At 35.0% G+C, this 64021-nt stretch overlaps 2 protein-coding genes across 2 annotated transcripts; both read right to left on the bottom strand.

Annotated features, from left to right (window-relative positions):
• Positions 1–3444: 3444 nt before the first annotated feature.
• On the bottom strand, positions 3445–5499 carry LOC120202069. Its single transcript, XM_039202555.1, has 2 exons — positions 3753–5499; positions 3445–3572 (listed from the first exon to the last, which is right to left on the bottom strand). The coding sequence occupies exons 1-2, from the start codon at positions 5482–5484 to the stop codon at positions 3445–3447; spliced, it is 1860 nt and encodes a 619-aa protein (XP_039058486.1). The 5' UTR covers positions 5485–5499.
• Positions 5500–37518: 32019 nt separating this feature from the next.
• On the bottom strand, positions 37519–39868 carry LOC120202094. The gene is made up of 3 exons (XM_039202575.1): positions 39348–39868; positions 38423–38770; positions 37519–38334 (listed from the first exon to the last, which is right to left on the bottom strand). The coding sequence occupies exons 1-3, from the start codon at positions 39777–39779 to the stop codon at positions 37801–37803; spliced, it is 1314 nt and encodes a 437-aa protein (XP_039058506.1). The 5' UTR covers positions 39780–39868; the 3' UTR covers positions 37519–37800.
• Between the last annotated feature and the right edge of the window lie 24153 nt (positions 39869–64021).

Genomic DNA, 64021 nt, shown 5'->3' with positions numbered 1-64021 from the left:
AATAAACTTACGAGCTTACGGTTAATAAATGGTAAAATATTGTATATGTTAGTAAAATGATTTTATGTAAATTTGATTTTTGACATTGAAAATCATGCATGAATTGTATTGCACTGTTAAATGTTTTAAATTGCCTCACTAAGTTTATACTTAGCGTGTGATGATTTTCACGAGTAGGTAAACAAGCCAGTAATGGAATAAAGAGTTTAAAGCATCATCAAAGATCGAGAAGTATATTTCAATATCAGTAAGACATCCTAAGTTGAAATGTTAGTTTTATTAGTGGCATGTAATTATAAATGTTTTATTTGTTTTGTTAAACAAATTTGGAAACTAAATGGAATTTTATTGAATTTATATGTATTTTCGAAAGTTACTGTAGCAGTTACTGTTACTGTAGCATGAACAGCAACCACGTTAATAAGATTTTCCAGAATTCATTTGGGGTACCGATTCCCCCATACAGGGAATCGATTCTCTCACTGTTCACGGGTACTGTCCACTGTTATTGTTCACTGTTCACGGGTACTGTTCAATATTCATAAAAAAATCTTTTAAATTAAATTCGTTACAACGAAACATAATTTTTATGATGTGATATTTTTATAATATCAATTATCATTTTTAAAGGAAAAAAATTTTAAATGTATTTTGAATTCAAATGGTTTTAGAAATCCGGGTGACATCTATAATATGTATAAGTATAATTATACGGGTTATGGGTGTTACAATAGTTATTAAAATAATCAAGGGATCAAAACAAAATTAAAATAAATTTATAATTTTATTGCAAAGACAATTAATTAATAAACTAGTGGCTTGACTCTCTAAAAAAAGGTCCCCAGTGGAGTCGCCAAGCTGTCGAGTCGATATTCGCCCGGTGAAAACAAATGTCGTTGCTTTCTAAATCTCGTCTCAAAAAAAATGTTTATCTTCTTGTATACGATAAAACAAAAATTTGAGGAGTCGCCACTAATCATTTACCGAGGTGTGATTGGTCACCAAAAATGCTATGTTATTTTAATAAATTTATAAAAATATTATTAAAACAACACAAAAAGGGTCTGCTTACCAAAAATTGAGTTCAAGAGTCTGTTACGTATGGGGAAGGATTAGCACCCCCACAATGCCCAAAATTTGTACTGTTTTTCATTAATTAATTGTCTTTGCAGTAAAATTTACAAATTTGATTTTAGTGATTAAAACATGAAAATAGCAAAGTTCCATGTCACTATTACAAATATTAATATATTGTACTATAAGTGTAAATAATCTAAGGTAATATTAAATATTAAAATTACATGGATTAAATTATAAAATATCTAAATTAATAGTCCTAATTCGAAATATCGTGAAATATAAGTACTAACAGTGTAATTTAACATTTATTACTAATCAGGATTAAAATGTAACTTAATAAAATCTAAGGGATTAAAATGAATATTTTACCCTAAATATATATACATGCAATTAGTAACTAAAATAAAAACAAATAAAATCTAAAAACCGAATTGGAATGCACAAAAATCAATTTTAATGACTAAATTGAAATGTTACAAAACCAGAAGGACTGCGTAAGGGGTTTTCCCATGTTTGAATTACACAGAAACCCCTCCCAAAACGACGTCGTTTCTCTCTCGTCTCTCTCTAAAATCCTTCACCGGAGGGAATACAGCCACCGGTCAACCACCGTACATCGAAAACACCAAAATACCCCGAATCAAAGCCCTCTCTCCCCTGAACCTAAATCCGACCTTGTTTTCAACCGAAAACTATCATACCAAAGTAGATCTACAAATTTACCTTCGAAAAATCTTTTCTCTGGTGACGTTTGTAGCTTTTGATGACTGGCGAGGCTTCGAGGGTAAGTCTCTTCTTCTTATCGGCTTTTCTCTATTTTTTTTGGGTTGGTTGTTGTTTTTGTTGCTTGCTTCCTGTCCTTTTTCCTTTGCAGGTTCGAAGTCCTTTTATAGGCCCCCTTGATGCATCCTTCGAACCAGTTAATAGAGGGAACCCCAGTGAGTCACCAGAGCTACATTGGTGACTCAACCTAGGGGCAGTGAGGTGTGCGGTTGTAGGCTGGGTGCATTAAATACACCCAGATCTCTTGGATCCAGCGGTGAGGTGGCGGCAGCTGGTTGGAGCACATGGAGGCAGTGCGATGTGTTCATCATCAAGCTATGACGGCAGCTGGAATAGCCTTAGGGTTGTAATGAAACCCTAGGGTTTCTAGAAACTCCATCTGGGCCGTTGGATCTCTCCAGATGCAACGGTTGTGACCTGTGATGACTAGAGCTGAGATGTGTGAAACCCTATCTATATTTGGGCCTTTTGGGCCTGCCGATTGGTTTGGCCTTGGATCGATTCTAGGCCTGGTGAGGGTTGGACTTGTAAAATGGGCCTTCGGGTTTTGTTGTAATTGGGCCTTCGGGTTTTGTAATAATAATAATATAATAATAAAAACGAATATAATAATATAATAATATAAGTCCGGACCAAAATGGCTGACAACACTCATTAATATTAATAGCTGCCACCTGACATTGATATCAATGGCAGCAAAGGAGTATAAAAGGAAGTCAACTCCCTATTGCCTGAGGATCAAGAAGACAAACACCAGAAAACTTCTCCCTAACCTGATTAATCTATCGTCTCCATCTAGTCCATCAACAAGTTTAGTTGTAAACTCTCCAATATAAACTATAGATATTGAATTTTATATGAACAATGGTTTTATATATAAAACAATAAACCTCAGCGAGCAAAATCACTAAGGGTACTCTAGTTTTCTTAAAAACTCGATCAGTGGCTTTCATGAGTTAATATTCATTTGCTATTCAGGCTTTTGCTCTGTATATGTGGCTTTGCAATAGCATCCTGGCCCCAAGAAAACTAAGACAAACACTAGCAAGCTGGAGAGACAACAGCAACCATGTTAGCTTTTCTCTACTTTTGCCTGATTTTGTTTCCTTCTTTCATTTCATAAACATTTTTTCAACAATGTGCTCAAGTGGTCCAACACACACACACACATATATATATATATATATAAAAGTTCCACTGGAACAACCAGTTGCATCCCACTTAAATTTCATGATATCATTCATATGAACTTCTAAAATAAAAATTCAACTCATCAGCATATTATATATATAACTCTAACTCATAACAGCTAAAACGTTTCTTATGACATATGAACCTATTGAGTGGTTTCAATGATTAAAGGGAGTGTTATTCTCCCTTGAAATCTTTGATTCTAACAGTTGCGTATGCAGATGCAGGGTGTGTGTGCATTATTAGTGGTTAAGTAATATTATGAACATATACTACTCTTGTAATCAATCATGACACTTGTCTGAATGAAAGATTTAAACCGTTTTCGGTATGGAAAATTTAATGTCCCTTGAATGACATCATTGCTTTCATGCAACAAAATGTAATATGCTATGTATGTTTTCCGTTTACATTGATAAAGCCATAAGCATTAAAAGCTTTGTTTCTCCGTGACCTTTTCATCTCTCTCCAACTTCTTTCCCTCACAATCAAAGGTTCTTCAATTATGGTGGACAGACCTGGAAAAAGGGTTACCAGCAAAAAGTCATAAAACATTGCATTCACTTTAGAAGCATGCTATGTTGCAGGAAATGTATATATATGTACGTACTATATGTATATAACCATTTGAATTGTCAAAAGATTGAGTTGCAGTGATGACTTTGTACTATTTTATAATATATCAAGTAAATGCTCACCAGATGCTGTACTTTTCTTCTCCATCATCATCCTCATCATTTCATCACATTCTTGCTGATCATGATCCTCATTGCTACTTATCTCATAATCTTCGTCTGATTCTTGAAGTACTTTTGTGTGATAATTGATCGTGGCCTTCGACTGCGCATTGGCAAACAGCCATGTGGCATCCATCTGTTTGTTGATCATTCGAGCTGCATAGTATGGAATCTTGACACGCTTGTTAGTCTCCGAGTTGATGGAGCAATTGATGAACATTATGCAGTCCATTAAGCTCTCTTTAGCCAACCCTTTAATGTCATAAGCCTGTGATCTTCTCCACAGGCTATTACCATGAGAATTAGTGGGATTGGAAAGGCAAAGAGCTCGAGTTGAGTCTCTAATGGCAGCATCAGGGTCTCTAAGCAGCAAATAGCACTGAGCTCTATTACTGTATAGGATCATTCTCTCTTTTCGAAGCTTCAAAGGGCATGCATCCAATGCTTCGGTATACCTCTTTATAGCAGTCTCTACATCTCTTAACCAAAACATATGATTTGCTTGTTGCTTTATGAGGTTTGCTAGCACCCTTCTCTCTTCAACCTTTTCCTCAGACATGGTTTTTTCTCTCTTCTCCCTTTCTATCTTCAACTCCCATGTTTCTTGCAGAGACTTTATAACTTGGCTGTTCTTGATTCTAAATTTTCTTTGTTTAAAACCTAAGAGAAGGGTTTTTGTGATTGTTTCACCTAAGCTCGATCTATCTCCAAGACTTTTGAGTTCAACCAAATCGACGAGGAACATGGTGGCAATTTCAATAACCTTGTACCTCGTATCTGGGTCTTTGAGAAGCAATAGAAGGCAATCAACCCCCATGTACTGACAATCATCTGATGACCTCGAGAGATGACATAGATTCTCTAAGACCTCCTTAGATTCAGAGATGCTTTGTCTTCCATATTTATTGTAACACAAAATTCTAATCAATCCCACACCTGCTGGCGACAAGTGATTCACCAATCCACCCAGCATTCCACACAAATCAACCAAAAACTCTCGCTTGCAAATAAGATTCAGAGATCTCTCTTTGCAGGCAAAGCAGTTGAGAAGATAGAGAGACCAGCACTGTAGCTGGCTAGCCCATTCTTCTGCCTTTCGGTTCTCCATTTCTGAACCACCAACCCCTCTTGTAAGCAAATCACAGTGATATTTGGATCTCTTACTCTTATCCTTTACTCCAACAAACTTAACATACACTTCCTCCAAACAAGTAGAAGCTAAGTGCATTGTGAGTCTCACTACTTCCTCTTCATGAGCTGCTACTGCTTCAAAGGTTCTCTCATAGCTTGCGAGGTGACCAAGAGCTCGAACAGCCACTCTTTGCTCAACCCAGCTCATGTGTCCTCTTAGGAGCTTCGTTAATGGAGGTACCACACCCGCCAGCACAGCTTTCTCTGCAAACTCAACCTTGTTCATAGTATAGGAGCCAATAACATGAGCTGCATAGTAAGGAATGAAGATGTTCTGATCCCTAAGGAGCCAGCCTCTATCATTGATTCCTTTGTCTAGGAAACTGGTCATGCAGTAGAAGATGCCAAGGGATGGGAACTCGGGATCATCAGGCTGCGCCATTGCAATATTCCAGAGACTACTTAGGACCAAAACATGTTGTTGGTCATCTCTGGTGAGTGGCATTTCCTTGAAGCAAGTTGCGATTCCAGCTCTTTTGAGAGATGGGTCTACTTCTTTCATGATACAAAAGAAACAACATGGATCGCGGCATATCTGCTCCATAACCATTTTGTTTGTATCGCTGGTTTTAGGGCTGTTAAAGATAGGGGTCATCTTCCCTTTCTTCTTCAAGGAATCCATTGCTTTAGAACAAAGATTTGGTGTACAAGTCTTCCTGGATTTGAGCAAGGTTAGGGTTTGATACTATAAATATTAAAGAAGATTAGTGGTGTATTGACACCTAGCGGCGCATGAAAAGGATTTTATAATATAACTTTGAGAACCCATTTTTCCATATTTGAACCGAAACAAATGTGCCTCTCTTTTTTTTATCGAAAAGAGGATAAAAGAGCACAGGTTTACCAGGACGTGATTCCAGTGAATGAACTACAAAACCTGACACATATTGTACTTGCCCCTTTTGTTTAACTAGGTGGGTGGGAAATGATTAATTAAGCAACTTCCATTTGCAAGGTCTCAATGAAATAAGAGAATTCAAATATACTATCTATAGGTATAAATGAATAGAGTATTTGATGAACTGTTGGCGAATCATTCGTGTAAAGTTTGTTTATGTTCGTTTATTAATCTAAATAAAAGATTATGAACAAAATTTATATATTCATTTAATAAATGAATGAACACAAACAAAATTATGTTTGATTCGTTTATGTTCACGAACAAGTTTATTTATAATTTTTTTTACTCAACTCTCCTTTTATTTTTTTGTATTTTAAATATTGGTATAAATATAGATTAATTTGAACATAAGGTGAATTTGGAGTTCAAAATATGAAGCCTAAAGAACTTAAGGACTAAAGGTGTAATTTCACCATTTTCTTTGACATGCAAATAAAAGGGTAAAAAGAGGCAGTTGGTAACGTTTAAAGGTAATATATTCACGAACGAACACGAATACCTTTAAAAATAAATAAACAAACACAAACATTATATTAAAAATTTAAATAAACCCCAACCAAATATGAACACCTTAAAAAACAAAAAAAAACATGAACACGACTTTGTTAGTTCAAGATTGATTCATTTACGCCCCTAATTATCCTACGACTTTTTGCCTCCTGCATGCAGTTAAGAGAGTGCTTGCCATTGTTAATGCTTTCTACCCTTCAAAGCTGCTTAGGTTCGTCTCTATGCTCTTTGTGTGTATTTGTATGCTTAATTTTTTTTTTGTTGATTTTGCATTTTACCCATTCGTCGGTGTGGTCCTTTATATGTCGTGTATTCTTTCTACTAACTGTTATGTACTCTTTTCTTTCATTTAGGTTAGGGAGATTTTTAACAAGACATGTCATTAGACTTTATTTAATACAAAAGTCTTGTTGCCGAGCCGGGGGAACTCAAAACTGAAAATGAATTGTTTTGTTGGTTTGCTTCACAATGTAAATTAATTCATCTGACTATTTCATAGTTTACTGCTTATGTTAAACATAAAGTCAGATGTTGTGGACTTGATGATCAAAACTCAAAAAGCGTCCAAATCCGGAGAGCGTGTTTTCTTTTTGTGTGGATGCTCCATATTTACTGGCAATGGTTTACATATGTGATTGATTATCTGATCATCTTTGCCTTTTCCCTCTTCTTTGTAGGGTTAGTGCTCACCATGTCAGCAACCTGTGGTCCTTTACGGTTGAGGTTAGGTCTGGGGTTGAGTTATTGCTGTTTTGCCCACTTTTTCTCTCCATTGTTTATTCACAACACTTAACATTTTTTAAAACCTGTTTTGTCTTATGTGACCAAAGATCAGTTAAACTGGACATCAGGTTATATAGTCATCTTCGAGAATCTCCAAAATTATACCAATAAACTCAGATTATTACAAGTTTCTAGATTCTCTGTGCATACTTGTCATGATACTGTATGGAAACCCAGATTTTTCTTTCGCTTGAGTTCGTTAAATCTGATGTTACTTCGATTTGCTAAAGCTATTTCTGTATTCCTCGACATGTCTATAACAACAACAAAAACCTTTTTTATACCAAAGTTTAACCTTTTTGTTGAATCTGATTCTTAAGTTCTCCACTTGATTCACCAATATATACATATATATATATATATAAAAGAGTTCACCATAGCTAAAATCTCACAATGTAAGCAAAATGAGAAATCAATCTCTTTCTATCCTTCCATTTCTCTGTCATGATAATGAAAAATGCAATGTTTGAGGGACCACAGGCTTCAATATCAGAATCCAGGGTATTATCGACTCAAACCAAAAGCAAAAGGTGGTCCCTTAAACACTTCTCAGCCACATAACAAGCAAAGCTATATAAATAAATAAATATATATATATATATATATAGCAGAATTCCGACATTGATTAAACCAGAATTAGTACAGATGTTTGAAGGTCTCAAGATTATGCGGCTTCTATATAAACAAGCTGTGTATAGAAGAAAAATCATGAAAAGCAAGTCCAAAGGGTTTAGATTATTAATAATTCAGTACTAATGTGTGGAGTTTGGGTACGTTGATACTTTTTTTCTTGTTGTAAAGTTTCTAAATGTACATATAGCTGTATTGGGATGTGCATAAGTTTGTTTTATTCTTTGATATCTTCACTGCATATTTAATCCGCGTGGAAAGGAAGTGCGTTGGTTTCTAAATTCATGATGATTAAGACTGGATTTGAAATCTAACCTCACTGAAGAAAGTGAAACTGGGAACATAAATTTTTCTTAAAACTGTTAAAATAATCACATAATTATCTTGTGGACTTGCAATGAATCCCCACCCTGACATGAAATGAAAGGTTGATAGATTCTTCATAATGCATTGCAGTTCTTAATTGTAATTCTTCTTGCATTAACTGATACTTAGCAGGCTTCGAACAACATAGGCTAGTTGCAAATTGTTTAATATTTATGCACTTGAATTTGAAACCTGGAAAAGGATCGACTTTAGTTATGAAGTGAATATCTGATGCATGGAGGCTGGAGCAAGAGTCGAATTTAGCTATTTTGATTGCAAAATTGAGCTACTTTAGCATCATATGTTAATTCAATTCGAGTAAAATTATCATGGAAATAAAAATCAAAAGATACCCACTTCAAAATATGTTGCTAAAGACGGCTATCGGATAGAGCAAAATCGTAATTGATAATTTGAGAAAATAAAAATAAAGATAAAGAAGACACAAAATTTACGTGGAAAACCCCTAAATAATATAGGGTAAAAACTACGGGCAACGGTAGAAGAATTTCACTATGAGAAAATAGGAATTACAACCTCTCTCGATCTACCAAGGAGAAAACAATGATAATTCTCTCTTGATAAAAAGGAGAAAACAACTCTCAAGAAACTCTCTAAATTCTCTCTAGTATTGGAAGAAAGCTAGAATGCTTTGGGATGATTTTGAAGCTAAATGGGTTAGGGTATTTATAGTTGAAGCTTAAGAACTAATCATGTAAATACCCTAAAAGTTTAGTGACTAAAGTTTATAATTTGTCCATTTAGTTTTCAACCATTTTGCACCTAATTTTGACATTTTATATTTGGTGCCTACCATTGTTGAAAATTTCATTTTTTTTTCAACCTTGCTAAATGCACTTTCAGTGCATGCTTTCAACAATCTCCCACTTGAAGATTTGATTGGAACAATCATATCTTCACACCATTCTTTCTACCTTGTACCATCATGTTGCTTACGTCTCTGACAGTCCACAAGAGGATCGACACCAGGTAAATTTATCAGCATTGATTGCCTTCGTCATGAAATCTGCTATGTTATCTTTGGTATGGATCTTCTGCATATCTATCGTCCCTTCTTCTACCTTTTCACGAATGAAATGGTACTGAACTCGTATGCGCTTTGTCCTTGAATGAAATGTTGGATTCCTTGCTAGATGCAAGGCGCTTTGACTGTCACAAAACATAGAGACATACTCTTGGTTGTGCCCAAGCTCCTCCAATAGCATCTTCAACCAAATTGCTTCTTTACTGGCTTGTGTAGTTGCTACATATTCTGCCTCTGTTGTGGATGTAGCCACAACTGACTGTAATTTTGAAACCCAGCTTACAGCTCCACCAGTAATTTTGAACACATATCCTGTAGTAGATTTGCTTTTATCCAAATCCCATGCATAGTCAGAATCGACATACCCATTTATATTTAAGTTTGATCCTCCGTAATATAATGCAACATTTGAGGTCCCTTTGATGTATCTCAGGATCCTCTTTACTGTATTTCAATACTCTTTGCCTGGATTCGCCATACCGACTAACCACTCACACTGCTTGTGCAATGTCTGGTCTTGTGCATATCATAGCGAACATTAAACTTCCCACTGCTGATGCATACGGCACTCGAGACATCTCCATCCTCTCTTCTTCACTGCTAGGACTCATACTGGAGGATAATTTGAAGTTAATAGGAAGAGGGGTAGAAATTGGCTTACAATCTTGCATGCTGAATCGTGACAAGATATTCTTCAAGTAATTCTTTTGTGAAAGCCAAATCTTCCTATTACTTCTGTCTCGATGAATTTGCATCCCTAGAATCTTGTTTGTTGATCCCAAGTCCTTCATTTCAAATTCCCTAGCCAGTTGTGCCTTCAATTCTTCAATATGATCTTTGTTGGGTCCTGCAACCAACATGTCATCCATATACAACAGCAATATAACAAAATCGTTATCACCAGACCTCTTGAAATAAGCACAAGGGTCTGCATTAAGTCTGTTGTATCCCATGAACATAATGAAGGAATCAAATCTCTTATACCAATACCTCGTCACCTGCTTTAGACCGTACAAAGATTTGTTCAACCTGCAAACCAAGTTCTTCTTTTCTTCTTCTTCAAAACCTTCATGCTGAAGCATGTAAATCTCTTCTTCAAGATTTCCATGAAGAAAAGTTGTTTTAACATCTAGCTGCTCTAGATGTAAATTCAATGTAGCAAACATTGCCAAGACTACTCGAATTGTTGTTAGTCGAACCACAAGAAAAAATTTCATTAAAATCAGTACCTTCTTTTTTAGTATATCCTTTGACCACCAGTCTTGCACGATACCTCTCCACTTGATCGTCACCATTTCGCTTGATTTTAAAGACCCATTTGTTACCAATTGGCTTCCTTCCTTGTGGTAGTGGCACAAGGTCCCATGTATTATTTTTATGAAGGGCTTCAATTTCCTCTTGCATCGCCATCATCCACAGTGAAGCATATGAGTTATTTATTGCCTCCTGGTATGTTGATGGCTCACCGTCCTCTGTTAAAAGGTAGTATGCAATATTACCTTCTATAACATAATCTGAGTGCCAATTGGGACGTCTTCTCACACAAAGTAAGTGATACCTTTGTTAAGCCTGGAAGTAGCTTTTGCTCCACAAGGACTTTCATTCCTTGTTCTGACATGTGTCCAAGTTTCTGATGCCATAGCATTGCAGAATCTGAACTACATGAGGCAACAGAGGCTTCTGCTTCTAGCAAAGTCTCTCCCTTCAGCATGTATAAGTTTGCTGCTATCTTTTCGCCTTTCAGCACCACAAGCGCTCCACGAAACACCTTCATGATTCCTTTACATGTTTCAATCTTGCTTGCATTATTATCCAACAATCCGTAGGATAATAAATTTTTCTTCAGGCCTTTTACGTGCCACACATCTCGAACAACTTTAATTGTTCCATCATACATCTTCAATTTGATGGTTCCCACGCCAATGATCTCTAAGGCATGATCATTGAAACTATACACAGATCCTCCTGAGACAGGTTCATAATGATGGAACCATTCTCTTCTTGAGGTCATGTGATATGTTGCTCCCGAATCAATCAACCATATGTCTACATATCTCTTTCTACCTTCCACGGTGGTTGACACTTCACAACATAGAGCATCTCCATCATCTGAAGTGTTTGCAGTATTGCCTTGTGGATTGGAGTTTTTATTTAGACTCCAACAATCATTCTTCAAGTGACCATTCTTTCCACAATTGTAGCACTTTAAATTCTTCTTTCTTCTTGACTTCGATCTACTATATTTGTGACTGCTGCTTTGGCCATGTTCTGTTGATCTCCCTATCATCGTTGTCAACGCTTCTGCTTGTTGTAGATTTACTTGTCTGTCTTCCTTATTCTTGCGCCGATTTTCTTCTTGTAGAACAGCAGCTGCAACGTCATCGAAGACTAGACTGGTAACATTACTGTTTGTCAAGTTGATGATGAGTTGATCATACGAATCCGGTAGACTTTGAAGTAGAAGTTCAGCACGTTCTTGTTCTCCTATTTTACAGCTTAAGGATGTAAGCTGAGAAAATAAAGTATTCAGTGTATTTAAGTGCTCCATCACTGAAGTAGATTCTGGCATACGGAGAGTGTACAATTTTCTCTTAAGAAAAATTTTATTATGCAGCGATGTGGCCTCGTATAATTTGGTGAGATGATCCCATATCTCCTTAGTTGTCTTCTTCTCCTCGATGCTTGACAATACTTCATCTGCTAATGCTAGATGAAAGTTTGCCATAGAATTCCCGTCCATTTCGATCCATTTGTTGTCATCTGTGAAATACACCGACCTTTCACTGATAGCTGCTAGACAACCGTCTTTTCTCAGGATGGCCTTCACCTTCAATTTCCATAATGAGAAATTTCTCCCATTGAATTTTTCAATATCAAATTTCGTTGTCATAGCTTCTTTTACGGATAGCTCCCACTATTTCACTATCGTGAATAGTTCTCTGGAACCTTCAAAAAATGGGTAATAACTTCTTATTTTCTTATGTTGGAGGATCCACCTTTTGGTGGCAACCACAAAGACAATAAGCAGTTATTACACACTCAAATCTGGCTCGGATACCAATTGTTGCTGAAGACGGCTATCGGATAGAGTAAAATCGTAACTGATAATTTGAGAAAATAAAAATAAAGATAAAGAATACACAAAATTTACGTGGAAAACCCCTAAATAATATAGGGTAAAAACTACGGGCAACGGTAAAAGAATTTCACTATGAGAAAATAGGAATTACAATCTCTCTCGATATACCAAGGAGAAAACAATGATAATTCTCTCTTGATAAAAAGGAGAAAACAACTCTCAAGAAACTCTCTAAATTCTCTCTAGTATTGGAAGAAAGCTAGAATGCTTTGGGATGGTTTTGAAGCTAAATGGGTTAGGGTATTTATAGTTGAAGCTTAAGTATAATCTTGTAAATACCCTAAATGTTTAGTGACTAAAGTTTGTAATTTGCCCATTTAGTTTTCAACCATTGTTGCACCTAATTTTGACATTTAAATTTCATTTTTTTTTTCAACCTTGCTAAATGCACTTTCGGTGTATGCTTTCAACAAAATAGTATACCTGCAGCATTTTGTGAACAGAAATTGATAACTATCAACACAAAATAATATGATTAGCCTCTTGCCCAATTTAGATATTTGTTTACTAAAGGGTTACGTGATTGTGGAATTCTCAACAATTCAAGGAAAGAATTTATCTCCCATACTTAATGATACGCGTATTCTCATTTCTCACTTTATCTTTCATATTTCTCACTGTTTTTTATCTTTATTGAGCAAATATATATGATCCGCTGGTCAAATTACTCACCTCTATTCTTTTATATTTCTTTAGGTCGTGAACTCTAAATTCTAAAAGTATTCCTCTTCTTTCCCTTAAAGTTTTCCTTACATTTTTATCATTTACTCTATATAGAATTAGAATTTGATTAAGAAAAATTTTATTTCTCTGTCCAATTTAATAACAATAATAAAAGCCTCTAATTTTATTAAAAATAGGAAAAAATTAAATTAAAATAAATGTTTACAATTATAACCGTAAACTAAACACATAATAAGGACGTTTTCCTATAATCATTAACACAAGAAAACTAGCCACTTAAGATCACAAAAAGACTATATAAGGAAAAGGTTAAAAATCTAACCAAATAAACTCGAAAAAAGGTAGATACAAATATATCTGACTGCATTGGAAATGAACACAAAAGAGGATCAAGTTATTGAAAGACCATCGACAAACCAAAAATTAGAGTCGAGTGACGCGGAAAAAACTAACACATATCCGAATGTAAAAACTAACACATTGCATCAAGATGTACATATCCTAATTCTGATCCGATCCGAATGTAAAAACATTTACATAACTTTCAAAATCCAAATACATATCACAAATCTGAAACTGATAAATAACATGTGTCACATAACATACTTATCAAAATTGTAATCAATACAAAAATAACACGGAACAAACATGCTTCAATCAATGTTCAACCAATCAAACAACTAACACATAACAAATATAACCATGGTTATCAAAACCGGTCTGGCAATGAACCGGCTAAAAACCGGTAGAACCGGTTGAAAACTGATAAAATTGGGGTGAACCAGCTGAAAACCGGCAAAACCAGTTTGAACCGTCGATTCACTTTTTTTCTTTTAAAAAAAATTAAACCAAACGACGTCGTTTGTTCAACGTGCCAAGTCAAATTCGAGTATTGCTAAGCTCAACTCGAAGTCGAAAACTTTAAAAGTAAACTCAACTCGACTCAAAAACTCACGAGCTAAAAATTATCAAGTTCAAATCGAACTCGAAATATAATATTAAAACTTGAACTCGAAAAGGCTCGAACTCAAAAAAAATTTAGAAGTTCGATTGAAGCCTAAAATTTGAGCTCAAATGAAGCGAAAGAATAGTTCGTTTTGTGCTCACCAAAAGGCTCCATGATTTTAAATATCAAATTATCTCTATTATTTATAGAAGTAAGTTGGATGCTCTTCTATGTTTCTTAGCCATGTGGGATTGTTTTGTTCTCATATTTTTACTCTTTAAACTTTTGGGATGCTCTTCTATGTTTCTTAGCTATGTGGGATTGTTTTTTTTAAAAAAAATTAAACTAAATGACATCATTTGTTATGATTTTTTTAAGCCCTAATTTTATTTTTTTAATTATAGTTATATAATTATATTTATTATTTAATATGTTTTACCTTAAATATTATGTTATAGTTGATTTGAATCATTTTGTTTCACTTGATTTTATGATTTTTAATTTATATATGTTATGGCTTGTGATATTTTTATACTTTTTAATATTGTAAACTTAAAAAAAAGTGTTACATATATATTAATATTGCTTTGAATATTATGTAAAATTAAAAAATATATTATTTTATATAAAATCCGGTTCAACTATGGTTAAACCCGGTTGAATCAGTGAACCAGTACCTTTACCGGTTCAATGTCCAGTCCGATTTTAAAAACATTGAATATAACACTAGATAGGGATACACATAGATTCAAATACATCACCACAACATCGATCAAAATTAAAAATTTCAGATTCAATAGAAAAAAATTATTAAATAGAATTGAAACGGTTGTAGCATGGTAAGAGATGCATCTAATTAAAACCAATAAAATGAATATCAAAATTATACTCTGAATCAAACTTTTACACGACCAACCGTTTCTCGTTAAAAAGCAAGATCAATCTGGTTGCAAAGGGAACACATGGTACAGGTTTTAAAGAGCACGACGAAACTGTGAAAAATTTCTAACAAATAAACTGTTCGAACACAAATGATTGGTGTGCTCCAAAGAAATTTCGTTGGAAAAACAAAACTGATAGGCTTTGGGGTTTTAAATTCCACGGCAGAAAGATTTTCTATTTCTTTTCTTTTTCTTTTTTTTAACATATATAAGTATGGAAGAATCTATGGTGCTTGTCGTGTACCGCAACATACCATTAAAGTGATGTACCGAAATGTATCACAAACAAATTTGTCTTTATTATGTAAATATTAAAAATTATAAGGATTTATTTTATATTAACCATTAATTAAAATTAAATTTTGTTTTTAATAGAATTATAATTTTTTATTAAAGGGTAAACTACAGAGTTGGTCACTCTTGTTTCATTTTTATAAGCGTATGGTCACTTGATTCAAAAAATTTAATTCGTAGTTACTTTTGTTTCGTTTTAATTAAGATGTGATCACTATAACATTAATTAATGTTATTTTGATAATGTGACACGTTAATAAAAGGAAGAAAAAGGGAGAAACTATGACAAATTTAAGAGTAAAAATAAAATCAAAGTTTGCAAAATGGAGAAAATATGACAACTTTCGTGTTGCCATCTTAAATCATATTAATTAATTTAATTCTAATTAAACATTAAAATATCGATAATTACCTATTCAGGCTTCTTTCCTTTTGTGTATTACCATATTAAGTTTTTGTGGGTTGTAGCTTATCTTTCTGCAGATTTCATAGCCAAGAACAACTAATATAAACACTAAGTGTAGACACTAATTTTTCGCCGCCAAAATCTCAACCCACCTCCCCGGATTCTTGGCATAGTCAACAACCATAACCCAACAAACATAGTGTTTCAGTCCAAACAAAACTCTAAACCGCACCTAAAAATAGAGTTTTGAAACACTATAAATAAAGGGGAAGAACACAAGAAAAGGGGGCATCGGTTTCGAAAGCAACACATAATAATCGAAAGAAAATACAGAGAAAGGAAGTACAGTAGCAGGATACGGGGAAACAGATTCGACAAAGGAAGAGAGAGACTTTTACCATTCAGTCGGAGTTCTTCACCGACAACAAGGAATTCCGTTTGAAGATCCGAACGGTGAAACATGAGAAAGAATGGTGGTGAACAACATATTTTAAAACCGGGATGATCCAACGGCTAGAAGTGGCATATCAGAGTGAAAGAAGCCAGATAGTTTTTGACATTTTCGGGACCAATGATGCACTTTCTGGTGAAACGAACCCCGGATCCAAACTCCCCTCACTAAGAAGAAGCGTTCGGTGTAGTTTGGTCACTGTTGGAGACTAACGGCGACGGACGAAGGTCCTTCCGTTCCCGGCGAGAAAACAATGAAGCGCTCACCCTCCTTTTTTTAATCTCTGGTAACAAATGAAATTTGTTCCCTTTTTTTCGTTTTAAATTGGAATGTGGTTTTAATCTGACATATAGAGTTGGGTATACGGGCTACCTGCCCATTTAGCCCGCGGGTTTTGACGGTGCAGGCTTAAACGAAGCGGTTTAAAAAGCCCGCAATCATAAACAATCTTGAATTCTAAGGCCCGCGGCCCGTCTATTTAACCTGCAGGCTAAACGGGCTTACCCGCAACCCGTTAAATAACAACAATTTTAAATGCTTTAAATGCAATAAAAATAATGTTCTAACTTGCTACACCTTTAAAAATGATCCAGCAACTTGAAAAGGAAGGTAGCAGCAAAAGTTTCAATAAGTCTCAAGATAAACAAGTAAATACATAACACCATAACACCATTAAATCTCAAGAAGTCTAAAATAAATAACATCATAACACCATTAAGTCTCAATAAGTCTAAAATAAATAACACCATAACACTATTAAATCTCAATAAGTCTAAAATAAATAACACCATAACACCATTAAGTGTCAATAAGTCTAAAATAAATAACATCATAACACAATTAAGTCTCAATAAGTCTAAAATAAATAACACCATAACACTAATAAGCCTCAATAAGTCTAAATAAAATCAACATCAATAATATTCAATGTTTTTTGAATCATTGGATGTAGTTTAATCTTTCATTTTTCTAATCACCGGAGACTTGTCCACTTCATCTACAATATAATAAAATTCATACTGTATTAGATAGTTTAAATTTTGAAATCAAAAGTAAATTTATAAAGAAATAATTTTACTAAACGTTAAGAGCTGTAATATTTACCTTCAATTAAGCTATAAATGTTGATAAGTATTTGTCACTGAAAATTTCAAGTTTATGCATAACATGTGTTAATACTATATTTTTTATTTAACCTATATAAGTTTACTTTTCGAGTTTAACGTATTTACAACTTTTTAATACTAGTAGATTAGTCGAAATTGTATTTAAGGTATTGCAAGTCACTTTTGGAGCATTCGATGTAAATGTTATTTTGTCTAAACTCCTAGATAGAAATATTTTTTGTTGTTGTGTAAATATTGTGTAGTTAACCAACTTTTTCTCTTTTCCAACTTTACTGCTTGGATGCAAACTAGTGAACCAAAGACAAAGCATTGTTGGTGACCTGAGCAACATTGATCACACGACCTCTAATGGACATAAAATGCGCATAAAACGTGAATTGTCTTCCGTAAAACATAAAAAAATTGGAAAAAAATTAAATTAAGCGGGCTGCCCGCGGTATACCCATTAAACCCACGGGTTTAACTGTCCGAGCTAATAAGCCCGCAATTTAAACGAGCTTTATTTTTTTAGGCATGAAGCCCGCACGGGCCGCGGGTTATACGGGTAGCTCGCGGGCCTTAGTCCATATACCCACCTCTACTGACATAGCAAGTGGAACCCACCAATTGTAATATATTGGGAAAACTACTTATTTGGTCACTTGACATTTGATGAATTATGTTAGCTTTATTTTTCCTTTAAGTTTGGCAATATATTATGCATACAATTCATTATGGTCCTAGAACTTTTATTTTAAATTGAATCCTTAGATTTAGATTTCAATTATTTTAGTCCTAATTTAGATTATTTTATCTAGTATCATTTTCTTTATTATTATTTTTTAAAACTTGTTTTTTCATTTTTTATCTTTTTACCTTTCTTATATATACATATTTTTATATTTATATTTTTTATATTTATATTTTCTTTACTTTATTTTTTATTCTTAATCCATCCTTTTTCCTTTTTTTTCTTTGGTTTACTAAAATATTTATTTATTTATTTCTATTTTACAATATAACATATTTTTAACTTGGTAAGGGCAATTTTAGTCGATCAAAGGTAAGTAATTCAAATTGAGTTTTTAAATTTTAATTTTAATTTCAAATTTTCGTAATTAAGACAACCGACAAATTAATTGGTACCGAAAGAGAAGTACAAGGATGTTAATCCTTCCTTGACTGTAACCGACTCCCGAACTCGACACATTTATGGTAAAATGCAGATAAGGTAAGATGATGTCTGATCCACCTAATTATTTTTAAATGATCGGTGGTGACTCTAACCCAATCATTTCAAGTTGAAGCCTAACTCCAGGGCCCAACCGAAAGACGGTCGCGACAGTTTGGCGACTCCGCTGGGGACAGGTAAGTGAGTCATGCTGAAATTAATTTCCGGTTGTCTTTTTGAGCGAAAATTGCAAGTTTAAATTTTAATTTATTTATTCGATTCCAATTATTTATCTTTGATTATTTTTTTTAAATAAATAGTTGTACTGACGTTTTCTTTCAATGGTTTCAGCGTACTAAGCTTTTTTCATCTAAGGCTCTATACCCGAGCTCTGAACTCTTTTAAGTGGGGGTAAAAACGATGCCTTCGTGAGAATTTATTCTCCGTGTGGGCCTAGATGCTTAGCAAGTAACCTTCGGGATTCATATACCTTATGTCTTTTTGAGTGAAAATTGCAAGTTTAAATTTTAATTTATTTATTCGATTCCAATTATTTATCTTTGATTATTTTTTTCAAATAAATAGTTGTATTGACGTTTTCTTTCAATGGTTTCAGCGTACTAAGCTATTTTCATCTAAGGCTCTATACCCGAGCTCTGAACCCTTTTAAGTGGGGGTAAAAACGACGCCTTCGTGAGAATTTATTCTCCGTGTGGGCCTAGATGCCTAGCAAGTAACCTTCGAGATTCATATACCTTATGTCTTCGTGTGAATTTATTCACCGTGCGGGCATAAGGGAATGTATCCTCTTGAGTTTAACTTAGTCCACATAATCTTGTAATGGGCTTAGGACTAAGGGTCTGGCAAGCTCAAGGGGGCACCAGCAAGGAGAACTCGGATACCTTGTTTAGAACCTAAACCGAGAGACTGTAGGGAATTAGAGCTTACCCTAAAACCTCATTTCAAGCCCTATTCTATTTTGATTATTTTCTGCTTTATTTTCTGTTCAAAGCATGTGAACTAGAAATTTATGCGGTTAGGACTTGTTCAAAATCAACTTACGGGATTGAGATCATGTTCGGGTAGGAATAATAAGCATGTTGGGTAGATAGCATGTGGGGTAAGACTTTTATTATGATTTTGATTATCATATTTATCTCACTAATTTTTTGTCTTCTTCTATTTTATTTTATTTTTTATTTTATCATTTACATCATCCAAAAGAGGTGTTGATCCAACAAAAATGAGTTCGTTAAACGTAAATAATTTGTATTAATGGACAAAGGGGTTATAATAAAATAGATGAAAAGCTCAGAAGTCCAGCTATGGCCAGAGAATACTCAAATGGATCGGGATTTACACTGTGCACACAAAAGTCAACTTTTTGAGCCGGCAAAACGTTGCGGGGGCAAGACGAGAAAAGGTTGATCAAAGACAAAAAGAACAAAGATGGCAAAACGGTAGCTGAAACTAGAGGCCATTGTTGACAAATTCAAGAAGCAAGTAGTTAAACTTCAAATAGTTCCTATCGTTGGAGGGCTCCAATGACACTTTCGTTAGGAACATGCTTAGCAAAGAGTGAAAACCAGAAATGCAACCATTCGAGACTTCTTGGGACAAGTAAAAAAAGTAGCTTGTCACCTACACGGTTCAGCCAAAGAAGCCAGAGCGGTTCGACGGGGTATTCAACTCAACCTGTTAAAAGTTGTTCGGGGTCTATACCTTTAAAATGTCTTTTTTCTTTTAAGATACCACTTTTGTCCCCAATAAGGATTATTTATAATAACATACTCATTTTTTATCAATGCCTCGAACATTGCATGCATCATGCATTCCTGTATATTTTGCATTATTTTTCTCTTTTTTATTACATTCACATGTCTCATAAAAAAATGAGAACATTTCGATCCTATTCCCATGACTTACAAGGAACTTTACCAACAACTTTTTGACACTAACGTAGAGTCGCCATACCCGGTGGAACCAATGAAGCCCCATACCCTAGGTGGTATGATGAGAACACTCATTGCAAATATCATGGTGGTGTCCAAGGGCACACTATCAAGAACTACTTCACATCCAAGAGAATCGTGCAAAAGATGCGTAACAAGAATTGGATCGACTTCAGTAACTCGGGGGAATCCAAATAAAGAAGAAGATCATTTCATCATTTGTAGTATTTTGTTTGAATTTGTTTTTCCTCTTTTCTCAATTTTTTAAGGAGATTTAAATGAATTTATGCTACTTTAAAGATGGTGAGCAATGAATCAAATTTGTAAACTTGAAATTATTTGAATATCAGCTGAATTAAAAACTCTGTAAATGATGGGAGTTACAGATATTTGATAAAGTGGCATGATCTTACCCCAAAAGGCACACCCAAACACCACATCTTTCTCTTGCAGGGACTGACATAGTCTTCTCCTCTCATAAAAGAATGAAAAGAGGCTTGGTATTTAGATGTGCATAGGCGCGGACAACATGGGACATCTTTTTCATATGACATTACTATACTTTTTGTTTAAGACCTTCAATGATGATGATGATCTTTACAGATGAAATAGTCGAGTAGGTGAATCTAGTTTAGGTCAGTTGCTTGGAAATTGAACTCTAAAGATGAAATTTTTGACTTCCAACAACACTAGACTATAACAGGTTCTTCTTGACAATCTTAAGAAATTAAATCAGTAAAGTTGAGCTATTCCACTAAGGCAATTGGTTATAGAGGAAACTTGAAAGCCCTGGCTTTATAAATAGATTGTGTTCAAACCATGACATTGTTCGAACGTTTGGCAACTCGGTGTTTGCTCCACTGCTATTGTCCGGCCGAAGACTTTGTGATGAGATGAACCCTTCAGTTAACTTGATAAAAGTGATTATAATATTAAGATGTACCTCTAAATCAATTGGTTGAACACTCTGGCTTTATGGATTCGGCTAGCCAGATAATGGCAAATTAAATCAGATTTATCTAAACAAGAAATTTTCGGTAATGATGGACTAAGGGAGTTAAGGAACACCTGTTATAGTCAATTTCACACAAGCACTCAAGAATTTCATTTTTAGATCGATATTTTTGCACTACCTTTGTTAGAGGAGCCTACAAAGCTGTAACAAATGGAAGATTTCAGAGGACCGAAATAGAAGGTCTAGTAATTGATCATGCTAGTTGCATCATTTTGTCCGCATCCAATTAAAATGCCAAGCCAAAAAAGGGCATGTTACAATGACCGAGAAATGACATTTTTTATGGCTGAAACCTTAGAAAATAGGAGGCCAACCTAAAGCCAACTCATTTATTTGAACATTTTTCAAATAGATATAACTCTGAAAACATGAAAGAGCTATTGATTCTTTTGATATCCTTTGAATTCATGTTTATGATTTAAATCTATTGCGAGCTTGAATTAAGAAAGAATGTTTTACAGGATTATTCCCTTTTAAAATAAGAGAAAAGGAAAAACATTTTCAAACAGGACAGTCTCAAATATGAAAAGCTGCAACTCGAGAAGAAAGTGGGGCATGGTCGGTTCCGAGTACAAGACCATCGGACAAAAATGAGACTTCATCCATGACTAATTCATATTGAATGCATCTTAGACATACTTAAGAGCATCATATTTATTTTTCTCACATACATAATGTTTTGCAGATTTTAGAGTCAAGTTTCGACTTCAAAATGGAAGATACTCGATTCAAGAGCACCTTCAACAAAAGACATTCGAGTTCAATTACACTCAGCTCAAAGGCACATCATTTACAGCATAGCTCAATAAGAGAAGAGCTACCTGGAAACAAAAGACCTTCGAGTTCAATTACACTCAGCTCAAAGTCACATCATTTGCAGCCTAGCTCAAGGCAAGAAGGGCTATCTGCCAACAAAAAACCTTTGAGTTCGATTACACTCAGCTCAAAGGCACATCATTTGTAGCATAGCTCAAGGCAATAAGGGATATCTGCCAACAAAATACCTTCGAGTTCGATTACACTTAGCTTAAAGGCATATCATTTGTAGCATAGCTCAAGGCGAAAATGTAACCCCCTAGACCCGGTCTGTGAGTTAGACTCAAACCTAAGTGGTCACATATCCCATTCAGAGGTTTTTTTTTTATATATCTTACAATACATTATATTAATAATACAGATATGTCCAAAATTATAGCAAATACATGTCACCAAACATAACTGAAAAACATATAGAAATATATGTTCGTACAAAATAAGTAGTTGATTTCCACTGATGCCAAATCTGCTAGCTTATTGTCTGCTACTATCTGAAAAAGGGTAAAAACTACAGAATGAGCTAAAAAGCTCAGTGTGCTCCATACAGTATATAAGAAAAATATACAGATAAAATCTTTCAATGAAATCGGTTTATGCAATATGTTTTTATTTTTATTTTTAAAACATGAACACTACCCCCATCCGTTCACATCATAGTTGTGTAGGTTCCCCAGAACCATACACCCAACTGCACATGCCATTTAGAACCTGAGCACAAAGCCGAGAAGTCTGCAGATAATCTTCCTTCAACAATACCCCCCCAAATGACAATGAATGTATTCAATTGAAAACAATGATTAATCACTTAAAACATAACAAATATTTCATACTTAGAAACCATATGCAGAAATACGGAAATCAGAATTCAAATCAATAATTCAGATATCAGATAAGCAGATCTCAGAAATCGGTATGAAATACCTTAATTCAGAAATTATATCAGAATATACAGCAAATCAAATATCAAATACTCGGTATTCAGATAAATTATTTAAATCAGTAATATAATACTGTTAGGAAACACACCTGTAACAGTCTGGGAAATCAGATAGGGAAGCCTATTACTGGGTATGTCGATCACGTTCTACTGCAGCGCTAGACCCTACGAATTGAAAAATCCATATTGGAATCCTAATATAAATAATCTAAATATTATTTAAATAATATACGGAAACCTACGGGTAATTCTTGTAGTACGCGGTTCAGGCTGATCTAACGAACGGATAATACCGGACCTAATTGATCCTTGCTCAGGTGAAACACGAGTACCTTCATAAAATATTTTATTGAAAAAAAAATCATTGACCAAATCTCATTTAAATAATCAAAATATTAAGCCTTTTGGGTTTACAAGCTCGATTCGGGAATTTTGGGTCAGAATTTGGAAAACGGAATTCGGAATCAAATTCAGGACGTCGAAAAATATAAAGTATGACCTTCCGAAATTTCGAATTCTTGGTCAAAATTAAAGTCAACAGGGTTGACTGATGATTTGGAGACTTTCGGGTTTGAATTTAGCAAAACGGACCCCAAAAACGGATTCGGAACGTCGAAAACTATCAGGATAGATATTCTTGGTCGAAAACAAAGGTCGTTTAATAGCTGGTCAAAGCCGGTCAAAGTTCTGGTCAAAGGAGGTCAACAAACTGTCAAACATTTTACACAAATAGCACCCTTTTAAAAAATTACCAAAATAGCACCCATTTCGAATTAATTCCAGAATAGCACAAAAACCGAATTAATTCCCAGAATAGCACCGGTCAACGGTCAACGGGTCGGGTCAACGGGTCAGGTAAACGGGTAAATGGGTCGTGACCGGTCAAACCGGTCAAAACCGGTTTTCAGCGTTCACTCGCCTGCGGTGGCGCGTGTGGGCGCGAGCGACGTCCTCCGGGGCTCTAAAAATCACGGAAAAATTTCTAAAAATTATTTTGAGCGATTTCGAGATACTTAAAAAGATCGGTTCAAATTTTTGAACGGCGGAGAGCTCGATTTCGACTCGGCCGAATCTTTGACTGATCCACCTCCCCACGCGCCGCCGTCAACAGAGATCGAGGATGACACCGGCGGACTCGGAACGGCACAAGGAACACGATGGTGCGGGAGGTGTCGTAAAAGGAGCAACGATCGGCGATGAATTTAGGATTTTCTAGGCGATTGAGCTTAAAAAAAAGTCGATGCTTTGACTTGAAATTCACGACGTTTGGCAGCGTTTCGCTTTTAATTAAATTGAAGGGTTTGTTCCTCGCTTGATGATGAACACGATGGTGGTTTCAAAACGACGATCGGAATTCGGTCAGTGTCGGAATCGTCGTCGGAAGTTGAGGTAAGGAAATGGAAATTTGGGAGGAATTGGGTTCTGATTTTCAGAACCCAATTCACGCATATATCATATATATAAACCAAATACCTAACTTTTTTGGGTAAATTCAGGGCTTGGTCCCTGAATTTTCTTTAACTCTAAAACAAGCTACAAGTTTTAAAATCTTTCAGTTTAGTCCCTAAAAATTACCAATTTTCACAATTAAATCTTCAATTCCATTTAACTATTATTTTGATATTATCGGGTTGTTACACAATTCTCCCCCTCTACAAGAAATTTCGTCCTCGAAATTTACCTTATGAAAACAGATGAGGAAATTGAACCTCCATTGACTCCAATGTCTCCCAAGTAGCTTCTGAGGGGCTACGATTACTCCACTGCACTTTGACCATTGGAATACGCCTATTCCGAAGGACTCGCTCTTCCCTCTCTAAAACCTGAACAGGCTCCTCCTCATATGACAAATCAGGTCTCAGCTCTACCTCATCAACCTGAATGATGTGATCTGGATCTGGACGGTATCGCCTCAACATAGAAACATGAAAAACATCATGAATACGACTGAGCTGGGAAGGCAACTCAAGCTGATAAGCAACAGGTCCAACTTTCTTCAGAATACGATACGGCCCAATAAATCGCGGACTCAGTTTACCTTTACGTCCAAATCTCAATACCTTCTTCCATGGAGATACCTTGAGAAAAACCTGATCTTCAACCTCAAACTCGATATCCTTACGTCGCTTATCTACGTATGACTTCTGCCTATCAAATGCCTCTCTTAAACGATCACAGATCAGTCTGACAGTATCTTCAGTCTCTCGAACCAAATCTGGACCCAAAGTTTTTCTATCATGTAACTCTGTCCAACATATAGGAGTACGACATCTACGGCCATACAGAGCCTCGTACGGTGCCATGCGAATACTCGCCTGATAACTATTATTGTAAGCAAACTCAGCTAACGGCAAGAAATCTTCCCAACTACCACGAAAATCAATCACACAACCCCGTAATATATCCTCCAACACCTGAATCACTCGCTCAGACTGTCCATCAGTTTGAGGATGAAAAGCTGTACTGAAATTCAAACGAGTACCCAGAGCCTCGTGCAAAGCTTTCCAGAACCTAGAAGTGAATCTCGGATCTCGATCAGATATGATAGACAACGGAACACCATGAAGTCTAACGATCTCATAAATGTATAACTTAGCCAGTTTATCCAGAGAATAATTAACCCGAATAGGGATAAAGTGCGCTGACTTGGTGAGTCGATCAACAATCACCCAGATAGAATCCTTTTTGGAAGGAGTTAGAGGAAGACCAGTAACGAAGTCCATCGTAATACGCTCCCATTTCCACTCAGGAATCTTAATTGACTGTAATAATCCAGACGGATGCTGGTGCTCTGCCTTAACCTGCTGACAAGTCAAACACCTTGCCACAAAATCTGAAATATTCTTCTTCATACCAGTCCAAAAGTAGCGCTCTTTGAGATTATTGTACATTTTGTCCCCACCAGGATGCATAGCATAAAGACTACTATGAGCCTCCTGAAGAATAACCCGTTTCAACTCATCATCTTTAGGAACGCAGTAACGACCGTGAAAACACAAAATACCATCCTGATCCACAGTATACTCCGAACTCGATCCTTGCTTAACTTGTTCAATAATGGGAAGCAACGAGTTATCAAGAAGTTGTTTAGCCTTAATCTCCTCGGCCAAAGTAGGTTTAACCTGTAACTCTGCTAACAAACTATTATCATCAAATAAGCTCAAGTTGGCAAATAAGGCTCTGAGGTCTGATATCGCCGTACGGCTCAAGGCGTCTGCCACTACATTAGCCTTCCCTGGATGATATTCTATCTCAAAATCATAGTCCTTTAAAATCTCCAACCAGCGACGCTGTCTCAAATTTAATTCTTTCTGAGTAAGCAGATACTTCAGACTCTTATGATCAGTATAGATATAACACTTTTCTCCGTAGAGGTAGTGTCTCCAGATCTTTAAAGCAAAAACCACCGCAGCTAATTCCAGATCGTGAGTAGGATAATTACGCTCATGCGACCTTAACTGACGTGACGCATAAGTGACAACCTTCTTCTCTTGCATCAAAACACATCCTAATCCAGAATGAGAAGCATCACTGTAGACAGAAAAATCCTTCCCAGATTCAGGCTGAATCAACACTGGGGCTTGAGTTAAAACAGTCTTCAATTTCTCAAAGCTAGCTTGTTGGTCCTCAGACCAGACAAATGGAACGTCTTTCCTCAATAGTTTCGTCAAAGGAGCTGCAATAAGGGAGAACCCCTCAACGAAACGACGGTAGTAACCAGCTAAGCCCAAGAAACTACGGATCTCAGAGACGTTTATGGGTTGCTTCCAGTTCATAATAGCCTCCACTTTGCTCGGATCCACCTGAATACCATCAACAGAGACGATATGTCCAAGAAAAGTCACTTCGCTGAGCCAGAACTCATACTTGCTCAACTTAGCGTATAGCTTATTCTCCCTTAGAGTCTGAAGAACAATTCTTAAATGCTCCTCATGTTCTACTTCACTTCTAGAATACACCAGTATATCATCAATGAATACAACTACAAACTGGTCCAAATAAGGTCGAAACACTCTATGCATCAGATCCATAAAAGCAGCAGGGGCATTAGTTAACCCGAATGACATCACTAAAAACTCATAATGCCCATATCGAGTACGGAAAGCAGTCTTCGGAATATCTGAATCTTTCACTTTAAGTTGATAATAACCAGATCTTAAGTCTATCTTTGAAAAGATAGAAGCCCCTCGAAATTGGTCAAATAGATCGTCGATTCTGGGCAGAGGATATTTATTTTTAACAGTGAGCTTATTTAGTTTTCTATAATCAATACAGAGTCTCAATGTCCCATCTTTCTTCTTGACAAAGAGAACTGGAGCTCCCCACGGTGATACACTGGGTCGGATAAATCCCCTGTCCAACAACTCCTGGAGTTGGATTTTCAGTTCTTTAAGCTCCTTTGGGGCCATACGATAAGGAGCCATTGAAACCGGGGTGGAACCAGAATAGACTTCAATCACAAACTCGACTTCTCTATCTGCAGGTAATCCAGGCAACTCCTCGGGAAAAACATCGGGAAATTCCTTGACAATTCGGATGCCTTCAATATCGGATTGCGATCTCCTAGTGTCCAAAATATAAGCAAGAAACGCCTCGGAACCCTTCCTGATCATCTTCTCCGCTACTAAAGCAGACACAACATTCGTCAGAAATCCACGTCGTTCCCCGATCATTACAATCTTTTAATTATCTGAGGTCTTCAGAACAGCTCTCTTAGTCTCAAAATCAATATTTACTCGATGTTTGTCCAACCAATCTACACCGAGAATCAAATCGAACTCTTTAAAGGGTAACTCCATCAGGTCAGCCAGAAAAATCTCCCCATTGATCTCTATAGGGCACTCTCTAAAAATACGATCCAACACGATGGATTGGCCTAAGGGACTTTGAACTATCACTGAACGCTCAGTATTCTCAACAGGAATATTTAGACCCTCAGAAACGGAATGTGATACATAGGAATTTGTAGAGCCACTATCAAACAATGCAAAGTATGGAACTGAATGAATAGTAACAGTACCTGCAGTCACATTTGGCCCATTACGATCTTGTCAAAGTCTAGCAGTGTAAACCAATGCAGGTTGTCTGGCCTCAGATCTGACTTGACCCTACTCTGAGATGCTCGGACCCTATTAACTGATCCAGGTGCTCTCTCCTTAGTACGACCACCCGCAGGAGTCTGAACAGTACTCTGAGTACGAGCGGGAGTACGAGCTGGTGTCTGAACTGTAGAAACTGACACTGTGCAATCCCTTATAATATGGTCACTAGAACCACATCTAAAACATGTGCCCAATTTTCTTCTGCATTCCCCAAGATGATGTTTCCCACAGTAATCACATGTCTGCAAAGGTTGCAACCCAGAAGATCCACCATGTCTAGTAGACTGAAAAGTTGAAGCACCAGATGCAACAGGTCTGACACTCGCACCGCCTCTCTGAAAGGAATCACCCCTGCCTCTCTTACTAGGATGTGCAGAAGAATTAACAGAACCAGAAGGCCTCCTGAATCGGGGTTGAGCTCGATCACTATCTCTCCTGTGCTCCATACCCAGTCGCTCTATTTCCTCAGCAGTCTTGGCTATCTCAACCAAAGCATCAAAATTCCTCTCTCGGTGAGTAGCGACTCGACTCCTGATTTCATACCTGAGTCCATTCTCGAACCTCAAGCATCGATCTGTCTCAGTATCCACAAGTCCAGGAGCATATCGGCTTAATCGGATAAATTCAACCTCATAATCCATAACAGACATATTACCCTGCTCCAGATTCTGAAACTCCTGGCGTCGCTCCTGCAGATATCTCTCTCCGATGTAGCGACTTCGGAAGCGCGTCTTGAAAAGATCCCATGTTAATTGGTTCCTCGGAATACTACCAGAAATGGATTGCCACCATCTGAAGCTTTCTTTCTTCAACATAGTTAGGGCCCCCTTTATCTTTTGCTCAGGTCTGAGGTCCATCTCATCCATAATCCTCTCTGTGTCCTCCAGCCAATACTCAGCGTCTGTCGGAGGTCCACCAGTAATACCCTCAAATGGTACTACACCAGCAGCAACCAGAGAATTTGAAATCTCCACTGCAGTCATGTTACTAGGGGCTCTAGCAGCTCTCTGAAACATGCGGAAGATAGCTCTATTAATGACGTCTTCATTCATCTCAGTATCCTCATCTTCAGTGACGGGAGGGTCTCTCACGGGAGTAAACTGATCATCATGAGAAAGAGTCGGATCTACTTGCGGAACAGAAGGATCACGTGCTGACATCGGATCGTCTATCGTAACAGAAGGTCGAGTGACTCGCCCTCTACCACGTCCACGTCCTGTCCTACGACCTCTAGCAGCATTCATCGTTGGATCTATAAGGCTCTACAGAAAAAATTTGAAACATGTGTCAGATTAGCATCAGGGATCTCGAGAAAACTTTAAATCATAACATAAGGTGACATTTTTTTTAAATCCAAAATTTAGGACTCATATACAGTCCGAGTATTTAAAACTGAAAGCTCTGATACCACCAAATGTAACCCCTAGACCCGGTCTGTGAGTTAGACTCAAACCTAAGTGGTCACATATCCCATTCAGAGTTTTTTTTTATATCTTACAATACATTATATTAATAATACAGATATGTCCAAAATTATAGCAAATACATGTCACCAAACATAACTGAAAAACATATAGAAATATATGTTCGTACAAAATAAGTAGTTGATTTCCACTGATGCCAAATCTGCTAGCTTACTGTCTGCTACTATCTGAAAAAGGGTAAAAACTACAGAATGAGCTAAAAAGCTCAGTGTCCTCCATACAGTATATAAGAAAAATATACAGATAAAATCTTTCAATGAAATCGGTTTATGCAATATGTTTTTATTTTTATTTTTAAAACATGAACACTACCCCCATCCGTTCACATCATAGTTGTGTAGGTTCCCCAGAACCATACACCCAACCGCACATGCCATTTAGACCCTGAGCACAAAGCCGAGAAGTCTGCAGATAATCTTCCTTCAACAATACCCCCTCAAATGACAATGAATGTATTCAATTGAAAACAATGATTAATCACTTAAAACATAACAAATATTTCATACTTAGAAACCATATGCAGAAATACGGAAATCAGAATTCAAATCAATAATTCAGATATCAGATAAGCAGATCTCAGAAATCGGTATGAAATACCTTAATTCAGAAATTATATCAGAATATACAGCAAATCAAATATCAAATACTCAGTATTCAGATAAATTATTTAAATTAGTAATATAATACTGTTAGGAAACACACCTGTAACAGTCTGGGAAATCAGATAGGGAAGCCTATTACTGGGTATGTCGATCACGTTCTGCTGCAGCGCTAGACCCTACGAATTGAAAAATCCATATTGGAATCCTAATATAAATAATCTAAATATTATTTAAATAATATACGGAAACCTACGGGTAATTCTCGTAGTACGTGGTTCAGGCTGATCTAACGAACGGATAATACCGGACCTAATTAATCCTTGCTCAGGTGAAACACGAGTACCTTCATAAAATATTTTATTGAAAAAAAATCATTGACCAAATCTCATTTAAATAATCAAAATATTAAAATATTAAGCCTTTTGGGTTTACAAGCTCGATTCGGGAATTTCGGGTCAGAATTTGAAAAAACGGACTTCGGAATCAAATTCAGGACGTCGAAAAATATAAAGTATGACCTTCCGAAATTTCGAATTCTCTGTCAAAATTAAAGTCAACGGGGTTGACTGATGATTTGGAGACTTTCGGGTTTGAATTTAGCAAAACGGACCCCAAAAATGGATTCGGGACGTCAAAAACTATCAGGATAGGTATTCTTGGTCGAAAACAAAGGTCGTTTAATAGCTGGTCAAAGTCGGTCAAAGTTCTGGTCAAAGGAGGTCAACAAACTGTCAAACATTTTACACAAATAGCACCCTTTTAAAAAAATTACCAAAATAGCACCCATTTCGAATTAATTCCCAGAATAGCAAAAAACCGAATTAATTCCCAAAATAGCACGGTCAACGGGTCGGGTCGGGTCAACGGGTCAGGTAAACGGGTAAACCGGTCGTGACCGGTCAAAACCGGTTTTCAGCGTTCACTCGTCTGCGGTGGCGCGTGTGGGCGCGTGCGACGTCCTCCGGGGCTCTAAAAATCACGGAAAAATTTCTAAAAATTATTTTGAGCGATTTCGAGATACTTACAAAGATCGGTTCAAATTTTTGAACGGCGGAGAGCTCGATTTCGACTCGGCCGAATCTTTGACTGATCCACCTCCCCACGCGCCGCCGTCAACGGAGATCGAGGATGACACCGGCGGACTCGGAACGGCACAAGGAACACGATGGTGCGGGAGGTGTCGTAAAAGGAACAACGATCGGCGATGAATTTAGGATTTTCTAGGCGATTGAGCTTAAAAAAAACGTCGATGCTTTGACTTGAAATTCACGACGTTTGGCAGCGTTTCGCTTCAATTAAATTGAAGGGTTTGTTCCTCGCTTGATGATGAACACGATGGTGGTTTCAAAACTACGATCGAATTCGGACGGTGTCGGAATCGTCGTCGGAAGTTGAGGTAAGGAAATGGAAATTTGGGAGGAATTGGGTTCTGATTTTCAGAACCCAATTCACGCATATATCATATATATAAACCAAATACCTAACTTTTTTGGGTAAATTCAGGGCTTGGTCCCTGAATTTTCTTTAACTCTAAAACAAGCTACAAGTTTTAAAATCTTTCAGTTTAGTCCCTAAAAATTACCAATTTTCACAATTAAATCTTCAATTCTATTTAACTATTATTTTGATATTATCGGGTTGTTACAGAAAAGGGCTACCTACCAACAAAACACCTTCGAGTTCGATTACACTCAGCTCAAAGGAACATTATTTGCAGCATAGCTCAAGGTAAGAAGGGCTATCTTCCAAAAAAAGACCTTCGAGTTCGATTACACTCAGCTCAAAGGCACATCATTTGTAGCATAGCTCAAGGTAAGAAGGGTTATTTGCCAACAAAAGACCTTCGAGTTCGATTACACTCATCTCAAATGCACATCATTTGTAGCATATCAAAAGGAAAGAAGGGCTATCTGCCAACAAAAGACCTTCGAGTTCGATTACACTCAGCTCAAAGGCACATCATTTGCAGCATATCACAAGGCAAGAAGGGTTATCTTCCAACAAATGACCTTCGAGTTCGATTACACTCAGGTCAAAGGCACATCATTTGCAGTATATCTCAAGGCAAGAAGGGTTATCTGCCAACAAAAGACCTTCGAGTTCGATTACACTCAGCTCAAAGGCACATCATTTGCAGCATATCTCAAGCCATGAAGGGTTATCTGCCAACAAAAAACCTTCGAGTTCGATTACATTCAACTCAAAGACACATCATTTGCAGCATAACTCAAGGCAAGAAGGGCTATCTGCCAACAAAAGACCTTTGAGTTCGATTACACTCAACTCAAAGGCACATCATTTACAGCATATCTCAAGGCAAGAAAGGTTATCTGCCAACAAAAGTCCTTCGAGTTTGATTATACTCAGCTAAAAAGAACATCATTTGCAGCATAACTCAAGGCAAGAAGGGTTATCTGCCAACAAAAGACCTTCGATTTCTATTACGCTCAGCTCAAAGGCACATCATTTGCAGTATAGCTCAAGGCAAGAAGGGCTATCTGCCAACAGAAGACCTTCGAGTTCGATTACACTCAGCTCAAAGAAACATTATTTGCAGCATATCTCAAGGCAAGAATGGTTATCTGCCAACAAAAGACCTTCGAGTTCGATTACATTCAGCTCAAAGGCATATCAAATTTATAGCATAACTCAATGTGAGAAGGGTTATCTGTCATCAAAGACCTTCTCGATTACATTCAACTCAGAGGCAAATCAAATTTATAGCATAACTCAAGGTGAGAAGGGTTATTTGTCATCAAAGACCTTCGAGTTCGATTACATTCAACTCAGAGGCAAATCAAATTTACAGCATAGCTCAAAGAAAGAAGGGTTATCTGTCAACAAAATTGTCGAGTTCGATTACATTCAACTCAGAGGCAAATTAAATTTACAACATAGCTCAAGGCAAGAAGGGTTATATGTCAATAAAATTGTCGAGTTCGGTTCCATTCAGCTCGATGACACATCAATCACACTACTTTCCGGTTGCAGGTCAAGGTTTTCAAGTCGAAAAGAAGACCAGGGTTAGTCGTGCCTTAGTGACAAGAAACCTTTTTCTGGCAGCATAACTTAAGTCGAGAAAGGCTATCTGTCAACGAATATTTCTGAGTTTGATTTTGAGAGACTATCAACCACATGGTGGAGTCAAGGAACTATTTTTTAGTCAAATTTTTAAACCAATGTCTTTAAACCGTGAAGAAAACCGAAGGTGACTACAATTTGGCAACGAGAAGTCACATTCCAATTCAAATTCCGAACTACGACTTCCATTCCATATCATTTCAAGATAGACTTGACTTCGCGACGGAGAGTCATCCACAATTAAATTCGACAAGGAGTTATTCTTAATTGAAATATCAGAGCCAATTTTCAACTCCACCGAAGGAAAATTAGTGTCTTTTTATCTTTGTCATATTTTTTGTTCCACGAAAAATGACAAAGAGGGGCAGCTGTAGGCACTAATTTTTCACCACCAAAATCTCAACCCACCTCCCCCGATTCTCGGCACAGTCAACAACCATAACCCAACAAACACAGTGTTTCAGTCCAAACAAAACTCTAAACAGCACCTAAAAATAGAGTTTTGAAACATTATATATAAAGGGGAAGAACACAAGGAAAGGAGGCATCAGTTTTGAAAGCAACACATAATAATCGAAAAGAAATACGGGGGGAAAAAGTACAGTAGAAAGATACGGGGGAAACAGATTCGAAAAAGAAAGATAGCGACTTTTACCATTCGGCTGGAGTTCTTCACCGACGACAGAGACTTCCGTTCAAAGATCCCAATGGTGAAACGGGAGAAAGAAAGGTGGTGAACAACATATTTTAAAATCGGGATGATCCGACGGCTAGAAGTGACAGATCGGAGTGAAAGAAGCATGATAGTTTTGACATTTTCAGGACCAATGATGCACTTTCTGGTAAAACGAACCCTGTACCCAAACTCCTCTTGCTGAGAAGAAGCGTTCGGTGTAGTTTGGTCACTGTTGGAGAATAACGGCGACGGACGAAGGTCCTTCTGTTTCCGGCGAGAAAACAACGAAGCGCTCACCCTCCTTTTTTTAGTCTCGGTAACAAATGAAATTTGTTTTCTTTTTTCGTTTTAAAATGAAATGTGGTTTTAATCTGACATAGCAAGTGGAGCCCACCAATTGTATTATATTGGGAAAACTACTTATTTGGTCACTTGACATTTGATGAATTATGTTAGCTTTATTTTTCCTTTAAGTTTGGCACTATATTATGCATACAATTCATTATGGTCCTAGAACTTTAATTTTAAATTGAATCCTTAGATTTAGATTTCAATTATTTTAGTCCTGATTTAGATTATTTTATCTAGTATCGTTTTCTTTATTATTATTTTTAAAACTTTTTTTCATTTTTTTATTTCTCTTTTTACATTTCTTATATATATATACATTTTTTATTTTTTTATTTTATTTACTTTATTATTTTTTTATATTTTTTTCTTAATCCAACATTTTTTCCTTTTTTTCTCTTTGGTTTACTAAAATATTTATTTATTTATTTCTATTTTACAATCTAAAATCTTTTTGACTTGTTAAGGGAAATTTAGTCGATCAAAGGTAAGTAATTCGAATCGAGTTTTTAAATTTTAATTTTAATTTCAAATTTTCATAATTAAGATAACCGACAAATTAATTGGTACCGAAAGGACAGTACAAGGGTGTTAATCTTTTCTTGATTGTAACCGACTCCCTAATTCGACACATTTCTGGTAAAACATAGATCATGTAAGATGGTGTCCAATCCACCTAATTGTTTTTAAATGATCGGTGGTGACTCTAATCCAATCATTTCAAGTCGAAGCCCAATTCCGGGGCCCAACCGAAAGACGGCCGCGACACTAAGAAACACTAGGAATTCTTTATCAACAATGGATTCATTGCCTCCATTAGAGCCAACTTCAAGAATTCAATAGTCTTTTTAAGCTCTTCATTGTCAAACCACGTTCATTTCGAGTTCCCATCAAGAAAAGCTAGATCATTACGATGGATCCATGCTGGATATTTTATCACCTTTTTTTTGGGGAAGATGAAGCTATCGAAACGACATAAAAGATAGGTTTGGGGGAAGAAAACACATTGAGGGGTAAATTGATATTTTATCCCTGAATTATTCCGGGTTTATAAAAAGACCATGATTAATAATTTATCTAAACTTTAAGTGTTCAAATAAAAATTAAAACATTTTACTAACGTGCCACATTATCAAAATAACAAAAGTTAACGTCACAGTGATCACATCATCAAAATAACATAAGTTAACATCACAGTGACCACATCTTAATTAAAACGAAACAAAAGTGACCACATCTTAATTAAAACGAAACAAAAGTGACTACGAATTAAATTTTTTGAATTGAGTGACCATACGTTTATAAAAATGAAACTAGAGTGACCAACTCTATAGTTTACCCTTTAACAAAAAAATATAATTATATAAAAAAATAAAATTTAATTTTAATTAATGGCTAATATAAAATAAATCCTTATACTTTTTAATATTTACATCATAAAGATAAATTTGCTTGTGGTACATTTTTAGTACATCATTTTAGTGGTATATTGTGGTACACGACAAACCTGTAAAATCTTCCATATAAGTATAATATTATTAAAAGAAATAAATAAAATATTAAATATATCACAAACATTTAAAATTAATAGATAAAGTAATTGATATATAAAATAGACAAACAAATATAAAACGAAATACAGGGAATGGGTAAGAGATTCGGTGGAGTTGGAATTTCAAATTCATCTATGGGTTAATAAGATGAAAGGTCTCCAAAGTTTTTAGAACTTTTAAAATTGTCCCCAAAATTTATAAGGTTTCCCAAAAAAATCCATAACGGACATTTATTCAATCTAGTCCCAAATTTAAAATCAAAACAAATAAAAAATATAATTTATCAATACTAAAATATTAACCCCAATTTTGGAGTGTGACAAAACTATTTGATATATTATTTTTTATTGAATCTTCTTTTAAATATTAATAATTAAATAAGTTTACATGAATATTTATTACAATGTTAATCAAATAATGAAATTTTAATTGTAATGAAAATTCAATAAGATTACTTTTAATATAAAAATAAAAGTTAGTTTATGATTATTTTATTAAAATTTTGATATATACATATGAAAATTTATAATTAATTTGATTTCAATTTGATTATAATGAAATTTAGGATTAGTTAGGCATGTGTGACCACGTTATAATAAGAGTGAAAAATATATTAACGATCAGTGATTAAATGGGTGATTGTATTTTTAGAGGTTTTAGGTTCGAGCACTAGAAACTGTAAGGATGTTTGAGAATGTTTAGAACATATACTACCTTGTGATCACAATAAGTCAATAAGAAAAATAATTGATTAATATTTTAGGATGATCACATGATCCTATGTTAAAGATTGTATTGTATTAAGTTGTCGAATTCTTTTTTTTTTAGGTTGAACTTAATGGTATATTATATGTATATTATAAGATCAAAGTAAACTATATCATTTGAATCAACTAAATTTGTTATCATTTCTATTCAAGTGATTAAATCTGTTTAATTATGATTTTCATGATGAAATATATTATATATATGATTATTCTATGCTAGACTATATGATCATAACATACTACTCTTTTTATCCTACTAAATTTATTATCATTTAACTTTCATTGATTAAATTTATTTAATCTTAATCTTAATGATCAAACATATTATACGATAATGATATTAGACTACATGATCAACGTACACTACACCCAACCTACCGGTCATGTATTGGTCATGTACATTATACATGTACTAGTGATCAAATACATCATGTACACACTTATATATGTACTAATGATCATGTGCAAGTCATCATTATATTGCCATGTATATATAAAATGAAGTATACATATGACATATACAGATAAAGATATATACACCCCTCCCTGTCACCATAAATTGTAGAAGAATGTTTCAGCAAGAACCATGTCGTTTTCGCCAACCACCCTCGCTTGTTCATCGCGAAACACTTGGCTTACAACTACATTGGTCTTATCTCTTATGGCACTGCCATTATTGACCACATTTCACCAGGCTCGCTCAATGACAATTAAAATGCCACTGCGTTTGCACCATGGCAAAGAAAAAGACATTATTTGGAGAACACAACGTGAAATCAGTCACCCATAAAAATGCAAATCCTGCTTTCTAAATGAAAAATCCACTGGAAAGATAAAAGCTACATTGGCATTAACCTGCGAAAATATGGAACATCGTTCTGCCCGTATTTACAAATTTGAAGAGACATTGATGCAATACAAAATTTTCAGACAACTACAATTCCGAATTTACCTTCTAAGTAGTTGAGTAAAACTATTACATCCAGCTCAGCTGTGTAATACTTTGCAAAAATCCCTCTTCTTTAGAGATCCATCTTCCAAAAGCATTCTTACTACCTGGATCATGAGCTTTTTTTCTAGTGTACCAACTTCGGTCAGATACGGCTCAACGGTCACATTGGTTTTACCCTTTGACCCTGAGAGAATTCACAGGCTTCACTGAATGACGCCGGTCTAATTTCTGCTGGGGTTATGAAACAGTCCATTGACAGGCCTGGAACATTGAATGCCACTTCTTCAATTACCCATGCTTCCTCCATTCTGGTCCTAGTGTGACTCATTGCAGTTTCCCCAAAGCGGAAAAGGGTCACTACAGACTGACCTGAGTGAGCAATCATTACTCCCTCAACAGGTCTGTAATCCTCGAGGAATGAATTGATTGTTGTCTCCCAGTACACAGCAACACCCCCATTATTCTGAATTCTGGTCAAATGTGAATCTTCCAAGTGCACAAGAAGCCCCGTCTTCTGGCTGAAGTAGCCGAATAAAACATGTCTTATGATCTCCGCTGGTCCTTCACTCCTGGCCTTCAATGTTGCAGGATCCGCAGAAAGCTTGAGGGTAAAGCAGTCCTCCCCATTTACCTTCTTTTCCCCAATGCATCTTGCATGGCTAAACATGGTTGCTGTTGTTCTTGGATCAAGACCCTGCAACAAGAACAGATATTCAAATTTCAAGCTAAATGATTTCTCATGAAGAGGAAAGAACAGTGAGAGCAAGGACAGACGAAATTACCTGAAGGGCACGGCGAAGGGGTCTAACAGGCCCTTTAGCAGCATGTGCACCAAGCCAAGGAGTGTGCCTCCACACAAGCTTCCCGTTACACCCTGCATGAACCTTACTACCACCAAGTGCAAGTTCCACATACCACATGTCTGGATTCATTTGCCACAAGGCAAACCCGCCTGACTCCGCATCCTTGGAAGAATTCCGATTCTTTGTGACCTTGTTAGCCGTCTCAAACTCAGAAGCTATCATTCTCACCCTTCCCATAGCATATGCATTGTGGATCGAATTTTGAAGCTTTTGCCCACCAGATGCAGCAGTATACTGCTGTATTATGTATTGAGCAGATGAAGATTCCTGTAAAATTTTAAACAGAAACATGATACACAGAGATACCTCCAAGGAAACCCAGTCTTCAAAAGAGTGCTAAACAAATTCCTCCCTAAATTGAGCACCCCATACATGCTTAAAAAAAACCCACCTTAAGACTTGGACTGAAAATTATCAAGTAGAAAACAGGAAATTTTAAAACAGTTCTGATTGTAATCCCATCACATTCAACCTTTTTTTTCCCTTCTTTGATCAATAAATTAACGAAATACATAGCAGATTTAAACACAATGCAAAAGGTTACCCCTTTTTTTTTGGGTATTTAAAGCTATCCTATTTAACTAACTGTCAACATGCAGAGCTTACTCTTCATTAAAATCATGAATCTGCTGTTGTTATACTCTTTCTCGTCTTCTGGGATGAAAAGGGAAATCAAACCCAACATTAAAATCTTAGCAGAAGTGTTTAATAACCAAATTCTAGCTGCTTCAGTGAGAGCTTATTTAACTAATTAGATTTCCACCTGAAAAATAAAGCCTTTTAGACCAACCAATCAAATGCAGCACGAGAGAGAGAGAGAGAGAGAGAGAGAGAGAGGACTGACAATCGGTGTATCTTTAATGCTGAGGATAGGAAAAGGGTCCAAAGCGCTAACGTGCACCGGCGCCAGAGGCGCACCCAAGACACCGAGCAACAACCTCAAATCGGAGCGTTTACACGTTGAAGCTGAAACGGAAGGTGCGCGCGCTAGCTGGCCTTTCATCCACTGGGCCCACCTACCTTCCATCCTCGAATCTCCACCGTCGGTTCCATCGGGATCGGGACCTTCTTTCAACGGAGACAAAGCCTCCGCCGGCCTCAAGCTCCCGGACCTGAAAACCAAAGACTCCGGCTGCGACAGGCGGTGGCTGCCGTTGGTCCTCCTACCCCTCAGTAAGCTCGACATTGGTGAAGCACTTCTCGCCGGACTTTTGGCTCGCGAACGGCTCGGAGACAACCCCCTGACAACCGAAAAGAACCTATGTTTTCTTTCCATTTTTACGACCCAAAAATGAGAGGTTATCGTTAAGTTCCCGTCCCCTTTGAGGTCTTAAAGCACGAAATGAGCAGTCAAAAGGGTAAAAGAGAAGAAAGGAAGAACAATTTGAAAACAAAAGCAGGTTAAAAATACCGGAGAAAAAACAAATAGAGAAGGGCGTAATAAGAAGGAAACGTAATTTCAAGGGTTAATGTAAAAATAAGTGTCTAAATTATACTTAAAGTTAAATTTAGGTGTTTAAAGATTTTACGTTAAAAATATATGTTTAATATTTTTTTTTGTTACACTTTTAGATATTTAATATTTTCGACGTTTTATTTTTAGGCGTTTGGACTGTAACAACCGTTAAATATATCGAAATTTGACATGTGTTAAACACATAAATTTAAAAAAAAACACTTAAAATAAAAAATTATTTTAAAAAAAACCAATATTTTCTAAAATTACAAAAAGAAACTCAAAATCCCGAAAAATTCCAGTTTCAATCACTTATCACCGTTGATCATCACCAACGCTTCACCAAGTGAACCCCCATACTTCACATGATGATTGCAACGGAAAATCGACAATCATAACATAGAGAATCCCTTTAAGTCGATCGTGAAATCTTATATTTACACAGCCGTTGAGTATTCGTCCGGTCACGAAAATAAGGGGTTTCAATTGTTGGGTGATTGTCTGATCAGATAATATTGGGTGTTCGGTCGATTGACGATGTTAATGGTAGTCGACGGTGCTAAGGGATTAACATTAGGGTCCTAAAAGATTTTAGGTTTTTTTAAAAAAATTATAATTTTAAGGTTTTTAATTTAAATAAAAAAATTTATAGACGTGACACGTGTTATTTAACAGCCGAATTTAATGGTTGTTACAGTCCAAACACCTAAAAATGTAACGTTGAAAACATTAGGCACATATTTTTAACGAAAAATTCTTTAGGCATCTAAAGTTAACTTTGGATACACTTTAGACACTTATTTTTGCATTAAGCCTAATTTTAATATAAAGTAAAGTAAATAAATGATCACGACTGCAGGACACTGTTTTATTGAGTCTATCAATTATTAAAAGTTACGCAATGCTCCTTTAATTATAAAGTATTGCTTTGTTGAATCCCTTAATTATTAAAAATTTTCAAATTCATCCTTTTTATTTTAAAATATTAGCAGTCGTCTAAGTTGGACGTTAACATACTAACTGACATAAGATAAATCTGATCCCAAAACTGTTTGAGTTATATTTTGTGGATCGAGTCTTTGTTTACATTATATGATCGAGCTAGTGCTTAAAATATTATATCGTCGAGCCAGTGCTTGAAAACAATGGCAATACCAATAAACATCATTAAAATATGATTTTATCATATCCCGATCAACATGCTAACGTCTACCATAGAAGACCATCAATTTCTTAACGAAAAATAATGAGTTTGGAACATATAAATAATTGAGTGATTGTTTTGTAACTTTTAATAATCGGAGACTCAACAAAACAACGTTTTAAAATTGAAGGATTATTTTATATTTTCTAATAATCCAAAGACTCAACGAAGCGGTACTACATAATTGGAGGTCCTATTGTGTGCTTTACCTTTTAATATAGTAATAAAAGTAAAGCCGCAGGTCATTCCCGCCAGGCATCCCGGTTAGTTAGGTGTGTTTAGGGTTTACATTACGTTTCGTGGCGGCTATTTTTTTTTTTTTTAAAGCAAATTGAAAATCTCACGGGTTTTATTTTATTTTGGGACTGACAAAATAAAAAATAAGAAAAAAAAAAGTAATCTCGTAACGGAGAATGAAACGGAGAATCTGGGAGTTGTGAACAGAATTTGTGTGGGGAATGGTGCCGTCGTATTTATTTTTATATATAATGTTTGTATTTTAATATTAAAGTTTAATTTTCGTTTTGATTCAATTAACTTTTAGATTATATATCATGTTATATTTATTTTTATATATAATGTTATTTATATCATAAGAAAATTAAATGTGTATTATAATATACATATTAGAGAATTAAGTTGTTTACGTTTAAGTAAATTAATAAAATATGAAATTATGAAATATTTAATAAAAACATATACTTTCTCTAAGAAAAATAAAATTACATTAATTTAAATTAATTATTTACAAACACAAATATATTTGTTTATAACCTTAATTGTTTTAAAAAATGATTATAACCTTATTTGTTTATTCTTCCTAATATACCACACAACAAAATCCAAACATAACCAATTTGCTATATATATATTCCTTATTATTCTTTTGTCTAAAAATGGAATCACCAATTTATTATTTATTTAAATATTATCCATTCTTATGTTTTTCTCTCATCACGAACAAGAATAAACCGCAAGGATGCAGCCTGAAAATTTTAATCTTGATTAAATAAAAATAGTTTAAATAATTAGAACGGATACAAATATTAATTTAAATATTTAAAATAATAAAATGCTAATTTAAATAGTTTAAATATTTATTTTATTTAAAACAATTTTCTTTATTGATTATCCAACTTTGTAACTCTTAATATTTTATAATTTCGCACTCCCTAAAAATTTTAATATAAATTCTTAAGTTTCCACCCCTAAGGTAAATTCCTACTCATGTCTCTATCATGAAGGTAAATTTACTTATTCTATGCACGTTTTGTAAAAAATATTATATACTCATTAAATATCAAGTTAATACAAATTTTAGATTCTAGATTTATGGTTTGAATAAATTTAATCACGTAATTTTATTTGTAGATAAATATATTATTTATGTTTTGGGAGTAAAAACTAAATTAGAAAATATAAGAAGTACGTATATGTTAGAGTAAGTATGGAGTTAAACTACCATCTATGTTGCGTATGCTGCAAGTAATCTTGATTTAGTTGATAAACTACAAATACAGACAAATATCTTTAGGGGAAAAGAAAAACCTATATGAATAAAACACGACAACTCAACCTTTTCCTTTTGTCGAATATCATTTTATTTTTATGTATAGTATAAAAATAATCATTACATTATTTTAAATTATTTTTTTAAGTCTTGGGTTTTTAAAAATTACAAAACATGGATTCAATTTTTTATTTTAGTAGAAAATGAATATTGTACCATTATTGTCTTAAATTATAAATGTCAGGGTATTTTTACCATAAAATAAAATGAGAGGCGTTTTAGCCTAAAATAAAATATTGAGGGTCAAAGTAATTATTCTGTCAAATTTTAGGGGTTTTTTATTCAAAAATAAAATGTTGAGGGACCTTTACACATGATTAAAATATTGTGTGGAAGCATATATATATGAGAACTGTTAGTTAACACATGATTAACACTCTAAAATAGGGGTCTTTTTACCTAAAAATAAAATGTTGAGGACCAAAGTGAATACTATGTGTTAACTTTGTCTTTAATCAAACATTTGAATAATGGGCAAAATGACTATTTTAATAAACATTGAGTGGCTAATTCTGATATTATGCCTTTTTTTCCTTCTCACTTTTCTCTTTGTTCTATATTTGGTTAGAATGAGTAATGAAAGCATGAGCTTGGGTGGATTAGTTGAGCAACTTAACGAGGATAGGGAACCTTTTTACCCTAGCAGTTTCCATCTACATAGGCTGCCACACGGCATTTTAATCATGTGTTAACTTTTACATAATATCAAAATTATAAACGTTCTATTTTAAGATAAAAACGTCCCAATATTTATTTATATGATTATTATTTTAGTGTTAATCATGTGTTTTTAAAAATTATAAACATTTTATAAAATATGAATTAAATTATTTTAATATATTTTTTAACATTAAATTAAACTGTCATACAGTAAAAATATTTGTTTAGAGACATATGCTAACCGCAAAATGTTCGAATCCACAACAAAACATCTCCAACATGAACAAAATCCCATCATTTCCTGATTCGCTGCCAATAAAGTAGGATTCTTTTGTTCTGAATAATATCTCCCTTCGCCAATCATACACTGGTTTTTACATCATCATTTTATCACAGCTCTCAGCTCTGAACCAAAGCAATATTTTTTTCTGAAGGAAAGAGAAACTGTCATTGCAATTTACTGTGTTAGGTCGGGTTTGGAGAGCATCTAGATTTGGCATAACACCAAAAATAATGTTCCTCTTAGAATGAAGGATCTTGTTGCAATCATATTCATCTCTGATTTCGACTTCAATGTATGATTGTGTTTTATTCATTTATATATTCATCGATGATACTTGTTAAATTAGACAATGTTAGGTAATTTAAATTTGTATTTTATCTTGCGACAGTCTTAATATACGGTGAAAGAAAGACGTTATAGGTTTTGTTTTTATTTTTGTAACAAACCAGAAAAATATTACCTAAAACATTAATGTTTTTATAACATTTCCGGTAAAGTACCAAATAATAACAAAATTGGTAGAAAAAATAACAAAACCGATAGCGCTTTACCGGATATGTTAATAAAACCGGTAAAGCGTCCAATAATAACAAAATCGGTAGAAATAATAATACTTCCGGAAATTTTTTACCGGTTTTGTTAAAAAATAATAACAAAAACGGTAACGTATTTCCTTAGTTGTATATTAAGGTTGTCGCACGTTAGACTTTCCACCAAAAATATGTTATTTTACGACTTCCTTATTATATTTTATCTTATAATTACAATTTGTTTTTTTATAAATATGAGATTAATATAAGGAAATATTGTTCAAACACTTTGAATCATTTAATAATGAAATTTTGTACCCCTACATATACGAAACTCTAACTTGAGACCTCAATGAGTAACAACAATCCCTTAACAACAAATATAAATCTTTATATGCATCAATTCTTTTTTTATAAAAAATTGGGATGAATATAAGGTAGTATTTGTTTAGACTCGGGACTTCAAGAGATAATAATAAATCTCTTAACCACTAAAATCACTTAATTCGTGCTCAAATAAAACAATTTCTTCCGGTATAAAAGTTTTCATGTAATAAAAAAGTAAAAATCTAGATTAAAGGTAACGAGACAAGAATCAAACAAATTATTAGTCTTTTTCTTGCCAAAAAAAAAAGAAATTATATATGTCTAAAAAGAGCTAAGTAAAATAAAAATATATATATATATATATATATATATATATATAGAGAGAGAGAGAGAGAGAGAGTAATTTTTATTTGATATATATTATATAAAATATAAATAATATATTATAGGATAAAGTACACAAATAGTCCTATGATTATAGGGTATTGCTTTGTTGAGTCTCAGTCTATTAAAAGTTACAAAATGATCATCCGACTATAGAGCGTTGTTTTATTGAGTCACCCGACTATTAAAAGTTATAAAATGGTCACACAACTATTCATACGTTCTAAACTTGTAACACCCCAACTCGTACCCGACCTAGATACGAATCCGATGTGTCATATTGAATTTTTAAAACATTGATATGTTGAAAACTTGTTGAAATTTTTTAACTTTTATTTATATTCTAGCGGTAAAACCCTTAAATCACATTTACCATTGAAAATTCAAACTCACATTGAAGATAAACACTTTAAAATTTGCATAATATAAAATAGTATGATTACAAAACGAAACAAAACATTACAATTTAAAACTTTATAATACATGCCAACAAAATCACAAAATAAGAGACCTACATTCAAATTGTTATGATCTGATCCTCTTCGGGAGTATGTTGTCCTCTTCTAGCTTTAGCCCTCAGATTTATTTAAACCTACGTGTGAAATAATCACACGTTAAGTCGTTGACTTAGTGAGGCAAGTACGAGTATAATAAAACATTGTAAAATACTTTCTTATTCATCTCATAGAAATCATTTCATAAGGAATTCAATTTACATTTCATGACAAGAATGTATACTTTTACACATTGTTCGGTTTATATCACTTTGTTTTTAATAGCCCAATGCATACTACTGAGAACTCTAGGTATTTGAGTTCATTGAGGTTGTGCACTAATGCAGTCACCACTGCTCACATAATTTGCACCGAAGTGCCACATATTTGTCCCGAAGGACCACATAGAACCCTCGACTCTTGGCATGCCAACTATACCTCTAATTCTCATACATATACCTTGGGCTTTAACCACATAATTATTTCTCATTTCATTATTCAAAGTGTGTCTTATTCACATAGAGTTCATTCATATAGGCACTTTCACGTCGAACATTTTCATATAAAACATAATCACATACATATAACATCAAAACAATACTTTGAAATTACACTTCATATAAAACATAATAAAATGTTAAAAAAAATAAACAGTTTTCGATTGAAAACTTCGAGGTTGGCTTATCACAAGTCATCATCAAATCTAACATAAAACAAATGAGTTACACTCACATTTGCCTCACGTAAGTCCTAAACGAAATCCTTTTTAACTTTCGTTCAGTCTCTTTGCTATATCGCTTCGATCAGTACGTTGTCGTTCCCAATCTACACAACAATATGTTTAAGATCAATACCAACTTTCCATTAATGAATAACCAATTTCCACTTACAAAAATGAAATGAAACACCTAATTTAACATTTCAGGCTGAATAGTATCGGTACCCCTACTACAGTACCGATACTTCTCTTCTAGGGTACCGATACCCACTTCAGTATCGATACCATTTTGGTATTATGGAATTTTATCTCTACTTATAGTATCGATACATTACCTTTGGTATCGATACCCCACTTCAGTATCGATACTACTTCAATCAGTATCAATATTGTTCATCTATTTCATACAAATTCTTTCAATTTAGCCCTATAGTATCAGTACTGTTCTACCAGTACCGATACCTAAACTCATATTTTACCTATTTCACTTCAAAAGTTTCCCACTATTCACCTAAATCTTAAGCTTTTAGCTTCATTCATACCCTCAAACTTATTTTCACTTATCCTAGCTAACTTACATCCATAATTCCCCTTGTAACATCTAAATTTCTTCGTAGAACACTTAGAACTAAAAATGACACCAAATATTCAAACATATTTTTAATCTTTTCTAATACTTCTAACTTCTTAATTAGACCATTGACAAGTAAAATATATCATTAGAAATCCAAATACTAATCAATATCAACAAATCCCTTAAAAACCCATTCTATTAATTCATTAATAATTCAATAATCTCTTAGTTTTATTCAACTTTAAGCTTTCCTTAAGCTTCTATATCACTCAGTGTCTCAAAACTAACCCAAAAATGAAAAGAATAACAAACTTGAGACAAACTCACCTTATCAATGGAGTCACGGGAAGAGAAGAATAAGAGAAGTAAGCCAAACTTCCAGACAATTCTTTTCCCTTTTTCTTCTTCATGTGCTTAAATATATAAAAATTGAATTTTAAATTCATATCCTGCTAAAAGACCATAATGCCCTTCCCCTCCTCCATCTTTGCAAATAAGTCCTAAACACCAATTTACAAAAATTAGTCCTTAAACTTTTCAATTTAAAAATATAACCACTAAATTTTTAATCCTTACATTTCGGTCACTGACCCGATATTTGGGGTATTATAATTCTCCCCTTAAGAAAATTCGTCCTCGAATTTTCACTGTACAAAGAGATGAGGAAACTATCGTCTCATGTCCACTTCATGTTCCTATGTCACATCTTTTACTTTGTGATTTCTCCAGAGAACTTTAATCAATGGGATCATCTTGTTCCTCAGCTGTTTGACTTCATATGCCAAAATCTGCACTGGTTCTTCCTCGTAGTTCAGGTCAGGTTGAACTTCTATTTCTTTCGGTGCTATGATGTGTGAAGGATCTGATCGATATCTCTTGAGCATAGACACGTGAAAGACATTATGGATCTTTTCTATTTCTGGTGGCAATGCTAACTGATATGCCACTGGTCCAACTATTTTTATATCTCATAGGGTTCAATGAACCTAGGGCTGATTTTTTCTTTTCGACCAAAATGAAGCACTTTTTTCTACGGAGAGACTTTTAAAGATAATTTATCTCCTACTTGGAATTCAATTTCCTTTCTTTACAAATCCGCATAAGACTTTTGTTTGTCTGTTGCCACTTTAAGGATATGCTATATCACCTGGACTTTTTCTTCTACTTCTTTAATCAAATCAGGACCATGAACGTCTCGATCTTTTAATTCATACCAATTAAACGGCATTCTGCATTTCTTTCCATACAACACTTCATAAAGTGCCATTTTAATTCTTGATTGATAACTGTGATTGTTTGCAAATTCTGCAAGGGGCAGATACTTCTCCCACGAACCATGGAAATCGATCACACATGCTCTTAACATATCCTCCAGAACCTGAATCATCTTTTCCGATTGACCATCAGTCTGTGGATGAAAAGTCATGCTAAAGTTCAATCGAGTACCCAAAGCTCCATGTAAAGACTTCCAAAACCTCGAAATGAACCTTGGATCTCTGTTAGATACTATTGAAACTGGCACTCCATGCAATCGAACTCTCTCCTTGATGTATAATTTCACATACTTTTCCATTGACAAATTAGTTCGAACAGAAATGAAATGCGCGATCTTTATCAATCGGTCCATAATAACCCAAATTGAATTATTTTTGTTCGGTGTTAAAGGTAACCCAATTACGAAATCCATCGTAACTCTTTCCTATTTCCATTGAGGAATAAGATCGGTTTCAATAGTCCCGAAGGCACTTGATGTTCAAGTTTCACTTGTTGGCAGGTAAGACACTTTGCAACAAACTCTGATATTTTTCTTTTCATGCCTGGCCACCATAAACGCCCTTTCAGATCTTGATACATCTTATTCCCTCCTGGATGCATGGTCAATGGACTATAATGTGCTTCAGAAAGAATATATCTTTTCAACTCTTTAACATTTGAAATACAAACCTTGTCTCTGTAATATAAGCATCTATCTGACTTTACCTCAAAGTCCTTAATTTCACATTTTTCTACTTGTTCAATTTTTATTAAACACTTATTATATTTCCTTTGAAATTCCTTTATTTGATCCAAGATTAAAGGTTTTAGCTTCAATTAGGCCATCAGAGCACCATTGTCCTTTAATGCAAGTCGGACATTTAACATGTGTATAGCTGTAAAAGTCTTTCGACTAAGAGCATCAGCTACCACGATGGTTTTCTCGGACTAATAATTTATGATTGCATCATAGTCTTTAAGTAGATCGATTTATCTCCTTTGCCTTAATTTTAGCTCCTTTTGAGTCAACAAGTACTTTAAGTTTTTGTGATTTGTGTAGATATAAAACGTTCACTATATAAATAGTGGCACCAAATCTTCAGTGCAAACACCACAATTGCTAACTCAAGATCATGTGTAAGATAATTCTTCTCGTGTGGCTTAAGCTATCTCAAAGAATAGGCCACTACTTTTCCATCTTGCATCAAAACACATCCCAAACCATTATGAGAAGTGTCACTATAAATTATATAGTCCTTACCCGATTCTGGTTGCACTAGCACTGGAGCTTCTATTAGTACCTTCTTCAAGGATTCAAAACTCTCTTGACATTTATTCTTCCATATAAAAGGCATATATTTCTTTAATAGCTTGGTCAAAGTGGAGAAAATCATTGAAAAGTCTTTTACGAACCTTCGATAATATCCAGCCAAACCCAAGAAACTCCGTATTTCATAAACATTTATTGGGACTTCCCAATTTAATATAGCTTTTACCTTCTGAGGATCTACCCGAATCCCCTCTGCAAAAACCACATGTCCAAGAAATGCCACATGTCCAAGAAATGCCACTTCGGATAACCAAAACTCACACTTAAAAACTTAGCATAAAGCTTATTGTCTCGTAATGTTTGAAGAATCACCCACAGATAGGTGTCATGCTCCTCATTTGTCTTTGAATAAACCAAAATATCGTCAATGAAGACGATCATAAACTGATCAAGATAGGGTTGAAATACTCTATTCATGAGGTATATAAAAGCAGCTGGTGTATTGGTTAATCCAAACGACATAACTACGAATTCATAAAGGCCACACCGAGCGCTAAAAGTCATTTTTGGAATGTCCCTTTTCTTGAATCTTCAACTGGTGATGCCAGAACACAAATTAATCTTGGAAAACACCGAAGCTCCCTTGAGTTGATCAAACAAATCGTCGATTCTTGGAAGAGGATATTTATTCTTTATGGTCACCTTATTGAGTTGTCGATAATCAATGCATTGACGCATTAAACCATATTTCTTCTTTACAAATAATACCGGTGCACCCCCAAGGTGATACACTGGGTCTAATAAATCCCTTATTCAATAGCTATTGCAACTGAATCTTTAACTCACTCAGTTCATTCAGAGTCATTCGGTAAGGAGCCATCGAAATTGGTGATATTCCCGGCATAACCTTAATTTGAAACTCGACCTCCCTATCTGGAGGTAATCTTAGTAATTCCTCAGGAAATACTTCTGGAAACTCTTGGACGGTCGGAATGTCTTCCAATCTTCTCTCATTGGCTTGAATATCGATCACATTGGCAATGAAAGCTTGATATCCTTGTAGTATTAACTTTTTAGCCGAAATTATAGATATCACATTAGCTAAAGGAATAAATCTCTCACTGACTATACTTACTTGTGATCCGTCAGAACTTTTTAACACTACCCGCTTCAATCAACAATCAACATCGACATGATAACGATACAACCAATCCATACCTAGAATAACTTCAGACTCATCAAAGGGTAATTCCATTAGATTAGCAGGGAATTTAATTCGCTAAATCCTTATAGGACACCCTCGACAAATTTGATTTACCCGAGTACTATGCCCTAGCGGATTAGTCACAATCACCTCACTACTAATAGCTTCTAACTGAATTATCAATTCTCTCACCAATTTACTACTAACATAAGAATAAGTTGATCTCGGGTCAATCAAAACTAAAACAAGTTTATCAGTTAATTGGAAAGTACTTGCAATGATCTCAGGATCATCACAATATTCACTAGTCTTAAGGTTGTACACTCGAGAAGTTGAGCGCACTTCAGGTTGAGTGGCTGACTCAGAATGATTCTTTCCTCGGCCTCAGACTCTACTTTTCTGAGGTACAATAGCAGATCACTCTGATTGTGCATGCTCCCCAGTCATCAATGGACAATCCCAGATAAAATGTTATATCTCCCCACATTTAAAGCATCATCCGGAGACCCTTCAACATATGCCACTATGTCGTTTGCCACAATGCTGATATTGAGTTGACTTTCCTACTCTTGATTCAACTGATTGAGTCTACTTATTTCTCACAGGATTGGAACCTCTACCTGAGGATGCAGCTGACTCCAATCTAGTATTAGATCAAAAACTCGAACCTTAACTTTTCTTGGATTGTGATGCACTTGACGAGGTACCGACTCTCTTATTCCACTGGGTCTTTTGTTCCCCAAATATTTCATTTTGAACTTGCTCCAAGGCTTTAGCTTGATTCACCACCTCTTGGAATGTGAAAAGATTCAGTGCTAACAATAGTTCCTTCAATCTGAAGCGCAAACCCTCTACGAACCAATCACATGAGTATTTTTTCAGTAGGAACTATTTCAGCTGCAAATCTACTCAATTTGTTGAACTCGTACTCATATACAGTGTGATTCTCTTATTTCAAATTCATAAATTCTTATTTCATTTGACGGATGAATTGATCGCCTATATACTTGTTCTTCAACTCTTCCAAAAAGAACAACCACGTCACTTGATCTCTAGATCTTCTCATCGTCACATTGGTCCACCATATCTGTGCTTGTCCTTGTAGCAATGAGGCTACTCCATCCATCTTATCTATTTCAGAACAACAGAGATCATCTAGCATTATCTTCACATCGTTTAACCAAATGTTCGCATAAACAAGACCTTCCTCAGGTTCTCCTCAAAATTTCGGTGCTCATAGACTCTTAAGCTCCTTTGCCACATTCATCTTAGGATTTGAGGGAGTAGAAGGTTGGAAACGCGTCAAAATAGTGTCCAGCATCCTAAAAAATATTCCTTGATCTTGCAAAGACACTCCCTGATGTGCCTGCTCTTCACCATGACTAACTGAGGCAAGTGAATTACTACTTCCCTCATGTCTATCTCCCACTTCACTTCGAGAGCCCTCGTCGTCAGATATCTATTAAGATAAAATCATTATTCTATCAGTAAGGACAACATACTAATTACCTTATCATATCATAATTTTTTAACTTTTAGTTGACATGTACACATTTTTAAAACAAAAACTGCTTCATTTCAAACTTAAAATCAGTTAAACCTTAGATCTGACACTAATAAATGTAACACCCCAACCCGTACCTGACCCGGATACGAATTCAAGGTGTCACATTGAAATTTTAAAACATTGACATGTTGAAAACTTGTTGAAAATTTTTAACTTTTATTTATATTCCATTGGTGAAACCCTTAAATCACATTTACAATTAAAAATTTAAACTCACATTGAAGATAAACACTTTAAAATTTACATAAATATAAAATAGTATGATTACAAAACGGATCAGAGCATTACAATTTAAAACTTTATAATACATGCCAACAAAATCACAAAATAAGAGACCTACATTCAAATTGTTATGATCTGATCCTCTTCGGGAGTATGTTGTCCTCTTCTAGCTTTAGCCCTCAGATTTATTTAAACCTACGTGTGAAATAATCACACGTTAAGTCGTTGACTTAGTGAGGCAAGTACAAGTATAATAAAAATTGTAAAATACTTTCTTATTCATCTCATAGAAATCATTTCATAAGAAATTCAATTTACATTTCATGAAAAGAATGTATACTTTTACACATTGTTCGGTTTATATCACTTTGTTTTTAATAGCCCAATGCATACTACTGAGAACTCTAGGTATTTGAGTTCATTGAGGTTGTGCACTAATGCAGTCACCACTGCTCACATAATTTGTACTGAAGTGCCACATATTTGTCCCGAATGACCACATAGGTTTGTCCCGAAGGACCACATAGAACCCTCGACTCTTGGCATGCCAACTATACCTCAAATTTCATACATATACCTTGGGCTTTAACCACATAATTATTTCTCATTTCATTATTCAAAGTGTGTCTTATTCACTTAGAGTTCATTCACATAGGCACTTTCACGTTGAACATTTTCATATAAAACATAATCATATACATATAACATCAAAACAATACTTTGAAATTACACTTCATACAAAACATAATAAAATATTAAAAAAAATAAACAGTTTTTGATTAAAAACTTCAAGGTCGGCTTATCGCAAGTCGTCATCAAATCTAACATAAAACAAATGAGTTGCACTCACCTCTGCCTCACGTAAGTCCTAAATGAAATCCTTTTTAACTTTCATTCAGTCTCTTTGCTATATCACTTCGATTAGTATGTTGTCGTTCCCAATCTACACAACAATATATCTAAGATCAATACCAACTTTCCATTAATGAATAACCAATTTGCACTTACAAAAACGAAATGAAACACCTAATCCAACATTTCAGGCTGAATAGTATCGGTACCCCTTGTCGCGGTTATATTTTGGTTGGGCCTGGAATTGGGGTTCGACTTGAAATAATGGGTTACCGATCATTTTAAAAATATTTAGGTGGATCGGACACCATCTTGCCTGGTCTACGTTTTACTAGAAATGTGTCGGGTTCGGGAGTCGGTTACAGTCAAGGAAGGATTAACACCCTTGTACTATCCTTTCGGTACCATTTAATTCGTCGGTTGTTTTAATTGTGAAAATTAAATTTAAATCGAAATTTAAAAATTCAATTCAAACTAATTGCCTTTGATTGATTGAAATATACCTAAAAAGTTAAAAATGTTAGATAAAAAATAATAAATAAATCAATATATATATATAATATTAAATGAATTAAAGGGAAAAAATAAAAAAATAAAAAATGTTAAATTCTAAAAGTAATAAAATAAAATAAAATAAAAATAATAAGTAAAAAATATAAAATAAATAATAATAATAAAATGCTAAAAATAAAAACAACTTTTTACACATACTATGATGGAGAATTTTATAACAATGTAAAGTCAACCCTCCATAGAACCAAGCAACGCTGCTGCGAGAAACAGTGAGCATCAAAGTCATCAAAGCCGAACTAGTGGAAGAGTGATACGACAGCATTGATTCCAAGCAGAAACACGCTTCAACTAGACACCTGAAAATGCAGTTGGAGAGAGGAACCCTTGATGAGACACGGAACGACAATGGTGCAGCGCTGGATTGTGGGGCGAACCGAGCCGCAGCGTTGCGAGCTGAACTTGATCGAAAAACTTTTATTCCTTCGGGTGCTCCAAGGATTTGGAAGCCTTTCCGGACCAGGTGAAGTAGAGTAGGGGAATAAGCAAGAATGTGAAAATGATAATGGGTCGAATGCTAAAATAAAAGAAAGAACCCTCTTTGCCCAAATTAATGGCTTATTCCAATATCTGTGTATTTTACGTTCCCCTTGCTTGCCTTTAAATAGCCTAGTGATTGGCTATTTTTAGAGACGTTTTAGAGTCCCACTTGGACTCAAATGCCTCAGTTTTTAGTGTTTCAATAAGACTCAAATATGTTGGTTTTTTTAATCTCACTAAACCGGGTTGTTAAATCATGGTGGTTGAGTGTGGGGTCTGCAAAAATAATAAAATAATAATAATAAATATAAATATAAATATAATATAATAAAATGTTTTTATAGACCTGGACAAAAACAGGTGTCTACAGCTGTCCCTTTTTGCACATTTTTGTATTAACAAGAATAGGGCAAAGACGAAAAAAGACAATCAGTTTTTATTTGGTCCTCTCAAATGTGATTGGACTTCCTGAAATTGGGCCTTTGTCTTCTTCTCGGTTTAAAGATTTCAGTTTGAAAAAAATTCTTCCAGAAAGTAGTTCATCGATGTTCATCGAGCTGAATGAAATCGAATTCGTCAGTTTTTGTTGACAAATAGCTTTTCTCGACTTAAGCTATGCTGCCGGAAAAACAGTTTCTTGTCACTAAGGCACGGCTAACCTAGGTCTTCTTCTCGACTTGAAAACCTTGACTACAACCGGATAATAATGTGATTGATGTGCCATCGAGCTGAATGGAATCGAACTCGACGGTGTTTATTGACAAATAACCCCTTATTGCCTTGAGCTAAGCTATAAATGATGTGCATTTGAGCTGAGTGTAGTCGAACTCGAAGGTCTTTTGTTGGTAAATAATCCTTCTTGCCTTGAGTTATGCTGCAAATGATGTGCCTTTGAGCTGAGCGTGTCAAAGTTGAAGGTCTTTGGTTGGCAGATAACCCTTCTAGCCTTGAGTTATGTTGCAAATGATATGCCTTTGAGCTGAGCGTAATCAAACTCGAAGGTCTTTTATTGGCAAATAGCCCTTTTTGCCTTGAGTTATATTGCAAATGAACACGATATCCTTCGTCGTGAAGTTGAAATCGTGGAGGGGCCCTTCGTTGTGAAGTTGAGCCTTGACTTGGATATCTTTCGTCGTAAAGTTGAAATCCAATCTGAAGATGAATATTGCTGGTGGGCATGATTCCCTTCATCGTGAAGTTGAAACCGTGGATGGCCCCTTCGTTATGAAGTTGCGCCTTGAATTGGATATCCATCGTCGTGAAGTTGAAATCCAATCTAAAGATGAATGTTACTGGTGAGCACGATTCCTTTCTTTGTGAAGTTGAAACCGTGGATAGCCCATTCGTTGTGAAGTTAAGCCTGGAATTGGATATCTTTCATCGTGAAGTTGAAATCCAAATATTTCGAGTACAATATATCCTTCGTCGTGAAGTTGAAATTGGCTCTGAATGAAACTGGGAAGCCCTTCGCTGTGAAGTTGAGCTTTGAATTTGATATCATTCGTCGTGAAGTTGAAATTCAATATAGAGATGGGTACGATATCCTTCGGCATGAAGTTAAAATTGTGGATGTGTGGACACGATATCCTCTGTAGTGGAGTTGAAATCGTGGATTTGTGGGTACGATATCCTCTGTCGTGGAGTTGAAATCGTTGATGGCCCATTCATCATGAAGTTGAGCCCTGAATTGGATATCACCCATCGTGAAGTTGAAATCCAATATTGAGAAAGTTGGTTTTAAGTTGGATATCCTTCGTTTTGAAGTTAAAATCCAATCTCGAGTAAATTATGTCGCTTCGAGTTCAATATCGTTCGCTATGAAGTTGAAATTGACTCTGAACAAAACTTGGAAAATTGTTTGTCTTCAGACAGTTTCCCCTTCGCTGTGAAGTCGAGCAACCACCATCAACTTTTGAATGTGCTTTTGAATCAAGTACCTTTCATCTTGAAGTTGAAACTTAACTCAAAAAACTGCAAAAAATTATGTATGCTAAAAATGATAAATGTGATGCTCTTAAGTATGTCTAAGATGCATGCAACATGAATTAGTTCTGTTTTATCTCTTGGATTGGGCCTCATTTTTGTCTGATGGTCTTGTCCTTGGAATCGACCATGCCCCATTTTCTTCTCAGGTTATTGGTAATGTCCCAAGTTCTATCTGATCTCTCGAACTAATTGTCTTGTGAAATGCTTAAAATTTGGCATTGTTTGTTTTTTCTTCAATAGAGGCAAAATGAGCCTTAACAGCTTCCAGGACCTTTCACATTTGAGACTGTCCTGTTTGAAAATGTTTTTCTCCTTTCTCTTATTTTAGGGGGAAAGAGGAAAAAGATATAAAAATGTAAGAATTCTGTAAAACATTGCCCCTTAATCCAGGCTCGCAAACGAATCAAATCATAAAATGAGTTCAAAGAATATCAAAAGAATCAATAGATCTTTATCGCTTTCAGAGTTATAGTTCTTCGACAAATGTCAAAAATTTAGTTGGTTTTAGGTTGGCTCCTATTTTCTAAGGTTTTGGCCATAAAAAATGTCATTTTTTGGTCATTACAACATGTTTTTCTTTGGCTTGGCATTTTAATCGGATGCGGACAAAATGACGCAACTAGCATAATCAATCATTAGACCTTCTATTTCAGTCCTCTGAAATCTTCCATTTGTTCAAGCTTTGTAAGCTCCTCTAACGAAGGTAGTGCAAAAATATCGGTCTAAAAATGAAATTCCTGAGTACTCGTGTGAAATTGACTATAACAGGTGTTCCTTAACTCCCTTAGTCCATCATTATTGAAAATTTCTTGCTTAGATAGATTTAATTTGTCGTTATCTGGCTAGTTGAATCTATAAAGCCGGGTCGTTTAACCAATTGCTTTAGAGGGACAACTTAACATTATAATCACTTTTATCAAGTTAACTGAAGCGTTCATCTCATCACAAAGTCTTCGGTCGGACAATAGTAGTGGAGCAAACACCGAATTGCCAAGTGTTTGAGCAATGTCATGGTTTGAATGTAATCTATTCATAAGGCCAGGGCTTTCAAGTTTCCTTTATAACCAATTGCCTTAGTGAAATAGCTCAGCTTTACGGATTTAATTTCTTAAGATTGTCAAGAAGATCCTGTTATAGTCTAGGTGTTGTTGAAAGTCAAAAATTTCATCTTTAGAGTTCAATTTTCAAGAAACTGACCTAAACTAGATTCACCTACTCGACTATTCCATCTGTAAAGATAATGATCATCATTGAACGCCTTAAACAAAAAGTATAGTAATTGTCATATGCAAAAGATGCCCCATGTTGTCCGCACATATGCACACCTAAATGCCAAGCCTCTTGTTTATACCCTGATGAGAGGAGAAGGCTATATCAGTTCTTGTAAGAGAAGGATATGGTGCTCGAGTGTATATTCTGGGGGAGTCCTTTGTTTTATCGGCTTTTAATCGTGTTACTTTGTCAAAGATATGTAACTCTTAATCATTTATAGAGTTTTTAATTCAGCTGATATTCAAAGAATTTCAAGTTGTAAATTCAATTCAATTCTCAGTGTAAATTCATTGAAATATTCTCATAAAAAGAAATATGTCAAAGTTCAAAAAAAGGTTTCAAAAAGAAATATGAGAAAGTTCAGAAAAACAAGCCCAAACAGGATGCTGCAAAATGGAATAAAGCCTCATTAGGATACCCCATAATGTCGAGGATTAGGGCCTTCATCTGCACTTGCTCCCCATTTTTCAACTGTTTCACTTGTCGGGGCTCCTGAACAGATTTCAGCTTCGGAAGTGTCATTGCTTTCATCGTAGAATTCCCGCTCTTATTTGAACGAGTGTTATGTGGATGAGATGTGTCCAACTCTTAAATGAAATATAAAAAAAATGTGAAATATGCAAGAATGCATGATGTATGAAATGTTTGAGGCATTGATCCAAAAATGTGTTTGCTGTTATAAATAATCGTTATTGGGGACAAAAGTGTTACGTCTTTAAGAGACAAAAAACATTTTGATGGTATAGATCCCGAACAGCCTCTGACAAGTTCGTCTTCCTTCTTTTTTCTGTCACCATTTGAATACCCTGTCGTATCGTTCTGGCTCCTTTGGCTAAATTGTGCAAGTGACCAGCTGCTTGCCCAAAAAAGTCTCGAAGGATTGCATCTCCGGCTTTCATCTCTGTTGAGTATGTTCCCTAACTGAAACGCCTTTGGAAGCCTCCATTGAAAAGAACTATATGAAACTCACTTCTTGTATTTGTCAACAATGGTATGTTGTCTCTGAAGGGACTCTCCAGGTCAATATCCTTTTTCTCGTCTTGCCCCTGAGTATTCTTTTGACCATAGCTGAACTTCTGAGTTTTTCATCTCTTTGTATTATAACCCCTTTGTCCATTAATGTAGTTTATTTACGTTTAACAAACACACTTTTGGTGGATCAACACCTCTTTCGAATGATGCAAATGATGAAAGTAAAATAAAAGAGAACAAAAATGAAAAGAGTTAGTGAGGTAAAAATAATCAAAACAGTCACGAAAATAAAAGTCCTACCCCACATGATATCTACCCCACATGTTTATTATTCCTACCCGGACATGATCTCTATCCCGCATGCTAATTTCAAACAAATCCTAACTGCATATTTATAACATCCCTAACTCATATCCGACCCAGATCCGAGTCCGAGGTATCACATTGACTTTTCAAAACATTTACTTGTATAAAATAGTGAGTAATTTAAAATTTGTAGAACATATAGCTTATTCAAAACATTTACAGAACTATTTAGAGCTTATACAATATATTATTTTGAATACATGCCAACTAGAACTTTATATATTAACATCCATATTATTCACTTTTCTTCTGATCTGACATTCGGTAAGGAGAACTAACTTGTCTTGCTCCACATTGCTCTTTACTCTTCTCACTTCTGTAACCTACGTGTGAAACAATCACACGCAAAGTATGACTTAGTGAGACATTACATTTATAAAAGAACTCTAATTATTTAAACATGCAGGAACACATCATCTCATGATGTCATACCAAAACAATTAACATTACATATGTAATATACACATATACATATCTCACACTATTTCCATTACTAACCTTATTCCACTATCCATGTTCTTATCATTTATGTCTCAGAATCATATAATATTCATTTTTAAGCCACATATGATTCAATTAATCAAGCAATATACACATTATCTCATATATCATATAATACAATTCATATCACAAAAACATATACTTTACATGTAATATATATATTTATTGTTATCTCTTTGTTAGCACATGTACCTCTGTGAGAACTGCAGATATGTGAGTCTATTGAGGTTGTGCACTATGCTGCCACCACAGCTCGTATGGGGTCTCACTAGGGGCTATGAAATTTGTCCCGAAGGACCACTATGAAATATCCCGGAAGACCACTATATCCCGAAGGACCGCGTAGACCCTCGACTCTTGGCATGCCAACTATATCTCTAGATCTCATAACACATAACATGGGCATTATCTTTATATCGTTTCACATCTTTATGTAATCATATGATTCACTTTCACTTATCACATACACTTTCTCTTATCACATATACTTTCTCTTTCATATATCTCATGTCATATATCACATAACTCATTATCACATTTCATAAGATCACACTTAGTCACATATTTTATTTCCATATAATTCACATGTACATATAATAACTTATCTCATATCATATAACTTATGGTTTATACTTTTATATTCACATAAATTCTGTAACATATTATAACCTATAAACATATCTCACTTATGCATGTATTCATGTACACATTTTCATATAGTCTATATATTATATAATATATATATATATATATCATATATATATATATATATATATAATATCTCCATGTTTTACATAATTACTTATCTCCCATCATTTATTTACTAATTTCATATTTACCTAGTTCAGTTTCACATAGTTTATCACATATACAAGTCTTCTAATAAATTATCATCAAAAGCTCCTATAATATCTCTCTATGGCTTCATAGATTTTTACTATATATCATATTTATTATAAATTCAATTAAGCCTATAAATCTTTCCCATATAATTTATCTTATATGTTCATATAGTCACTTCCTTTTTGTTATCACATGAGTCATTGGTATTTTACATAGTTCGTGATCCTATAATTTATATCTCAATTTCATATAACTCATATAACATTTTCCTATAATACATAAATCATTGCCATATAACACATATCATATAAATTCATACCACATAACATGTAATACGAACTAAGCATATTCACATAATATCAAACATAATCATATATTCAACATATTGGAAACATACTTGTCGCAAGTCTAATTTCCATATACAATACGTATATTCTAATAATACACACTCACCTTGGTCTCACTGAGTTCCAATCCCCTTTTATGATTTCCTTTCTTTCGATCGAATCTTAACTTGATAGTCGTCCTGGAACTTGTTCGTGCTCGATATCTACATAATCATGTACTGATACTTATCATTATCCAATTGATATACTTTAATCTATCATTTCTTAGAATGAAAGAAATATTTATTCCATTTCCCATTAAAGCGCATTGATACATTCTACAGTGTATCGATGCATACTTTAACATGTGCATCGATGCTCTACCCATGCATCGATACACCAATCACCTTCGATGTTTTCATTTTAAGGGGGTGCATCGATGCACTCCTTATGCATCGATACACTAATTGCATTCGATGTTTCTTCTTTAAAGAGTGCATCGATACACATTGAATATGCATCGATACACCTTGCCCAGAATTTGCATTTTAAGCCCGAAAACCATCAACTTTTCACTCAATTCTTCTATTTTAAGCCCATATCATGTCATTAAACTCAACTACCATTACTTAAACCAACTTATACCTATACAAACCATCTTTATTTTCCATATCTCGTCATGATTCTTAAAATTTAAGAATCTTACTAAACTTTCAACTTTGTTATTAATCATTTCTAACTTCATAAATCTCTTATTCTTATTGATGGCAAGTCAAATTTAACTTTCAATTCTTATTATAAACTCTATTTCAATATTTCACTCAAGAACTCCAAATCTTTAATCTTCCTTAACTCCTTTATCTTTTGATTTTAAGATAACTTAAGCTTTCCTCAAGCTTAGTTATCATCTAATGATTATAACCCAACCTTAAATTTAACCAGATTATCTAAATAGAACCTCACCTTTTGTTCACGCCTTCACGTATGAAGAAGGAAGAAGGAGAAGAGAAGAGAACTCTGGAACCTTTTCTCTCTTCCCACGTGGTTTCCTTATCTTATAAGGGAAATAAAAATCTTTCTTGTCAAATGACCATTTTACCCTTTACTTCATTTAATAATTACCAACAATCCCTCAAAAAAATTTACAAATAAGTCCCTGCATTTACAATCTTTTGAAATCATACTTCAAAGTTACAAAAATTCCATTTTAGTCACTCACCCTGATTTTGGGATATTACAATATTTGTCTAGTTCACATGCTTTGAACAGAAAGTAAAGTAAAAAATAATTCAAGCATCCTAGGTTTTGAAATGAGGTTTTGGGGTGGGCTCTAACTCCTTGTAGTCTCCCGGTTTAGGTTTTGAAAAAAAGGTACTCGAGTTCTCCTTGTTGGTGCCCCTTTGGGTTTGCCAGACCCTTAGTCTTAAACCCATCATAGGTTCATGTGGACTAAGTTAAACTCGAGGGGAAACATCCCCTTATGCCCACACGGTGAATAAATTCACACGAAGACATAAAGTATATGAATCTCGAAGGTTACTTGCTAGTCCCGCACGGAGAATAAATTCTCACGAATACGTCACTTTCACCCCCACTTAGAAAGGTTCGGAGCTCAGGTATAGAGCCTGAGATGACAAAACTTTTTCAAAAAATTTACTATTTTTGCATTAAAAGATAACCGAAAATTAATTCTGGCCTAACTCACTTACATGTCCCCAGCTGAGTCGCCAAGCTGTCGCGGCCGTCTTTCGGTTGGGCCCGGAATTGGGCTTCAACTTGAAATAATGGGTTAGAGTTGCCACCGATCATTTTAAAAATATTTAGGTGGATCGGACACCATCTTACATGGTCTGCGTTTTACCATAAATGTGTCGGGTTCGGGAGCCAGTTACAGTCAAGGAATGATTAGCACCCTTGTACTATCCTTTCGGTACCAATTAATTCATCGGGTCCCTGCATTTACAATCTTTTGAAATCATACTTCAAAGTTACAAAATTCCATTTTAGTCACTCACCATGATTTGGGATATTACAAATTTGTCTAGTTCACATGCTTTGAACAGAAAGTAAAGTAAAAAATAATTCAAGCATCCTAGGTTTTGAAATGAGGTTTTGGGGTGGGCTCTAACTCCTTGTAGTCTCCCGGTTTAGGTTTTGAAAAAAAGGTACTCGAGTTCTCCTTGTTGGTGCCCCTTTGGGTTTGCCAGACCCTTAGTCTTAAACCCATCATAGGTTCATGTGGACTAAGTTAAACTCGAGGGGAAACATCCCCTTATGCCCACACGGTGAATAAATTCACACGAAGACATAAAGTATATGAATCTCGAAGGTTACTTGCTAGTCCCGCACGGAGAATAAATTCTCACGAATACGTCACTTTCACCCCCACTTAGAAAGGTTCGGAGCTCAGGTATAGAGCCTGAGATGACAAAACTTTTTCAAAAAATCTGAAATCATTGAAAAAATATCAGTACAACTATTTATTTGAAAAATAATCAAAGGTAAATAATTGGAATCGAATAAATAAATTTAAATTTAAATTTAAATTTACTATTTTTGCATTAAAAGATAACCGAAAATTAATTCTGGCCTAACTCACTTACATGTCCCCAGCTGAGTCGCCAAGCTGTCGCGGCCGTCTTTCGGTTGGGCCCGGAATTGGGCTTCAACTTGAAATAATGGGTTAGAGTTGCCACCGATCATTTTAAAAATATTTAGGTGGATCGGACACCATCTTACATGGTCTGCGTTTTACCATAAATGTGTCGGGTTCGGGAGCCAGTTACAGTCAAGGAATGATTAGCACCCTTGTACTATCCTTTCGGTACCAATTAATTCATCGGTTGTTTTAATTGCGAAAATTAAAATTTAAATCGAAATTTAAAAATTCAATTCAAACTAATTACCTTTGATTAATTGAAAATATACCTAAAAAGTTAAAAAATGTTAGATAAAAAATATTAAATAAATCAATATATATATATATATAATATTAAATGAATTAAAGGGAAAAATAAAAAAAATAAAAAATGTTAAATTCTAAAAGTAATAAAATAAAATAAAAATAATAAGAAGTAAAAAACATAAAATAAAAAATAATAAAAAATGCTAAAATTAAAAAAAATAAAACCAACTTTTTACACATACTATGATGGAGAATTTTATAACAATGTAAAGTCAACCCTTTAGAGAATCAAGCAGCGCTGCTGCGAGAAACAGTTAACATCAAAGTCATCAAAGCCAAGCAGTGGCAGAGTGATACGGCAACATCGATTCCAAGCAAAAACACGCTTCAACTGGACACCTGAAAATGCAGTTGGAGAGAGGAACCCTTGATGAGACACGGAACGACGATGGTGCAGCGCTGGATTGTGGACTGAACCGAGCCGCAGCGTTGCGAGCTGAACTTGATCGAAAAACTTTTATTCCTTCGGGTGCTCCAAGGATTTGGAAGCCTTTCCGGACCAGGCGAAGTAGAGTAGGGGAATAAGCAAAAATGTGAAAACGATAATGGGCAGAAGACTAAAATAAAAGAAAGATCCCTCTTTGCCCAAATCAATGGCTTATTCTAATATTTGTGTCTTTTACCTTCCCCTTGCTTGCCTTTAAATAGCCTAGTGATTGGCTATTTGT

Source organism: Hibiscus syriacus, unplaced genomic scaffold (genome assembly GCF_006381635.1).
Source record: "Hibiscus syriacus cultivar Baekdansim isolate YM2019G1 unplaced genomic scaffold, ASM638163v2 tig00008146_pilon, whole genome shotgun sequence".
Classification (NCBI taxonomy): domain Eukaryota; kingdom Viridiplantae; phylum Streptophyta; class Magnoliopsida; order Malvales; family Malvaceae; genus Hibiscus; species Hibiscus syriacus.
Note: the sequence above shows the minus strand (reverse complement) of the source record. Positions and strands in the feature narration are given on the sequence as shown.

Bases quoted from the DNA above. Each gene is read 5' to 3' on its own strand.
- LOC120202069 (XM_039202555.1), bottom strand. From the start codon at position 5,484: ATGAAAGAAGTAGACCCATCTCTCAAAAGAGCTGGAATCGCAACTTGC. The intron at 3,573-3,752 runs GTGAGCATTTAC...CCCTTTTTCCAG, and splicing joins GAAGAAAAGTACAGCATCTG to GTCTGTCCACCATAATTGAA.
- LOC120202094 (XM_039202575.1), bottom strand. From the start codon at position 39,779: ATGGAAAGAAAACATAGGTTCTTTTCGGTTGTCAGGGGGTTGTCTCCG. The intron at 38,771-39,347 runs GTCAGTCCTCTC...AAAATTTTACAG, and splicing joins GCATTAAAGATACACCGATT to GAATCTTCATCTGCTCAATA. The intron at 38,335-38,422 runs GTAATTTCGTCT...TTCTTGTTGCAG, and splicing joins CCCTTCGCCGTGCCCTTCAG to GGTCTTGATCCAAGAACAAC.